At 48.2% G+C, this 72,089-nt stretch overlaps 2 protein-coding genes across 2 annotated transcripts; one reads left to right on the forward strand and one right to left on the reverse strand.

Annotated features, from left to right (window-relative positions):
* Window positions 1–16,811: 16,811 nt before the first annotated feature.
* LOC123080041 (PTI1-like tyrosine-protein kinase 2) lies at window positions 16,812–20,752 on the forward strand. The gene is made up of 9 exons (XM_044502896.1): window positions 16,812–16,936; window positions 17,826–17,948; window positions 18,087–18,337; window positions 18,488–18,614; window positions 18,746–19,019; window positions 19,732–19,864; window positions 19,975–20,061; window positions 20,176–20,338; window positions 20,418–20,752. Exons 2-8 carry the CDS (start codon window positions 17,855–17,857, stop codon window positions 20,311–20,313), a joined length of 1,104 nt encoding a protein of 367 aa, XP_044358831.1. The 5' UTR covers window positions 16,812–16,936; window positions 17,826–17,854; the 3' UTR covers window positions 20,314–20,338; window positions 20,418–20,752.
* A 12,533-nt stretch (window positions 20,753–33,285) lies between these two features.
* Window positions 33,286–35,115, reverse strand: LOC123075104 (ETHYLENE INSENSITIVE 3-like 5 protein). Its single transcript, XM_044497781.1, has one exon. It carries the CDS (start codon window positions 34,899–34,901, stop codon window positions 33,525–33,527), a length of 1,377 nt encoding a protein of 458 aa, XP_044353716.1. The 5' UTR covers window positions 34,902–35,115; the 3' UTR covers window positions 33,286–33,524.
* Window positions 35,116–72,089: the final 36,974 nt, after the last annotated feature.

Consider the following 72,089-nt stretch of genomic DNA (forward strand, 5'->3'; position numbering starts at 1 on the left):
CTCACCTTTAGCTAGTATCTGTTTATTCCGTAGCCTTTTATTTCGAGTTATCAACACTTAGCAACCGAACCGGTATCTAATACCCTGGTGCTACTAGGAGTACTAGTAAAGTACACATTAATATAATGTATATCCAATATACTTCTGTCGACCTTGCCTACCTTCTCATCTACCAAGTATCTAGGGTAGTTCTGCTTCAGTGACCGTTCCCCTCATTACAGAAGCACTTAGTCTCGGGTTTGGGTTCAACCTTGGGTTTCTTCACTAGAGCAGCAACTGATTTGTCGTTTCATGAAGTATCCCTTCTTTCCCTTGCCCTTCTTGAAACTAGTGGTTTTACTAAACATCAACAATTGATGCTCCTACTTGATTTCTACTTTCGCGGCGTCAAACATCGCGAGTTGCTCAAGGATCATCATGTCTATCCCTGATATGTTATAGTTCATCACGAAGCTCTAATAGCTTGGTGGCAGTGACTATGGAGAACCATCACTATCTCGTTTGGAAGATTAACTCCCACTCGATTCAAGCGATTGTAGTACTCAGACAATCTGAGCACATGCTCAACGATTGAGCTTTTCTCCCTTAGTTTGCAGGCTTAAGAAACTTGTCAGAGGTCTCATACCTCTTGACGTGGGTACTAGTCTGAAATCCAAATTTCAGTCTTTGGAACATCTCATATGTTCTGCGACGTTTCAAAAACGTCTTTGGCGCCTCAATTCTAAACCGTTAGCATTACGCACTGAACTATCACGTAGTCATCAAAACGTGTATGTCAGATGTTCGCAACATCCACAGACGACGCTCGAGGTTCAGCACACCGAGCGGTGCATTAAGGACATAAGCCTTCTGCGCAGCAATGAGGATAATCCTCAGTTTACGGACCCAGTCCGCATAATTTCTACTATCAACTTTCAACTAAATTTTCTCTAGGAACATATCTTAAATAGTTGAACCAAAGCGTAAGCTATGACATAATTTGCAAAGACTTTTTGACTATGTTCATGATAATTAAGTTCATCTGATTATTTAATAAACTCCCACTTAGATAGACATCCTGTGACGCCCTCGATTCAATCGTACACTAATCATACACGCAAATGTGTACGATCAAGATCAAGGACTCACGGGAAGATATCACAACACAACTCTAGACACAAATTAGAATAATACAAGCTTTATATTACAAGCCAGAGGCCTCGAGGGCTCGAATACATAAGCTCGAATACTCAAGAGTCAGCGGAAGCAACAATATCTGAGTACAGACATAAGTTAGACAAGTTTGCCTTAAGAAGGCTGGCACAAAAACAGCAACGATCGAGAAGGCAAGGCCTCCTGCCTGGGAGCCTCCTAACTACTCCTGACCGTCGGCGGTCTCCACGTAGTAGTAAGCACCCTCGGGGTAGTAGTAGTCATCGGTGGTGTCGTCTGGATCCTGGGCTCCACCATCTGGTTGCATCAACCGGAAAGAAGAAGAAAGGGGGGAAAGGGGAAGCAAAGCAACCGTGAGTACTCATCCAAAGTACTCGCAAGCAAGGATCTACACTACATATGCATCGGTATCAATGAAAAGGGCTGTATCTGTGGACTGGACTGCAGAATGCCAGAAGAGAAGGGGAAAGCCTAACCTATCGAAGACTAGCATCTTCTGGAAACCACCATCTTGCAGCAACCGGAGGGAGTAGAATAGCATAAAGTAAAGTAGTAGAAGTGTTATCAACCTCGGCCAGAGATCCTTTCTCGACTCCCTGCGAGAAAGCAATCCCAGAGCCATACTATCCAGTTATCATCACAATCCATTACTCATCACAAGTATCCAGTTCTAGTTGTATCGATCGGTATACAACTCCAAGTGTCCGTTACCGTAGGACAGGCTATCGATAGATGTTTTCTTCCCTGCAGGGGTGCACCAACTTACCCACCACGCTCGATTAACTCCGGCCGGACACACTTTCCTGGGTCATGCCCGGCCTCGGCCAAACAATACGCCGCAACCCGACCTAGGCTTAATAGAGAGGCCAGCACGCCGGACTAAACGTATGCCCCCAGGGGTCATGGGCCATCGCCCCGGGAACTCCTGCACGTTGCGTGGGCGGCCGGTGAGCAGACCTAGCTACCTCCTTAAAAAGACAGGAGCTTACCAGTCCAACCCGGCGCGCACCGCTCAGTCGCTGACGTCTATTAAGCTTCGACTGATGCATACGACGCAGAACGCCCATACTATGCCCACGTGATGGTTAGTGCTATTAGGCCAGAGGCCCCTTGGATCAAATATCCAAATCGTAGTGGATCAGGAACGTGCGGTAACAAGCAGAGGCTCATGAAAGATGTGACCCCGTCGCCCCGTCTCGAGGACTTGCGGCAAGGGCTAAGAATGCCCGGCTACGCCTCATAATTATCTCGCGGGCACCCTCCAGGTCAACCCATCTCCACATCACTCGCAATTATGCTCGCGCGGGTACCCCTTAGGGTCGACCCGTCTTTAGTAGCATGGTTCAGTGTAAAGTCATAGTAACCATAGTAACTGTGTGTCCAAACATCAAGGGGAAAACCCGAGGAATCACCCCGGTGAATTCCACTCGATGTAATCATCAAGGCGAACGTAAGAGGAATCACCCCCGAGGTTCACACTTGAGGGGTTGCACGACAGAGTCGTATTGGAAGTGGTTAAGGCGGAATCACCCTCGATGACCATGACCGAATAGCTACACTACAGGGTTAACATCAGAAGTGTTGTAGAGGTCTCACCCTCGGCACTCGATAGTAACCCAATAGTGTCGAGCAACTAAGGGGAAAGTGATGTGCGGTGTCGGGGCCTGGTCTTCGATCCCGTTGATCAGGTCTTCAATGATGAAGCAGGGGCAACAAGGACAAGGTGGAGGTCACTGATGGATCACTAACCAACCTATACTAAGCGGTTTAGGATAAGCAGGTAGGTAACAATAAGCAGGTTACGAAAGCAGGCTATGCATCAAAATAGGAGCAAACAATAACAGTAGCAAAATCTAATGCAAGCATGAGAGAATGGAATGGGCGATATCGGGATGATCAAAGGGGGGCTTGCCTGAAAGCTCTGCTGTAAAGGAAGAAGTGTCGTCGACGACGTAGTCGATCACAGGGGCGGCATCGGTCTCGGGGTCTACCGAAGAGAAGAGGGGGAAGAAACAGTAAATATAAAGCAAACATAGCATCACAAAGCAAGACATGACGATAAGAAGAACTAGGGTCGACCTAACGTAGTACTATACGTTGCAGACGGAGGGGATAAACATCCGAGGATGAATTCCCGGCGTTAGGCGGATTCTGGAGAGAGGAAAAGAGGGGAAAGTTCCATGTTCAACATGCTAGAGGCATGTGACAGATGAACGGACCGTGTATTCGGATTCATTGGATTTTTCTGAGCAACTTTCATATAGAAAACATTTTCATCCGAGCTACGGTTTATTTTCTATGAATTTTCAAAGTTTCTAGCACTTTTTGGATTTATATAAGTTAACAACAATCTCCAGAAATGGAATATGTCGTCAGCATGATGACAGGGTGATGTAAGCAGTCATTTGACCCGCTGACTAGTCAAACTGACCAGCAGGTCCCACCTGTCATAAACATTGGTGTTAACAGAGTTTAGTTTCAACTAATCTAACTAATTAGATAACGGGGGCCCACTGTCAGTGAGTAATCAGTTTAAATTTAACTAAATTAATTAATTTAATTAGTGTTAGGGGCAGGGCCCACCAGTCAGTGACTGGTGGTCGCCCAGTCAGCGAGGTTGACCGGGTCAACTTGGTCAAGGGGGGCGAGCGGGGGCCACTGGGGCCACCGGTCAATGACCAGGGTGGTGGCCCCGGGCGGCCACGTCAGCGGTGGCGGTGGCGCGCCGGCGGCGGATATTACAACGGCGGCGACGGAGCCGGCCGAAAAAAGGCCACAGAGGGCCTCCAGACCGGCAGTTTGGACCTACGGGTGCGTGCTGGCATCGCGCACGCGATGGTGAGGACGGCCGGCGCCGGGGACGATCCGAGCATCGCCGGCGTCGAGGTTTGCGGTCGCCGGAGTTGGGCGAGGATGCAGTCGGCGACAGGGGGCACGAACGGAGGCGCGGGTGGGCTCTTTCGAACGCCGGGTCGACGTCGTGTCAAGTGGTGGTATTAGGTGATGCTGGGAAGGCCGGAGCTGGCTGGAGTAGCGACGGGGAGCAGCGGTGGCGCTCAGGCCCTGTTCGAATCGCGGCGGGAGCGACCTAGGGGGGCGGTTGGGGCTGCAGCTCGGTGCTGCGCGTCTCCTGGAGCACTCCAGTGACTTGCGCTAGGGCTCGGAAGCGCGTACGGCGCGCGGGCGGCGGCCATGGCGGGCGGCGGAGCTCACCTCCGCGGGGACGGCGATGGAGCGCGCTAGAGAATGAAAGAGAGGGAAGGGAGCGACATGGAGGCTCACCTAGCGGGCACATGGTGGCCCCGTGAACGCTTAGGCAGCAGAAGCGGCGAAGCGGGGCGACGGTGCTCGTCGGAGCCGAGGACGATGACTTGGTCGGGGCGGTGCTGTAGCGGGCTTCGGCTCGAGCGGGTGGTCAGGGTCGTAGTAGTGGACGTCGACGGCGCGTCTGAACACGGTGGCTCGTCGAGGAGGGGCCGGTGACTACATGGGCGAGCAAGCGGAGGCGACGGCAGTGCCGACCATGGCGGAGAGGAGAAGCAGCAGCGCGTGGGGGGGATCTGAGAGGAGAGGCGGAGAGGGAGAGAGGCGTGCAGTGGGGGAGGGATCGAGGCGCGCGCGTGGCGGCCTTATCCCCTCGCTGACGACGGTGAGTGGGTTCGGCGAGGCTACGCCCCTGTTCCTACCCTGGTCAGGGGAATAGGGAAGGGGACGGGCAGGGAGGATCTGGGCTGGCTCAGGTGGGTTAGGTGGGCCGGCCCAGGTGGGTTAGGTGGGCCGGCCCAGGTGGGTTAGGTCCAGGGGGGTTGCTGTGTCTCTCTCACTTTTGTTTTCTCTAACAGTTTTCTTTTCCTTTTAAACTTTCTGTTTTCCAAAACTTTTCAGAACCAAAACAGTTTTATAAATTATAAAACTTACACCTAAAATATCATCATGTTTTAGGCTACTGCCACAATTAGTTTAGCACTTAAATAAAACAGGTTAGCATTTTTACAAATTAAAAAGCATTTAAACAAATGTTATAAGCACTGTTTTAGCTAATTTAGTGCACTTAAACACTTTGTGAAAAAGTTGGTTCACTACCAATATTAGTTATGGGATTATTTGGCACAAGATGAACATTTTAGATTTCATGTGTGACAAATATGATTTTTTTTACTTTAGATTGGATTTGAATTTGAAAAGTGATTTGGATCAAGTGAAGATTAGCAACAGTAATGTGATGACATGGCACCATTAACAGGGGATTACTGTAGCATGACACTGGGGGTGTTACAATCCCTCTAGTCATCTAAGTGATACATGATCCGAATCGACTAGACTATGTCCGATCATCACGTGAGACGGACTAGTCATCAACGGTGAACATCTCCATGTTGATCGTATCTACTATACGACTCATGTTTGACCTTTCGGTCTCTTGTGTTCCGAGGCCATGTCTGTACATGCTAGGCTCGTCAAGTCAACCTAAGTGTTTCACATGTGTAAATCTGGCTTACACCCGTTGTATGCGAACGTTAGAATCTATCACACCCGATCATCACGTGGTGCTTCGAAACAACGGACCTTCGCAACGGTGCACAGTTAGGGGGAACACATCTCTTGAAATTTTAGTGAGGGATCATCTTATTTATGCTACCGTCGTTCTAAGCAAGTAAGATGTAAACATGACAAACATCACATGCAAATCATAAAGTGACATGATATGGCCAATATCATCTTGCGCCTTTTGATCTCCATCTTCGAGGCGCGGCATGATCACCTTCGTCACCGGCATGACACCATGATCTCCATCATCATGATCTCCATCATCGTGTCTTCATGAAGTTGTCTCACCAACTATTACTTCTACTACTATGGCTAACAGTTAGCAATAAAGTAAAGTAATTACATGGCGTTTTTCATTGACACGCAGGTCATACAATAAATTAAGACAACTCCTATGGCTCCTGCCGGTTGTCATACTCATCGACATGCAAGTCGTGATTCCTATTACAAGAACATTATTAATCTTACACATCACATATATATAATTCATCACATCCTTTTGGCCATATCACATCACATAGCATACCCTGCAAAAACAAGTTAGACGTCCTCTAATTGTTGTTGCATGTTTTACGTGGCTGCTATGGGTTTCTAGCAAGAACGTTTCTTACCTACGCAAAAGCCACAACGGTGATATGCCAATTGCTATTTACCCTTCATAAGGACCCTCTTCATCGAATCCGATCCGACTAAAGTGGGAGAGACAGACACCCGCTAGCCACCTTATGCATCAAGTGCATGTCAGTCGGTGGAACCTGTCTCACGTAAGAGTACGTGTAAGGTCCGTCCGGGCCGCTTCATCCCACAATGCCGCCGAATCAAGATAAGACTAGTAACGGTAAGCAAATTGAACAAATCATCGCCCACAACTACTTTGTGTTCTACTCGTGCATAGAATCTACGCATAGACCTAGCTCATGATGCCACTGTTGGGGAACGTAGCGATAATTCAAAATTTTCCTACGTGTCACCAAGATCAATCTAGGAGATGCTAGCAACGAGAGAGAGGGAGTGCATCTTCATACCCTTGAAGATCGCTAAGCGGAAGCGTTACAAGAACGCGGTTGATGGAGTCGTACTCGCGGCGATTCAAATCGCAGAAGATCCGATCTAGCGCCGAACGGACGGCGCCTCCGCGTTCAACACACGTACAGCCCGGGGACGTCTCCTCCTTCTTGATCCAGCAAGGGGAGAGGATAAGTTGAGGGAGAACTCCAGCAGCACGACGGCATGGTGGCGATGGAGCTCGTGGTTCTCTGGCAGAGCTTCGCTAAGCACTACGGAGGAGCAGGAGGAGTTGGAGGAGGAGAGGGCTGCGCCAGGCCAGGGGGTGCGGCTGCCCTCCCACCCCCTCACTATATATAGGGGGAAGGGGAGAGGGGGCCGGCCCCTCTAGATAGATCTAAAGGAGGAGGCGGCGGCCAGGGGAAACCCTAGATGGGTTTGGGCGCCCCCACCCCCAAGGAAACTTGCCCCCCAAGCCGGGAGGGGCGGCTGCCCTAGGGGTAGCACCCCCACCTCTCCTGGTTACGTGAGAGGGGTTGGGAGGGGTGCACAGCCCCTTAGTGGGCTGGTTTGCCCCGTCCCCTTGGCCCATAAGGCCCCCCAACGCTTGCCGGGGCCTCCGGAACCCCTTTCGGACATGTTGGCCATAGCCTGGTACCCCCGGAACAATTCCGGACTCCAATACCCTTCGTCCAATATACCGATCTTCACCTCCGGACCATTCCGGAGCTCCTCGTCATGTCCGGGATCTCATCCGGGACTCCGAACAACCTTCGGTAACCACATACTATTTCCCATAACAACCCTAGCGTCACCGAACCTTAAGTGTGTAGACCCTACGGGTTCGGGAACCATGCAGACATGACCGAGACGTTCTCCGACCAATAACCAACAGCGGGATCTGGATACCCATGTTGGCTCCCACATGTTCCATGATGATCTCATCAGATGAACCACGATGTCGGTGATTCAATCAATCCCGTATACAATTCCCTTTGTCTATCGGTATGTTACTTGCCCGAGATTCGATCGTCGGTATCCCTATACCTTGTTCAATCTCGTTACCGGCAAGTCTCTTTACTCGTTCCGTAACGCATGATCCCGTGGCTAACTCATTAGTCACATTGAGCTCATTATGATGATGCATTACCGAGTGGGCCCAGAGATACCTCTCCGTCATACGGAGTGACAAATCCCAGTCTCGATTCGTGCCAACCCAACAGACACTTTCGGAGATACCTGTAGTGCACCTTTATCAATGACATCCAATGTCCATGGTCAGGAAACCATAACCATATATTGATCAACGAGCTAGTCAACTAGAGGCTTACTAGGGACATGTTGTGGTCTATGTATTCACACATGTATTACGGTTTCCAGTTAATACAATTATAGCATGAACAATAGACAATTATCATGAACAAGGAAATACAATAATAACCATTTTATTATTGCCTCTAGGGCATATTTCCAACACTTTGCACACAGGTGGCTGGCGGGTGTCAGTTTCTCCAACTTTAGTTGAACCGAGTGTGGCTACGCCCGGTCCTTGAGAAGGTTAAAACAACAGTAACTTGACGAACTATCGTTGTGGTTTTGATGCGTAGGTAGGAACGGTTCTTGCTCAGCCCGTAGCCGCCACGTAAAACTTGCAACAACAAAGTAGAGGACGTCTAACTTGTTTTTGCAGGGCATGTTGTGATGTGATATGGTCAAGGCATGATGCTATATTTATTGTATGAGATGATCATGTTTTGTAACCAAGTTATCGACAACTGGCAGGAGCCATATGGTTGTCACTTTATTGTATGCAATGCAATCACCCTGTAATTGCTTTACTTTATCACTAAGCGGTAGCGATAGTCGTAGAAGCAATAGTTGGCGAGACGACAACGATGCTACGATGGAGATCAAGGTGTCGCGCCGGTGATGATGGTGATCATGACGGTGCTTCGAAGATGGAGATCACAAGCACAAGATGATGATGGCCATATCATATCACTTATATTGTTTGCATGTGATGTTTATCTTTTATGCATCTTATTTTTCTTAGATCGACGGTAGCATTATAAGATGATCTCTCACTAAATTTCAAGGTATAAGTGTTCTCCCTGAGTATGCACCGTTGCGAAAGTTCTTCGTGCTGAGACACCACGTGATGATCGGGTGTGATAGGCTCTACGCTCAAATACAACGGGTGCAAAACAGTTGCACACGTGGAATACTCAGGTTAAACTTGACGAGCCTAGCATATGCAGATATGGCCTCGGAACACTAAGACCGAAAGGTCGAGCGTAAATCATATAGAAGATATGATCAACATAGTGATGTTCACCATTGAAACTACTCCATCTCACGTGATGATCGGACATGGTTTAGTTGATTTGGATCACGTGATCACTTAGATGATTAGAGGGATGTCTATCTAAGTGGGAGTTCTTAAGTAATATGATTAATTGAACTTTAATTTATCATGAACTTAGTCCTGGTAGTATTAGCATATCTATGTTGTAGATCAATAGCTCGCGTTTAGCTCCCCTGTTTTATTTTGATATGTTCCTAGAGAAAACTAAGTTGAAAGATGTTAGTAGCAATGATGCGGATTGGATCCGTGATCTGAGGATTATCCTCATTGCTGCACAGAAGAATTATGTTCTTGACGCACCGCTAGGTGACAGACCGATTGCAGGAGCAAATGCAGACGTTATGAACGTTTGGCAAGCTCGATATGATGACTACTTGATAGTTTAGTGCACCATGCTTTACGGCTTAGAATCGGGGCTTCAAAGACGTTTTTGAAACGTCACGGAGCATATAAGATGTTCCAAGAGTTGAAATTGGTATTTCATACTCGTGCCCATGTCGAGAGGTATGAGACCTCTGACATTACTTTGCCAATAAGATGGAGGAGTATAGCTCAACCAGTGAGCATGTGCTCAGATTGTCTGAGTACTACAATTACTTGAATCAAGTGGGAGTTAATCTTCCAAATAAGATAGTAATTGACAAACTTCTCTAGTCACTATCACCAAGTTAATAGAACTTCGTGATGAACTATAATATGCAAGGGATGACGAAAGTAATTCCCGAGCTCTTTGCGATGCTGAGACCGGCGAAGGTAGAAATCAAGAAAAGAGCATCAAGTGTTGATGGTTAACAAGATCACTAGTTTCAAGAAAAGGGCAAAGGGAAAGAAGGGGAACTTCAAGAAGAACAGCAAACAAGTTGCTGCTCAGGAGAAGAAACCCAAGTCTGGACCTAAGCCTGATACTGAGTGCTTCTACTGCAAAAAGGACTGGTCACTGGAAGCGGAACTACCCCAAATAATTGGTGGATAAGAAGGATGGCAAAGTGAACAAAAGTATATTTGATATACATGTTATTGATGTGTACTTTACTAGTGTTTATAGCAACGCCTCGGTACTTGTTACTGGTTCAGTTACTAAAGAGTAGTAACTCAAAACGGGAGTTGCAGAATGAACGGAAACTAGTTAAGGGTGAAGTGACGATGTGTGTTGGAAGTAGTTTCAAGATTGATATGATCACCATCGCACACTCCCTATACTTTCGGGATTAGTGTTGAACCTAAATAAATGTTATTTGGTGTTTGCGTTGAGCATGAATATGATTTGATCATGTTTATTGCAATACGGTTATTCATTTAAGTTAGAGAATAATTGTTGTTCTGTTTACATGAATAAAACCTTCTATGGTCATACACCTAATGAAAATGGTTTGTTGGATCTCGATCGTAGTGATACACATATTCATAATATTGAAGCCAAAAGATGCAAAGTTAATAATGATAGTGCAACTTATTTGTGGCACTGCCGTTTAGGTCACATTGGTGTAAAGCGCATGAAGAAACTCCATGCTGATGGGCTTTTGGAATCACTTGATTATGAATCACTTGATGCTTGCGAACCATGCCTCAGGGGCAAGATGACTAAGACTCCGTTCTCCGGAACAATGGAGCGAGCAACTGACTTATTGGAAATAATACATACTGATGTATGCGGTCCAATGTGTGTTGAGGCTCGCGGCAAGTATCGTTATTTTCTGACCTTCGCAGATGATTTGAGCAGATATGGGTATATCTACTTGATGAAACATAAGTCTGAAACATTTGAAAAGTTCAAAGAATTTCAGAGTGAAGTGGAGAATCATCGTAACAAGAAAATAAAAGTTTCTACGATATGATCGCAGAGGTAAAATATTTGAGTTACGAGTTTGGCCTTCAGTTAAAACAATGTGAAATAGTTTCACTACTCACGCCACCTGGAACACCACAGTGTAATGGTGTGTCCGAACGTCATAATTGTACTTTATTAGATATGGTGAGATCTATAATGTCTCTTACCGATTTACCACTATCGTTTTGGGATTATGCATTAGAGACAGCTGCATTCACGTTAAATAGGGCACCATCTAAATCTGTTGATATGACACCGTATGAACTATGGTTTAGCAATAAACCTAAGCTATCGTTTCTTAAAGTTTGGAGTTGCGATGCTTATGTGAAAAGGTTTCAACCTGATAAAGCTCGAACGCAAATCGGATAAATGTGTCTTCATAGGATACCCAAAGGAGACAGTTGGGTACACCTTCTATCACAGATCCGAAGGCAAGACATTCGTTGCTAGGAATGGATCCTTTCTAGAGAAGGAGTTTCTCTCGAAAGAAGTGAGTGGGAGGAAAGTAGAACTTGATGAGGTAACTGTACCTGCTCCCTTATTGGAAAGTAGTTCATCACAGAAATATGTTCCTGTGACTCCTACACCAATTAGTGAGGAAGCTAATGATGATGATCATGTAACTTCAGATCAAGTTACTACCGAACCTCGTAGGTTAACCAGAGTGAGATCCGCACCAGAGTGGTATGGTAATCCTGTTCTGGAGGTCACGTTACTTGACCATGACGAACCTACGAACTATGAGGAAGCGATGATGAGCCCAGATTCCGCAAAATGGCTTGAGGCCATGAAATCTGAGATGGGATCCATGTTTGAGAACAAAATATGGACTTTGATTGACTTTCCCAATGATCGAGATTAAATGGATCTTCAAGAGGAAGACGGACGCTGATAGTAGTGTTACTATCTACAAAGCTAGAATTGTCGCAAAAGGTTTTCGACAAGTTCAAGGTGTTGACTACGATGAGAGTTTCTCACTTGTATCTATGCTTAAGTCTATCTGAATCATGTTAGCAATTGCTGCATTTTATGAAATCTGGCAAATGGATAAACAAAACTGCATTCCTTAATGGATTTATTAAAGAAAGAGTTGTATATGATGCAACCAGAAGGTTTTGTCAATCTAAAAGTGCTAACAAAATATGCAAGCTCCAGCGATCCATCTATGGACTGGTGCAAGCATCTCGGAGTTGGAATATACGCTTTGATAAGTTGATCAAATCATATAGTTTTATACAGACTTGCGGTGAAGCCTGTATTTACAAGAAAGTGAGTGGGAGCACTACAGCATTTCTGTTAAGTATATGTGAATGACATATTGTTGATCAGAAATAATGTAGAATTATTCTGCAAAGCATAAAGGATTGTTTGAAAGGAGTTTTTAAAGAAAGACCTCGGCGAAGCTGCTTACATATTGAGCATCAAGATCTATAGAGATAGATCAAGACGCTTGATAAGTTTTTTCAATGAGTACATACCTTGACAAGATTTTGAAATAGTTCAAAATGGAACAGTCAAATAAAGAGTTCTTGCCTGTGTTACAAGGTGTGAAATTGAGTAAGACTCAAAGTCCGGCCACGGCAGAAGATAGAAAGAGAATGAAAGTCATTCCCTATGCCTCAGCCATAGGTTCTATAAAGTATGCCATGCTGTGTACCAGATCTATTGTATACCCTACACTGATTTTTGCAAGGGAGTACAATAGTGATCTAGGAGTAGATCACTGGACAGCGGTCAAAATTATACTTAGTGGAATAAGGATATGTTTCTCGATTATGGAGGTGACAAAAGGTTCGTCGTAAAGAGTTACATCGATGCAAGCTTTGACACCGATCTGGATGACTCTAAGTCTCGATCTAGATACATATTGAAAGTGGGAGCAATTAGCTAGAGTAGCTCCGTGCAGAGCATTGTAGACATAGAAATTTGCAAAATACTTACAGATCTGAATGTGACAGACCCGTTGACTAAAATTATCTCACAAGCAAAACATGATCACACCTTAGTACTTTTTGGGTGTTAATGACATAGCGATGTGAACTAGATTACTGACTCTAGTAAACCCTTTGGGTGTTGGTCACGTATCGATGTGAACTATGAGTGTTAACCACATAAAGATGTGAACTATTGATGTTAAATCACATGGCGATGTGAACTAGATTATTGACTCTAGTGCAAGTGGGAGACTGAAGGAAATATGCCCTAGAGGCAATAATAAAGTTATTATTTATTTCCTTATTTCATGATAAATGTTTATTATTCATGCTAGAATTGTATTAACCGGAAACATAATACATGTGTGACATAGACAAACAGAGTGTCACTAGTGTGCCTCTACTTGACTAGCTCGTTGATCAAAGATGGTTATGTTTCCCAACCATAGACATGAGTTGTCATTTGATTAACGGGATCACATCATTAGGAGAATGATGTGATTGACTCGACCCATTCCGTTAGCTTAGCACTTGATCGTTTAGCATGTTGCTATTGCTTTCTTCATGACTTATACAGGTTCCTATGACTATGAGATTATGCAACTCCCGTTTACCGGAGGAACACTTTGTGTGCTACCAAACGTCACAACGTAACTAGGTGATTATAAAGTTGCTCTACAGGTGTCTCCGAAGGTACTTGTTGGGTTGGCGTATTTCGAGATTAGGATTTGTCACTCCGATTGTCAGAGAGGTATCTCTGGGCCCTCTCGGTAATGCACATCACTATAAGCCTTGCAAGCATTGTGACTAATGAGTTAGTTACAGGATGATGTATTACGGAACGAGTAAAGAGACTTGCCGGTAACGAGATTGAACTAGGTATTAAGATATCGACGATCGAATCTCGGACAAGTAACATACCGATGACAAAGGGAACAACGTATGCTGTTATGCGGTTTGACCGATAAAGATCTTCGTAGAATATGTAGGAGCCAATATGAGCATCCAGGTTCCGCTATTGGTTATTGACCGGAGACGTGTCTCGGTCATGTCTACATAGTTCTCGAACCCCTAGGGTCCGCACGCTTAAAGTTCGATGACGGTTATATTATGAGTTTATGGGTTTTGATGCACCGAAGGTAGTTCGGAGTCCCGGATGTGATCACGGACATGACGAGGAGTCTCGAAATGGTCAAGACATAAAGATTGATATATTGGAAGCCTATATTTGGATATCGGAAGTGTTCCGGGTGAAATCGGGATTTTACCGGAGTACCGGGGGTTACCGGAACCCCCCGGGGGTTTAATGGGCCAAGATGGGCCTTAGTGGAGAAGAGGAGGGGCGGCCAGGGCAGGCCGCACGCCCCCTCCCCCTCTAGTACGAATTGGACAAGGAGGGGGCGCCCCCCTTTCCTTCCTCTCTCCCTCCCCCTTCCCCCTTCTCCTACTCCAACTAGGAAAGGAGGGAGTCCTACTCCCGATGGGAGTAGGACTCCTCCTTGGCGCGCCTCCTCCTGGTCGGCCACCTCTCCCCCCTGGCTCCTTTATATACGGGGGCAGGGGGGCACCTCTAGACACAAAAATTGATCTCTTGATCTCTTAGCCGTGTGCGGTGCCCCCTCCACCATAATCCACCTCGATAATATCATAGTGGTGCTTAGGCGAAGCCCTGCGTGGGTAGAACATCATCATCGTCACCACGCCGTCGTGCTGACGGAACTCTCCCTCAAAGCTCGGCTGGATCGGAGTTCGAGGGACGTCATCGAGCTGAACGTGTGCTGAACTCGGAGGTGTCGTGCGTTCGGTACTTGATCGGTCGGATCGTGAAGACGTACGACTACATCAACTGCGTTGTGCTAACGCTTCCGCTTTCGGTCTACGAGGGTACGTGGACACACTCTCCCCTCTCGTTGCTATGCATCACCATGATCCTGTGTGTGCGTAGGAATTTTTTTGAAATTACTACGTTCCCCAACAGCCACCTCCTCATCTTCCTGAGTAGGACATAAACCCTAAACGAACTCACGAAAACACCAAAAAACGGGAGCAAGATCCTTCCCCCGGCAAGGGTCGGGGCCCACCGCACCGCCATGGCCCCTAGGGCCACCGGAGACAAGACGGACCGTCGGCGCCGGCGGAAGGCGGATGAACCCTAAGTTCTTTTCTCAAGAGGAGGCGACGGCGACTGCGTCCAGGGCAACTTTGCATCCTTAACGCGGCAACGCTACATGCCACAAAGACAGAGATCGGCTCATAGCAACAGGTGACCAGAATGCCAATCCCAACACGTGCCCAGCTGACCAAATGGACAAAACGATGGTTTGACAACCACCGGTGCTTTTTCTTTTGAGGAAAAGCTCGTGTTCACCTGGCTGATTTCTCCGCGCGCGTCTACCGCATCTGTGGTTGTGGGATCTTTTTTTATCGGATAGCTCCAGAGCAACCTTCCCTGTAGCCTAGGTTTGCAACTTGGCCATTGTTGTGATCTGTTTGACCACAACAAAGGTTCTGTTGCAAAATGACAACAGCGACCGCCTAGGCGAGGGTAACGACGGTGACCGCTGGATCCCCGCAACGGTGACGGACGGCGGCATCGGGGCCCGTGGCTTCAGGATCTGATGAAGAGGGGCCTTGGTCGTCTCAGATCCAATGAAGGGGAGGACAAGGCGATGCAGAGAGGGCGGGGATGTACCCTTCGTCTGCGGAAGAAACTAGTGACAAGGCAGGCTATGCGCGACGCATAGCCGGGGCAGGGCTACGTCGGTGTCAAACCATTGCTTCCGGAAGAAGGTTGGCATGGGTAGGGCGGGCACGAAAGCAGGAGGGTGGAAATAGGCTACTTATATCAATAAGGACTTTCTTCTTTTCCGGGAGTCTATTCGAAAAAAAACTCCAAAGTTAAGCATGCTCAGTTTGGAGCAAATTTCAGGATGGGTGACCGAGTAGATAGTTGGTCTCTGGTGCGCGCGGTGAGGACAAAGTGCAAGAAAGACTAGTATTGATCCGTGGGTCAGTCTAGATCCTGCCAGGAGTAACGGCCAGTAACCGGCAGGTGTGTCCGAGGCGTTACAAGTTGGTATCAGAGCCGACCCTCGTGGTTACACGGATGTTTGCGGGTCAGGTGCACAGTCATGTTGTGCATGACGTTTGTGACCAGTCGTGGCACACGACATGCCACATGTGTTGGACTGGACGCACAGACATGTACCAAGAAGAATGTTCATGTGGGCCGACGAAGACGTCAGTTCCTTTGAGTAGGGATGTATGTGATAGTCTGGCTTAATAGGGATGATAGACTACTCATAACAATAAATAATTTCTCCTTTTTCGAGAGCCCATTCGGAAAGAACTTCAAAGTTAAGTGTGTTTAGCGTGGAGCAATTTTAGGATGGGTGACTGATTGAGAAGTTGATTCCAGATATGCACGAGTGAGGACAAATTGCACAAGAAAAACTAGTATTGATCTGTGGGACCAGTCTAGGAGTAACGGCAAGTAAGGAAACACATTTTGCTTCTCAATCTTGTTTTTAATACTTTTGAGTATTTAATCAACATCTAAGTGAATTTTAATTTGGTATTAGTTGTATTACCAATCTTTATTGTGCAAGACCAGACAATGACATGAAAATCATCACGATGCATGCGGGACTGAGCAGAATTGAAAAATAGCTAAATGGAAAAAAGTAAGGCGTTTTTCAAAACTTTTTTTAGACTCCTCTTTTTTCTTTTTCTCGAGAGAATTTTTTAGATGCTTCTCGGTCTCGTTGGCATCTCTGAACCTGCAAAACCCAACAGAAAAGCCGGCACTCACCGTAGACGCGTGAAATGTGCCCCCAATCTAGAAACTGCTCACTGGCATGTACTAGCATCCTCCCGCTGGGACCCACTAGCAGCGACACATCCAGCCGTTCCGTTTTCTCGCCAGCTCGAAGGTAAACACACACACAAAACAAAAAGAAAAGAAAAGAAATTAACAGTTCAAAAAGGCAAGGGAAAAAGAGCGAAACGCTATAAAAACGCGACCACCGCCTCCGTCTCCGCCTCCTCCCAGCCCCCGAGACGACGAAGCCGACCAAAAGTAAGCAACGCCGCCGACCCCTCGAGGTAAGGTCTCCGCGCCCCCAAAATCCTCCTCCCCGGAATCCCGCCGCCTCCCACTCCGTTCGGCTGTCCCCTCCTCCTCCGCGCCCCGCCTCGCGGAAATGCCCGCGATCGAATCGGCCCGACGGCGTTTTTTGCGGCGGTCGGCGTTTCGGCGCAGGCGGGGATGCCACGCGCGCGCTCTCTCTCTCCGCGGCTGACCGGGGTTAGGCGCGGGTTTGTGGTGGGGAAGCGATTTGTTAGGTTTGGTGTGCGGTTTGAAGGTTCTCTGCGATCATGGTTCGATGCCCTGGATCTCGGCGCTCCTAGTCGGCCAGCCACTGCCTGTCTTGTTTTTTCTCAAGTTGTTGTCGGCGATGGTGTAGGCTGTGTGTAGTGAGGCCGCGGATGACTAGTTTGGTGATGAAATTTGCAGTGTTTGGAGTTTATGCGAGGTGATTTTTGTAGTTTGGGACGAGAATTTCTGTCAGACGGCGCAGTTTATTTTCAGTTGAAATGGTTGCAGAAATCCCGTGTTGTAGTATGATCGATGTGATATGTATATGTGCAAATTCATTGGTCCCAGATAGAGCAAAGTCTAGCTGATTTACGCTTTTAATCAGTGAGATGATTTCTGGTTCTAGGTTGTTTCAGATTTTGTTTCTTACATGGAAATGCTTTGCTGTCATCGGGAACAACTTTGATGTTTCAAAGTGCTGACATAAACCACTTAAACGAACAAAGAACTTTAAAACTTATGCTCCTTCTGAACGTATATGGTGGTTCAAATGCTGTTGTTCTAGAAGGCTTCATTGATTAGGGATGACATCAGTGCTCTAAAGTTAAATAAATATGCTCCTGTGTAATCCTGTAATATTTTTCCTGATAAAATTCATTTATGTGCTTTCTGTAGTAGGGGTGAAACAAGGCAAAGGGAGAGTAATGTGGCGTCGCTGCATTTGTTGTCAAGCCGCTGAGTTTGATGAGAATGAAAATGGGCGTGCCAAGGCCAAGGCCCCAACAAATAACGTAGATGGTACACTTATTTACCTTGATTGTATCATTTGCTTGCTAGTTTACAGTTATCATGCCACTTAAACTTAAAACTCTATTCTGGTCATTTATCTGACATTCACCACATAGAATTTGATGTTATTTCCTCTGTTTTTTCAAGGAATGAAAAAGGGTTTGAAAGATTCTGCTACTGTGAAAGCCGAGCCACAAGATTCAGCTCCCTCTATCAATATTCCTGTTCTATCTTTGGATGAATTAATAGAAAAGACTGATGATTTTGGGGCAAAGGCTTTAATAGGCGAAGGGTCTTATGGGAGAGTGTACTACGCTGCCCTTGATAATGGGACAAAAATGGCAGTGAAGAAACTTGATGCTACTGAAAATGAGCCCATATCAGAATTCTCGACTCAGGTTGGCTTACTATTGAAGATTGGACTTATTCTTCTGGTTATACATCTGACACTTCTTAATGCATGAAGTGTTCTCTAATTTTAAATATGTATATTTTTCTGAAAATGCACGGAGAGTCCATCAGCAATGATCCATACTTTCTTATGCTAGGTTTCCTTGGTTTCAAGATTGAAACATGAAAACTTCGTAGATATATTGGGATACTGTATGGAGCGTAACCTTCGCATAGTAGCCTATGAATTTGCCACCATGGGGTCTCTGCATGATGTTCTACATGGTATGATTATGCATATCCATCATACTCCACAGTTTGATACAAAATTTCCTATTCTCGTTGGGAACTTGGGGATTGGGGTGGTACAGCTATTGTGGATTATTTGTAAGCATGTTTTTAACTTGTGCTAACAGGAAGAAAAGGAGTACAAGGTGCACAACCTGGTCCACCACTTAATTGGATGCAGCGAATGAAAATTGCTGTTGATGCTGCCAAAGGACTTGAATATCTGCACGAGAAGGTCCAGCCTTCTATTGTACATAGAGATGTTAGATCCAGCAACATCCTCTTATTTGAGGACTTCAAGGCCAAGATTGCAGACTTCAATCTTTCAAATCAGGCTCCAGATATGGCTGCTCGGTTGCATTCTACTCGTGTGTTGGGAACCTTCGGTTATCATGCCCCAGAGTACAGAATCCTATACTTTCAAACTACCAAATCCGTGATGAATTAATACTTTGATAACTATTTTATTGCTAAAATATAGTTCTCTTTGGAGTGTGAACTTGTCTAGTTAATTCTGTATAAAATCGATTGCATTGCTTGTTCAAAGCAGCGGTTAAAAAATGTCAACAGATAAGCACATCTATCAGCAACATTAGAATTTAATCATTCCCTGGCATTTATTTGTACATTTTGGCACTTTGCATTTATAGCAATATGCTGAGAAACTTGTGTCGTTGTAGAATCCATCGGCCTGTTGTTATTTCTCTTCTGTTCGGATTTTGTTTGACCAGATAAAACTGGTTTATACTCAACTACCAATCTGAAAAAGAATCAAGTTCACCAGGTGGAGGCAACCCAGTTTCCTGTACTTGGGCAGAATCAGCCACAAATATTTATGTATTTTATCTTCTACTCCCTTAGTTCTATAATTCTTGTCGTGGTTTCAGTTCAAATTTGAACTAAACCACGACCAGAATTATGGAACAGAGGGAGTATTAACCATTACTGTTACTGGCCAGAAACTTGTAAACTCTACCTAGCAGTAACCACTCTAATATGGGGGTACTCCTTACATAAAACCTTTCTTGAAGTGATGCAATTGTCTACAGAATTCTGATAGTACAGAATACTGTTTTTGTATAACTAATGCTTTGTAATAATATAAACTTTCTAGGTACGCAATGACTGGTCAGCTGACCCAGAAGAGTGATGTGTATAGTTTTGGGGTTGTTCTCTTGGAACTTCTGACAGGAAGAAAGCCTGTGGACCATACAGCGCCTCGAGGGCAGCAGAGCTTGGTTACATGGGTAATGCTCACATCATAGTTACTTATTTCTCATAATAACAAGACACATCCCCATCCTTCACTGCGGACTTTGTTAACCAGTTCTCTGAGCATATAGCTTCTGTTGTGCAGGCTACACCAAGATTAACCGAAGACAAGGTGAAGGGTTGCATAGATCCCCGGTTGGAGGGTGAATATCCGCCAAAGGGACTTGCAAAGGTCTCCCTACTCCTCTTGTCTCTTGCCCCCTCTTTTGTATACCCACTAGCTTGACAACTTGTAACTTACTCTTCCATCTGTTTTCACACTTTTCACCTTCGCACCTTAATACAGCTTGGGGCGGTAGCAGCTCTGTGTGTGCAATATGAAGCCGAGTTCCGTCCAAGCATGAGCATTGTGGTGAAGGCTTTATCTCCCCTTACCTTGAGCAGGCAAACTCCACCTGCACCAGCAGCAGCTCTGGACAGTTGATCCACAGAATTAACCAAAGAAATAAGTTAGTCCATACGGTTCTGTCATTGGATATCTCATCGCATGTTTAAGGTGCTAAGAGTTATATTTGTGTCGTCACGCAGGATACCTCTTTAACTGAAGATGGCCTGCACGAAGATAGTCCGTCCGCTTGCCTCATGCTGCTATCTCTTTTACCGAAAGCTGATGATGATATGCAAGTCAAGAAGATATGAGGAAATTGGAGCCTTGTCAGATCACTTTATAACTAACTAAATTAAGACGTGTGGCTTTGGTGGAACACAGAGACGTCCTTTTCTAGTAGTATATCTCTAAAACTTGGGAATTATCTGTAGAGAACAATATCTGCATTTTTCACATTCGTTGAGGGTGGATTGTAGAACTTCCTGTCGTGCTACTTCTGGCCTAACTATAGGGACGAAATACCTTTCTTACGATCCTCCTGGCCGTGCATCAGCTGAGGAACAATGTTTCCTCTATTACCGTCCTTGGGGTTATGATTTCTTGATTCTCATTATAGATCCTTCACTAAGATCGTGTAGTCCGCATACGTGGGAACAACTACGGTATTTTCAACTGGTTTACAGTGCTGCCCCCTCGCATCCAACGGTTAGCCTATTGCAGTTTACATCGTTAGAGCAACTCTAGCAGACCCCGCATCCAGGGCGAACCCGCATAATTCCGGCGATTATACGGGCTCGGCCCATTATTCTGGCCAGAGCAGAGCCTGCATTGGTGTCCGGCTCGTAAATATTTTTGCCGCAGCCTGCGAACGCTACCCCCGAACTAGTATAACTGCGGGCTTGCGGGGCGGATGTGGGTCCAAACCCTATCCCCCTGCAGCCGCGTTTGCCCTCAATTCCCCACCGCGCCGCTCGATTTGTCGCCGCCGGCGAGCCTGCGAAAGCCATGGACGACTCTGGGGACGAGGCGGAGCGCCGCCGCCGCGCTAGATCTGACGTCGCGCGCAAGCGGGGGGTGCGCCGGTGGCTCAACCGCAGTACCCGGCCGCCGTCGGTCTTCGATCGCTGCGAGCTCGAGGACTTCGATCGCGAGCTCGCCCGTCGTTGCCACGCCTCCTCCGGCAACTGGTCCGCGGGGCGCATTGAGCTCGCGGCTCGTTCCGGTGAAGAGGGAGCCGGAGGAGGCGGTGAAGAGGGAGCCGGAGGAGGCCGTGCCCGATGCGCCGCCGTGCCGAGGCGTCATCGGGCCCGAGGACTACCTCCCCCCGGGCAGGAGGAGCTCCTCGAGCGCGTCGTCCTCGAGAGGTCGGCGAGGGAGCAGGAGGAGATTGAAGAGCGCATCCGGCGTGAGCTCGAGTACGAGCAGCTCTTCTTCTAGACGGGCGTCACGGCATCGCAGGCGCACACATAGAAGGAGGCTGACCTGCGCGTGATGAAGGCGGAGCAGGCGAAGCTCTACGTCGACCTCGACTCCTCCGACTCCGACTGAGCGCCGCCGGTGGGCAGCTACCGCAGGAGCTCCGGTGAGCTCAATTTTGTTGTAGTGGTACGGTAGCGTAGGCCCTGTCTAGCTGCGGCGACCTTTTATATGTATGTATGTGATGTGTACGAACTTATGGGAAGAAGAACCATCTATCCGAGCGAGCTCCGGCGAGCTGTTGCTTAAATTTCTCGTGCGAATCAACTTTTTTTAAATATTACGGGTTTGTTTGCGGTTTCTGTTTTGCCGCCGCGTTTTTCGGCCTGCATAAGCGCCCCCATGCGAACTATAAACACAGTTTGCAGTTCAGCAAAATGCGGGGTCTGCTAGAGTTGCTCTTAGGGCACCTCCAACGGCAACTTGCAAAAAACCTCATGCATCCGTTCTCGGACTAGAGGAAGTTATCCAATGCTAGATGCATACATTTCAAACCGTATTTTAACTAATCGGACGAAATTCATGCAAACTAGCCAATATTTATCATAATTCGGATAGAAAATAGCACAAATCATCCACACATAGGATGCAAATTAAGTTTAGTACAACAAGATCTCAAATTCGACTAGATCCCGGATGTCCAAGTTTTCAGGAACGGATCATGTCCTCCCACACATACTCCTCTTCAGCTTCATCCATCAGTGTGTGCACGTAAATGACCGTCCCTCTTACCTGTGGTACAGCACGGCGGCGCGTGCAGGCTACATATAATGTGTAGACCAACATTGAGTGAATGTATCAATCAACAAGTTTAGCAAGAGGAAGTAAAACTTACCATCTACCCCATGCTCGCGTGCAATGGCCACCTTCCCTCGAGCTGAGTGACCAAGTTGCAGAACTTGATGACGCTGACCTGGATAGCGTGCCAGCGATACGACAACTATCTCACGTTGCGTGGGTCGCATGATGTACACGTCGTAGGGCGCAATGTGCTTTCCCGCTTGAAACTTTTCATGCACTTGATCCCAGAAGGGCGGCCCTCTGGTCCTGCCTATGAAATCCGCGGATACGGCCAACCACGCATCACACAACTCATCCTCCATGGTCGAGTAGCTCATCATCCTTCGTACTCTAAAAACGATATAGCATTTGAAAATAAGCTCAATGACACTTGACCGAACACCTGCGGGACGTGGTGTCCGTCATGGAGGTCGTCGACAGGGGGCGAGGTGTACCTGGGTACAGACGGCTCCAGGGCTGAAAGCTCCGTCGAAACGGCGAGCGGGCGCGTTGGTGTTGGTTGCGGACGTCCCGCAATGCCTCTGTGGCGGCCGGAGACGAACAACAGCGGCGGTGGAGATGGAGGGTGCGGATGCAAAGCAAGCGGGAGAAGGGGCGGAGTGGAAGGAAATGGGACCGGGAGGGGGGATTGGGTGGGCCGGGGGTGTCGGAGTCCTAAATTTCGGGTGTCACTCCTGCAAACCTCCCACACTTTTGTTTCCAATTTGCAGGAGGAATCGCGTCCGGACCGCCTCGCGGACCGATACAGGTCAGCGTTGGATGGCTACCACGGTCCAGACAGCGCGGTCCGGACGGTTGCGGGAGGTTTACGGGTCCGCCTTAGAGATGCCCATCTCCAACGCCGACTCGTAAATTTCCTCCCACATCCGTCCTAGTTTTTTTTGAAGGTCCGCTCGTTCAAATAGCCGCATAAATAGAGTTCAGACGTTCAAATAGCCGCATACATAGAGTACAAACGTTCAAATAGTTGCATGTAGCATTTCAAATTTAAAAAGGTTCAAATATTACATTCCTACATTGTTGTACCCTTTAACTGCCCACGAATGCTCAATCAGATATTCAGTCAACTGCTTGTGAGTTGGTCGATGCGGGATTTGTTGATGCATTTGAATAAACTCTTCAAATGTGGTCGGATTCTGGTATGGAAGTTCTATAGGATCACCCATCTTCTCAAATTCTAGAGCCGCGGCAGCATCCTCATCCTCATCCTTGATGATCATGTTGTGCATGATCACACAACATGTTATTTACCTCCCACAAGGTCTCCGGATCTCATTGTTTAGCAGGTCCACGAACAACTGCAAAACGGGGCTGCAGAAATCCAAATGCCCTTTCTAGCTGCTTCTTGTCTTTGAGCAAAGTAATACTTTTCTAGCCAACTGGATTAGAGATGGTACTGACAAAGGTAGCCCACGCAGGATAGATACCATCAACCAGATATGTACTCATGTCCATTGACAATATAGTGGCAAGGGGGATCTTTTACTTCAGTTAGCCTCGCAAGCAATGGTGATCACGATGTCATTATGAGACCCGGACATGCCAAAGAAAGCATGCCAAATCCATAGATCATGTGATGCAACCGCTTTTAATAATGATGGTGGGCTTCTTAACATGAACCTGATATTGCCCTTGTAAAGCCTTCGGACAGTTCTTCCATTTTCAATGCATGCAGTCAAGAGATCCAAGAAAACCGGACCACCCTCTTGCTACTCAGATTGCCAAGAGCCTCTCGGTGTCTGCCACGATTGGTTCTCTCAGGTACTGAGGTCCAAACACCTCGACCACGGCAGTTGCAAACCTGACCATGGCATCTCCGCAAATGCTCTCAGACACCCGTAGGTACTCTTCCCACGATTCAGAGACCATGCCATATGCAAGCATCAAGAGTGCGGCCGTGCATTCTGGTAACCAGAGAATCCAATCGTTCCCACGACGTCCTTCTTGAAGACAAAGTAGTCATCATAGGACCGCCATGGTACAAACGATTAAAGACAGTCCTGCGCATCCGAAAATGCCGGCGAAAACGGTCAACGAAGAGTGCATCAGGGGCAAAGTAGTCGGCCATTAGTGTCAAATGGCCACGTGCCCTGTTGCAGTTGAGCACTCGATAACCCTCCACGTCTTCAAGAACCGCCTGCATCATTACTATCTCATCCGTGTAGTTCTCCTTATCGGATGAGCCGTCAGACGATTCAACATAGTGTTTGTATATATACTCCAAATCGGAATTCATTGCTTGAAAGAAGAAGGAACAACTTTTTTAGCTCCGTCAATTCATCAAACAGTTGCCGTGCATGGTGAGTATAGCAGCGGATAGTACCTGACGGGGTGGTTGGAGGATATGGGTTGAACGACGATGAAGGAGAAGCAGGGTGATGAAGAAGTAGAGTTCCGTCAAGGGAGTGACATGACGGCTGGGATGGTGAAGCGCGACGAAGGAAAAAGAGAAAGAATGAATGAGAGAAAATGAGAAGGATAGATACACGGGTCTGAGCGACAGAAAAGTGACTGCGGTTTCCGCCCAAGGAGTAACCGTAGCTGGTGCTCCCGTTTTACTCGGGACGCACGACCGAACAGAAACCACGAGAACTCCCGATAAAAGGAAACCACAATAGCTCCAATAAAACGCTCTGGGCGTCAATTTGATGTGCCTTCGAGAAAAGGCCAGCCCATTTTGGACGCTGGGAAGAGAAACCAAAACAGCACTGTAGGGACCAACTGTTCCGCAACTCCGCCGGCGAGTCCGGTCCGAGGTTGCGGAGCGAGAGCGAGCGTCGTAGACGAAGTAGTCGAAGTATGCGAAAGTAAAAATGACACAGAGAGATGGAGGAGACCAGCTTTATTAATCAATGATCAGGGATTACAATGATGGCTCCTCGTTGCTTTATATAGGGGGTAGGGGTCAAGGGATAAGTACCCACTTAACGTAAACTGGGGGAAACGGGAGGGGCTAGCCCGTGCGATACGCACGAGGCCGCCGCCACACTCGGTCGCCCCGGTTTCCCAACACTCCCCCTTGGGTAATTATCCGTATATCCATGCCTCAAAACTCCGAAAAACCCAATGGGAAAAAATGTGGAGAAAGAGCACACAGTATACGTTGTTGTATTGCACGAATTGCCTCGTCAAAAACCTCGTGTGAGAAACATCAGGAAAACTCACTCAAGGGAAAAAGAGTACAATCCACTCAACCATCAAGTTGAGTACTCGATCATCAGGATTGAGATTTTAGCGACGAGTTTGTGAAGTTTCTCCCCCTGAACCTTGCATCTCTCTAAGTCTCATCATACCGATTCCACGCACACACCTCTCTAAGGTTGATGCCGGTAATGATTTAGTGAACATATCAGCAAGATTGTCACAGGACTTAGTATGCAAAACTCTTACCTCGTTCAACTGTTGCAGCTCATGCGCATAGAAGAACTTGGGACTAATATGCTTTGTGAGGTTACTCTTCACATAACCCATCTGGACTTGTGCAACACAAGCAGCATTATCTTCATAGATAATGGTAGGGGTTTGTATGGTGTTCAGCCCACATGTCTGTTGAATGTGGCCGATCATCCGCCGAAGCGATACACACTCTTTTGACGCTTCGAATAGTGCCATGATTTCCGAGTGGTTCGTGGAAGTCGACACAAGTGTTTTCTTGGACGATTTCCAGGAAAACGCAGTTCCACCACAAAGGAAAACATATCCAGTCTGCGATTTGCAATCATGCGGGTCCGACAGGTACCCAGCATCGGCATAGCCTATCATAGATAGGTCTTGATTCCTCTTATAAAATAGACCAAGATCTTTGGTCCCTTGCAGGTAACGGAAGACGTCCTTGACACCTTTTCAATGTCTTTTGGTAGGTTCAGAACTGTACCGAGCAAGCAAACTGACGGCGAAAGCAATGTCTGGCCGTGTACAATTAGCGAGGTACATGAGTGCTCCAACTGCACTCAGGTAAGGAACCTCTGGTCCCAGAGTTTCCTCCCCCTCTTCCTTTGGCCTGAACGGGTCCTTGTCTGGCTGTAAAGATCTTCCGACCATCGGGGTCTTAGAAGGATATGCCTTATCAAATCCAAATCTCTCCAACACCTTCTGGGTGTAGGCCGACTGGTGCACTAGAATCCCATCAGGGGAATGTTCAAGTTGCAGACCTAGGCAGAACTTGGTTTTACCCAAATCCTTCATCTCGAATTCCGACATCAGGTAGGAACTCGCTTCCTCAATATCCTCAGGTGTACCGATTATGTTTAAATCGTCCACGTACACCGAGATTATACAGAATCCATCTTGGGATCGCCGTATAAAAACACATGGGCAATCTTTATTGCTCGTGTAGCCGTTCTCATGAAGGAAATCACTTAAGCGATTGTACCACATTCTACCAGACTGTCTGAGTCCGTACAGTGCCTTTTGAAGTTGAACACTGTATAGACCCCTATTTGCTCTATCATGGTTCGGAACAGGGATACCTTCTGGAACCTTCATGTATATGTTCGAATCCAAGTTACCATATAGGTAAGCAGTGACAACATCCATTAGTTTCATTTTCAAGCCCATGTTTACTGCCATCGAGATCAAGTATCTAAAGGTAACTCCATCCATGACTGGGGAATAAGTCTCCTCAAAATCAACACCTGGTCGTTGAGTGAACCCTTGAGCAACGAGCCTTGCTTTGTACCGTACTACCTTATTATTTTCATCTCTCTTTCGAACAAAAACCCACCTATGGCCAACAGGGCGAATGTGGGGAGGAGTTCGACAAACTGGTCCGAACACCTTCCTTTTGTTGAGAGATAATAATTCGGCAGTAATTGCCTGCTGCCAATCTTTCCAATCCGACCTTTTCTTGCAATCAGCGAGCGTGTTAGGCTCAGGGTCAAGATCTATGATTGAGGCAATTTTCATAGCAAAGTTGATGTCGATAATCACCGTTGCTCGGTTCAGGGACTCCCCCGTATAAATATAATTTATGGCCATTTCGTCATGGAGCGCATCAGGCGCAAACACTTGCTCTACCAAATTTCCCATTATGGGAGCAAGGTCCTTTAGATTTCCCGCGCCGATGTGTGCGCTCACATCTCCGCTGGGTGTTTCCTCTATGGGAAAGTTTAAGTCCGGAATTTCGTGCACTGAATTTTCCGTACTTGTGCCAGGTCTCGACTGGCTCCCCGTTTCAATTTGGGGTACTTTGGCGACAGGCTGTGATAAATCTCTCTTATCCTTTTTCGTCGGGCGTCCCCGAGTACTTGGGATTTGAGAAGCCGGATTTCTCGTCCTTTTAGGCCTTTGGACGGGAGCGGGCATACCATCATTTTTCTTCGGTATTTCAACCCTTTCCGGTGCATTGCGCGCGTGCACATGCGATTTTGTCACAGTCTTTAAGTCACTAAAGTGGTCGGGCAGTTGATTTGCTAAAGACCGCAAATCTATTATCTTTTGGACTTCTCTCTCAGTCTCAGCAGTGCGCGGGTCATGAGAGTGGATGTTGTAGGCCGATGGTCGAAAGTTGATGAGATTAGCCGCGTGTAACACCGCGTGGCCCCAACATGTAGTTGGTAAATTACAACCCTGAAGGAGCGGTCGGGCAATGAATTTAATTCTTTTAATCAATGCCTCGGCAAGTCCATTTTGTGTATGAACATGTGGTACCGAGTGCTCAACTTTGATTCCCATTGCCATGCAATAATCATCGAACGCCTTTGAAGTAAATTCTCCGGCGTTGTCCATTCGAATAGACTTTATACGATAATCCGGGAAATTATTCCGCATTTGTATGATCTGTGAGATCAATTTTGCAAAGGCATGGTTCCTTGTTGACAGCAGGCAAACATTGGACCATTTAGAGGAAGCATCAATGAGCACCATGAAGTACCGAAACGGCCACCTGAGGGGCTGAATTGGACCGCATATGTCCCCTTGGATACGTTCCAAGAACGCGGGGATTTCATCCCTCACCTTGAGGGGTGATGGCCTAATGACTAACTTCCCCTTAGCGCATGCGGAGCACACGAAATCATCAGGATTCGGGAAGTTCTTCACGTTAACATTATGTCCATGCGAGTTGTTAATTATATTTCTCATCATCCTAAGTCCGGGGTGGCCTAACCTATCGTGCCAGAGGCAGAAGAGTTCAGAGCTTCTAAAGACGGTCTTGAGGGTAGTGTACACGGGCGGTGCTACTATCTTAGTGTAGTATAGCCCTGTGTCAAACGAAGGAAGCCTTTCGATAACATGTTTACCACCTGCATCCCGCTTTGTGATGAATAGGCACTCCTTGCCGTTTTCATCATCGGTCTCAACATGGAAACCATTAGCGCGGATGTCTCTAAAGCTCAAAAGAGTACGAGTCGACTCCGGGTACAACAACGCATCATTAATGATCAAAGTTGTTCCCATGGGGAGTATAATAGTGGCTCGTCCGGAGCCAACTATGTGAGAACCGCAGCCGGCGATTGTCATAATACTTCCCGGAGATTTTTTAATGGACTCAAAGTACTTAGTTTCTCGTAAAATGGTATGAGTGGTGGCGCTATCGGCAAGGCACGTTTCCTCCATTCGGGCGCCACACGCGTTCTAAAATATGACATCTAATTAATGTAATGAGGAAGAAAATACATTAAAAATGAATGCACACATCTCAGAACATAACATGCTATCATGTATAAATAATGGAATAAATGAATAAATGTCATCCAATCGCCAAAGTAAAGAATAAGTTTATGCTCTCATAGAGCTTACAACCAAATCGAATTTATTCAATTTTATTGTATCAAAGCACGGAATCGTGATAACCAAAGAGGTATGCTAAGTGGACTCGGTGAAGAAGCCATTCACTTCCGCCGCAATCTCCATACTAGTGAGCTGATCCTCCTCAGAAATTATCTTGGAGGCAGCATCAATGTCTAGTGGCGGCGCCGCCGAGGCGGCCAGGTGGTCAACCTCCATGGCGACGTGGGCGTCGGTAGAGACCGCCAAAGCTGCCGCGATGGGCACCACGGGGGTCGCCTCTACAGGCGCAGCAGGGGGAGTAGCAATCATCACGGGTGCCGCCATGGGCGCCGGTGGAGCTCCCTCCTGAACCAAGGCGAGGTGCGTCTCACGTGCCTTCCGAGCCTTATATGCATCAACGACCTCCTGTGGTGCGCGGCACTGGCGGGAGAAATGCTCCACCGAGCCACAACGGAAGCAGTCCTGAGGCCTTTGCCCTCCCTTGCCCGGCTTGTTCTTCTTAGCCGGGGCGGGAGGGTGAGGGGCCTTCTTCTTGCCCTTCCGGCCCCTCTTCTTCTGTTGAGGCTTGCGGACTTTGAGAGCGTTCACCTCCTGGCGAGAACTCCCCCCAAGTGGTTGCGCGACAAAGTTCTTTTTGAGAACCTCGTCTTGCGCCTCCGCCACCTGGAGGACGTCAATCAACTCTGAATACCTCGTGTAGTTCCCCTGGCGGTAGTTCCGTGAGGACTGGACCGCGTCGGGGTGGAAAGTGGATAGGGTTTTCTCAATCTTCTGGGAGTCGGTAATCTCAGTACCACACAACCGAAGAGTCGTACAAATCCGGTGCAGAGCCGAATTGTACTCCCCAACCATCTTGAAGTCCGCAAACCTCAGACGGATCCACTCTGCCTCTGCACGTGGCTTGACAGTGTACTTCAGCCGCTCAAACCGCTGCTTAAGAGCGGTCCAAAGGCCAGAAGCACTGCGCTCAGCCATATACTCATCTTTCAGAGTAGGTGACAGGTGATGACGGAGAAAGTGCAGAGCCTGCGCATTCTCAGTCTCGAACTTGGGATCAGTGACGGCCAGCTGGGCCCCCTTACCGATCGCCCTCAGGAGGGTTTTGCCCTGGAGAAAAATCTCGCAGTCCGAGGACCATGACAGGTAGTTCAGCCCTGTCTGGGCCAACTCAGGAAACTCCTTGTGGACAATTCCGGCCATCTGCGATTTATGCAAAAATCATGAGATTACAGCAGGTAATCTTTTGCACAAAGCGATGTTGATAAACTTATTCAATAAAATGGCGTTCCAATATTTAAAACATGCTATCATATGACTTACTAAATGATTAAGAGTGCTAAACAATTAATCTACATCAGTAAAATCATACAATAATATCATGTTACAAAAGATAGCATGTTAAGCGCATCTAGTATGTGAAAACTAGCCCAAAAATTGAATTCCGTAGGCATTTATAAGCCTAAATACGCATTTTCAGCGAAAACAGACAATTCCAGGGGTTAAAACGCAATTCGCCGCGCTGCAGCCGGCGCCACCGTTTTTTTTGTTTGGATCCCCACGGCGCGCGGCCCATCTGGGCCCAGCAGCCAGCGCCTTCCCCCCTTTTTTTTAGGAAAAACCCACCAGGGGGCCGGTCCAGCCAGGCCCAGCAGGCCGGCCCAGGGCGTTGCACTGCCCACCAGGGGGGCGACGCTAGGGTTACCCTAGCGCCCGAACAACGCCATGGCGGCGGCAGCCGAGCCGGCCAGCGGGGCGCGACGACCGGGGGAAAAAGGGGCCGGCGGTCAACGGCGCGGCGGCGGGCCGCGACGCGAGGGTACGGCGCGCGGCGACCGCGACCAGGCCAGCGCGCGCGAGGCGGCGGCAGGCCACGGTGCGCGGCGGCGGCGGCTGCGGCACCCGGCACGCGGCGACAGCGGCCGGCACGGCACGCGGCTGCGGTGGCTTCGGCCACAGCACGCGGCGACGGCGGCCGGCACGGCACGCGGCTGCGGCGGCTTCGGCCACAGCACGCGGCGACGGCGGCCATCGGGGCGCGCGGCCTCGGCGCGACGGCACGGCACGCGGCTGCGGCGGCTTCGGCCACAGCACGCGGCGACGGCGGCCATCGGGGCGCGCGGCCTCGGCGCGACGTTACGGCTCGGCCCCGGCGCGGCGAGAGGCTCGGCGCGGTGCGGCCAGAGGCAGGGCACGGCGCGGCCAGCTCGAGCCCCGGCGACGGCAGCCGGCCGTGCACGGGCTCGGCCGAGGCGACGACCGGCGCGACTGTGGCGGCCACGCCACGCGACGGCGACGACCGCGACTACGGCGCGGCGTCGAGCCGGCCATCGAGACGGCGGCGGCGGCGTCAGCAGGACGCGGCGCGGCGTGCTTGGTACGGCGTCATCCGGACGCCGGCCTCGGGATGCGGATCTTCGTCGTGTTCGTCCGGAACTCCGACGGCGCATGGCACATCTGGTGCTTTGGCGGCGGTACCGCGGCCATCGGGGTCGCGATCTGTACCGACTCCCTATAGTGCAGTCAACAAGTCCCTCGTAGTCCAAGAACATCGACATTGGTCGGCGACGTGTTCGTCCGCTCGGTTCTTGGGAGAAAATCCGCACCATAGGTAGATCAAATCCGAATAATAATCTAATCGCAAAAACGGAATCGTAGGAACGAGAGGAATCCATTTTTGCAAAAAGTGGGGATCGGATCTTATACCTCCGCGGGATCGACGAAAGCCTGCGTGATGCAGGCTTGACGCAGGCTTGACGGAGAGTTGATGGAGCGAAGCGTGCTGATAACGTGTTCCGCAACTCCGCCGGCGAGTCCGGTCCGAGGTTGCGGAGCGAGAGCGAGCGTCGTAGACGAAGTAGTCGAAGTATGCGAAAGTAAAAATGACACAGAGAGATGGAGGAGACCAGCTTTATTAATCAATGATCAGGGATTACAATGATGACTCCTCGTTGCTTTATATAGGGGGTAGGGGTCAAGGGATAAGTACCCACTTAACGTAAACTGGGGGAAACGGGAGGGGCTAGCCCGTGCGATACGCACGAGGCCGCCGCCACACTCGGTCGCCCCGGTTTCCAACACCAACAACGTAATGAACTGGTTTCACTGCGGTCCAACACTGTAGCGACCGGTTCCCTGTAGTGCCCGGTATTATCGGACGGTTTTTATTTTGAACAATTTTTATCTATACATTGAACATTTCTGTAATACAGTATATGATGGACATTTTTATATGCATGCACGCTGAACTTTTTTTGTAATATACGGTGAACATTTCAGACAAACGCATGCATCCGCGGACCGATGAGGTGCCGTGTTGGATTGTTGGATGGCTTGCAGCGTCTGAACACCTCAGTCCGAACATTTCCGGCTGTTTTGAAGGTCTGTGTTAAAGATGCCCTTAAGCTGTTGTCTCGCTATCAAGTTCTAATCGTCCCAACACTTTCAAATAGCAAGATTTGACATGGGATCAAATGTAGTCATTGTCTTTGAAACAACTTTGTCCAAGGCAAGGGAGGACGGAATGGTGTGTTCGAATTTCGTATTCTGCATCAAGGTTGGCGATAGGTTTTGGGTAGTAGAAGCCATTGTTCCTTACCTTCCTGATTTCCTTTCTGCTCTATCCTTCTCTTGCACTTGTCTTTTTTCTTGTATTGCGTGCAATTTTTGATACTCAAGGCGAATATGTGAACCACATCAGCCGCACTACTGATGACTAACTTGTCACCTCCCTCAAACTATCGACGAACCACTCAGAGTACGGACCCTATGATGCCCCGCTCAGCCCGCCTTCAGCATGCCACTGCCGAAAAATGGCAACCGCAACATTGTGGCTGCCTTCTTTGGCCGGTCCGGGGACAGCCTCATCCCCATCGGTGCCTACATCTGCGTTGCCCCACCGGAAGACAACATCTGATCGTCAACCACTTGCATAAACATCTGCTCGAAACCACTCAAAGACAAGGCAAACATTGTTTGGATTGCATATGTTACAATATTCAATTCAGCACAAAATTCCCGGGCCACTAGCACAAATGAAGTTTTGTTCTACAAGTGAATTATATACTCTCTCCACCCCACAATAAGTGTCACTGATTTAGTACAAAGTTGTCACATAAGAGAAATGATCATACGCCGTATTTCATGACATATGAAATACCCTTCCCTAACTAACAATACCAACATCTCAAAACGAAAAAGCAATCCCAACATGGAAATAGTGCAGTAAAAGTATTCAATAATACTCCTAACTAATAACCGTGCATAACATAGACATAGGTAGGACAACTGACTGCGTGGCTATGTCACTCTCCCATTAAGCGCAGCACATGATCTACTTCAGGGCAGCTCCCGATGATATCATAGAGCACATCCTGCGCCACCTCATCTATGCCGCCCAGCAATACGGAATGCATCGGCGTCAGATCGTCCTTTTCCCGGTCACCATAGGTTTCGACACCCTGCATGCAGCCATAGTACAGCTTCATGAGCTCGTCGATCGGGCTCCGGCTCTCCTCTGTGATCGCAGTAGCGAGCTGATCCGGCAGCATTATGGTCAGCTCTGATCCGCTCCCACCCGACCTGCCGCTGCGAGAGATCTCGCGCTTGCGTTTGTCTTGCGCGCCGCGCACAACGCTCTCCAGGCCATCGTCGTCCCTCTCCTTCCCAACCTTCTTCTTCTTCCCCTCCTCCTCGTCGTCCTCGTCCTCATCCGCGTGCTCCTGATCGAACGGCGTGATCCGCAGCGAGCTCTTTAGCCGGCTGCTAAGCTTCTCCTCCTGCCTAAGCACCTTGGACCAGGTCTCGGACTCCTTGGCGCTCATCTTCTGCTGCAGCCGCTTGGACTGCCACACGAGCTTGCGCATCTGGTCGAAGCGCGGGCTCATGTGCTTGATCACCGCGCTGAGCAGGGAGATCTTCCACGCCTTCTTCAGGTCGTGCGGCTTCCGGTACGGCGGCACGCCCTGGTGGGCCTGCATCTCGCCCTGCGTGCCCCACCAGGGCTCGTGCCCCGTCGGCCACCACGGCGGCGCCAGGCCGCGCTCCAGCGGGAAGCTCCTCTGCGGTGGCTCGCAGTGCTGGATGAGCGCGGAGAGCACGGATCCGAGCGTGCTATCTTGGATGTCCTGGAGACGATGGAGGGAGGAGGCCAGGGCGACCGGGCTCTCGCCCATGGGGCCGGCCAGGCCCATTGGGCCGGCGCGGTCGAAGCTCACGTTCTCCTTCCACCAGCCGCGGAGGCTGTCGGAGGAGCCGGACATGGGTTCGCCGGCCTCGTCGATGACGCCGTACACGAACCCGCGCGCGTTGCAGGCCTCCATCATCCTGAGCATGTGCCGGAGCACGCCGTCCTGCGCCCGCAGCATGGCCTTGCGGCGGCACCGCACGTCGGGGGTTTCCTCCTGGCCCGACGATGACGACGAGGATGCGCGGGCAGCTGGAGCCGGCGCCATGCCCCTGGCGCCGGCGCGGCCCTCGAGCCTCGTGAGCAGCATCTGGTCCTTCCACATGCGCTTCTTGAGGTCGGAGATCTCGAGCGATTCAGAGCCTGATTCGGAGTCACTGATCTCCTCCTCCTCCCGCTGCTGCCCGCCAGGGTCTGGACCGCCGAGTCCGTCCCCGTGCTCCATGCCGGCCGACTCTGCAGAAAGAGGGCTCCTGCCGTGAATGCCTTTATCCATGGAGTAACTGATAATTAGCACAAGATCTATGACGAACGAATGGTTGCACCGGCGAACTATTTATATGCGCGCCCGCCGCCCGCGGTCGACGTGGCCAGTCGAGGAGAATTCAGTGGCCGCCCGGGCCGGCGGGCGGGTGATGTCGTGGCGTGGCTACGAGCCCATGCCATGAATCTGGCCAAAGGACGTGTCTCGGGAATTTGAGCTCTATGTTTCTGTGTTAGCGCGTGCTGCCTTCGTGTTCCATGCTCTAGGCGAGCTAGCTAGCGGGCGTGCGCACATGGTTTGGATATGGATCGAAAAATGCCGGCAAAATATTCTGCTCCGTTCCGGTCTCACTTTGTTTAGGCGTTTACGTGTATGGTTTTGATATGCGTTCGTGTGGATGCATGTGGTGGCGGCCGGGTGAGCAGGTATGCGTGCAACCATGCAAATTTTCTAAGTAGCGGTAGCCAAGCGGGACACATACTTGCTCTTAAAAAGACAAGCTAGGGATGAACCAGCAAACACAGATAGCTTAGTCATGTTTCTATAAACATAAAAGAAAGATCACTTTGCTGGACGGTATTGCATTAATTATCGGATACCTGATTGTTTTGTGGACACTATTATAAAACAAATGCAAATGCATATTTTATTTTCGAAGTCCTGTCTTCGAAGAACCCTAACTGTTAAGTTACTACCATAGTTGGCTCAATCAAAAATATACTTTGTTTAAAAAAGGAGTTGCATCTGGGTGATGCATGCAACCATTTTATTAATTATTCACAAAGACCTTATAAAGTAGTACATCAGGTAGTCTAAAGCCACCATCTTAGCAACAATTGTCGCTACTTCTATCCACTTGATGAAGGGGTGTCGACACTCCGAGCCTAATACCAAACAGACATCGCACCAAAGCCTAACATTTAAAGCCGGAGGCCCCAACCAAGCCACATACTGGATTTGGGGTACAAATTGGTCCGACACACTCTCATGTGTCGTGGCCGCCGTCTTCCACCAATCCATCTTCAGAGCAGAAACTAACACACCGACCTTGCCAGGCCTCTCTGCCATCGAAGCCACCATGACGCTAGACAACGTCCTCCTCCTACGTGAGTCCAATTTCGCGCATCAGACGATGATCCTCCACTGCGCCACGCCGCCGAGATCCGCCGCCATCAATGTGTAAGATGAAGCACCGCTCCACCGAAGAAGCCGTCCACTGGTCCCTCGAGCCCCGTGTACACCTCCAAGAATGACGCCCCAAGGGGAAAACGACACTAGAGCGCCGCTGTCATCCGATCTACTGTCTAGGGTTTCCCCCGAAGGTAGCGGATAGAGGTATGGAGCTTCTCCATGGCGATGCCTTTAAGACACAAAAGAGTGTCGTCATCGCCGGACTTGGCAACAAGCCAAGAACGAGGTTTTCACCTGGATCCGCTCGACGAACCTCCATCTAGCATCGTGTGCACGGGTCGCCATCGATCTGAGCCGCCGCGCAGCGATCAGGCCGCACCGACCAGATCAGATCTGTCCAAAGGCCAGGCCACTCACGGCGCTGACTTATATGTCCCAAACGTATCTACTTTTCCAAACACTTTTGCTCTTGTTTTGGACTCTAATTTGCATGATTTGAATGGAACTAACCCGGGCTGGCGATGTTTTCAGCAGAATTGTCATGGTGTTGTTTTTGTGCCGAAATAAAAGTTCTCGGATTGAGCTGAAACTTTACGGAGAATTATTTCAGAATATATAAAAAATATTGGCGAAGGAAATTACCAGAGTGGGGCCACCAGGGCGCCACAAGCCCAGGGGCGCGCCCACCCCCAAGGAGCGCTTAGCAGGCTTGTGGGCCCTTGGCAGCTCCCGCAACCCTAACTCCAACTCCATAAGTACCTATTCATCAAGAAAAAAAATCTAAGAGAAGGAATGATCGCGTTTTACGATACAGAGCCACCGCCACCTCCTGTTCTTCATCGGGAGGGCTGTTCTGGAGTCGGTTCGGGGCTCCGGAGAGGGGGATTCGGCGCTGTCCTCATCAACAACCGTCCTACATCACCAATTCCATGATGCTCACCACCAGGAGTGAGTAATTCCTTCGCAGGCTTGCTGGGCGGTGATGGGTTGGATGGGATTTATCATGTAATCGAGTTATTTTTGTTAGGGCTTGATCCCTATTATTCACTATGTTCTGAGATTGATGTTCCTATGACTTTGCTATGCTTAATGCTTGTTAGTAGTGCCCGGGTGCCATGCTTTCAGATCTGAACCCTATATGTTTTCACTAATATATTTATGTTTTTGATCCTATCTTGCAAGTTGTATGCACCTATTACGTGTTATGATCCGCATACCCCAAAGTGACAGAAATTGGGATTCTTCCCGTGATTACCGTAGTTTGAGGAGTTCATGTATTCACTATGTGTTAATGCTTTGTTCCGGTTCTCTATTAAAAGGAGTCCATAATATACCTTAGTTTCCTTATGGAACCCCACTACAGGAATTAGCTTCTTTGCCGTCTGCCATGGCTAACGACAAAGGTACCAAAAATGGACGGCAAACCTCTTTCTCGTCTGCCACCGACGGCAAAGCTGCCCGGCAAAGAACGCTATGGTAAATAGGTTCTTTGTCGTCTGCTTTCTCAAAGCGGACGGCAAAGAACCTTTGCCGTCTGTGGCAGATGACAAAGAATGTGGATAGTAAATAACAGGCGTTAGCCACGTTAGGTGGCTAACGACAGCCTTTGCCATCTGCCAGCGGACGGCAAACGCCCACATCCTTTGTCGTCTGCCACAGACGGCAAAGTAACCAAATGGTATAGCTCCCAGATTGGACAGGTTGCTGCCACGTGGCCTCTTTGCCGTCTGTGGCAGACGGCAAAGGCCCCTTTGCTGTCGGTGGCAGACGGCAAAGAGGCTGCATTGCCTCTTTTTTCTGTCTTTCTTATATTCAAGCATTTTCACAGCAAATAGATGATATATGCATAGTTCATCGATACAAAAGGAACAGAGAAAGAGATAGCAAGCACTCCATCAATGCAAGCTTCCTTGAAGTGAATGAAATCTGCAAAATGGGAAATAAGAAAGTTAGAAGAAGAAGATTAGAAGAAGAATAAAATGAAGAAGAAGAAGAAGTATATGAAATTTATGAGCTAACTTAGGTAAAAAAGACATTTATGAGCTAACTTAGGTAAAAAAGACACTTATGAGCTAACTTAGCTAAAATGGATCATTTTGGAACTAACCTAGGTAAAATGGATCATTTTGGAGCTAACCTACGTATAATGGATCATTTTGGAGCTAACCTAGGTAAAATGGATCATTTATGAGCTAACTTAGCTAAGATGGATCATTTTGGAGCTAACCTAGGTAAAATGGATCATTTTGGAGCCAACCTAAGTAAAATGGATCATTTATGAGCTAACCTAGCTAATATGGATCATTTTGGAGCTAACCAAGCTAAAATGGATCATTTTGTAACTAACTTAGGTAAAATGGATCATTTTGGAGCTAACTTAGGTAAAATGGATCATTATTGAGATAACCTAGGTAATTATGCCATTTCTGAGTTAACTAAGCATATTATGCCATTTTTGACATAAGTAAGCTAAGTATAGGTATTTATTGAGCTAACATAGGTAACTATGCATATTAGAGCTAACTTAGGTCATTTTGGAGCTAACTTAGGTAATATTGATCATTTTGGAGCTAATTAAGCTTATTATGTCATTTTTGAGGAAAATAAGCTAAGTATGTGACATATATGAGGTTACCAAGGTTGTTATGCCATTTCAAACCTAAGTAAGCTAATTATGCCATTTTTTACATAAGTAAGCTAAGTGTATGTCATTATTGAGCAAACCTATGTAACTAAGCATATTAGAGATAACTTAGCATATTATAGCTAACTTAGGTCATTTTGGAGTAAACAAAGCTAAGTATAGATCGTTTTCCAGCTAACTAAGGTAAAATGGATCATTTTGGAGCTAAGTAAGCTAATTATGTCATTTTGGAGGAAAATAAGCTAAGTTTAGGTCATTATGGTAAGCATTTTGGAGAAAATAAAGCTAAGTATAGGTCATTATGCATTTGTTAAGAAAACACTAGAAACTTACCGTCATCACAGAGGTGAAGTGTCACGACCGGATTTTCGGGATATTAATTCCCCAGAAAATGGCCGTTGTGCTCACCAGCCCCAGGATTACTGTTAGCTGATGAGGCACCAACTTGATACAAGAAAATCCAAGCAAGTACAAAAATATGTAGTACAAGACCATTGTGGCCTAGGAGTACAACATTTGGTTTTCTAGTGGTTGATGGCGGAAGCGGTCGAGGTTCATCTGCGTCTATGGGACTCCATTTCCCACAAGAACAGCTGACCAGGATAACTCCTATCTTCGCGAGGCTGCTGACAACACTGCGTAGGCTCCGGGGCCGTCGTCGTAACACTCTGCTCCGTGCAAGAAAAATCTGGCCAAGACAATAGCCAGGGACAAGCCAGTGAGTACGTTTGAATGTACTCGCAAAACATCAAGAACACGGGTATAATATATCAAGGGAAAATCAAGTTCCGAGAATATTCTATGATCATAACGTCAGTCACGAGATAAACAAAATATTCATGATGCACGCATGTGGGTAATAATAACCAAAAATAAAATACTGGGTGCCAAACGAGGGTCTGAATGACTCCTCGAGAGGAAGCTGCAAGAATAATAATGCCGCAGTCGGGCGTCGGGGCGACACCACATAAAGGGCTTATAACAGGAAATAAAAGACAGTGCGTGCCACAGTCGGGCGTCTAGGCGACACCACATAAAGGGCTTATAACAGAAAATAAAAGACAGTGCGTGCCACAGTCGGGCGTCTAGGCGACACCACATAAAGGGCTTATAACAGAAAATAAAAGACAGTGCGTGCCACAGTCGGGCGTCTAGGCGACACCACATAAAGGGCTTATATAGAATAATAGTAATGGGTATCCAGGAGGTAGAACCATCCCAGGGATACTCGAAAATACAAATAAGGTAAATGGTTAGTCCACAATAATAATGATCATAATCCACATATGTCACAGTTCATAATCAAGGTTCTGGTTTAGCAGTTTCCCTCCGAAGACCGACACTAAGACCGACACTTGACCTATCCCAGACTGTAGTCCTTAACCATGGACACGGCTATTCGAATAGATGTATAATCTCTGCAGAGGGTGTACTCTTTACCCACGGGTAACGGATTTCTTTAGTCCATCGGGACTAATTCCGTCTACGGTCTTTTGATTGAAAACACGCCTGACCTGCACACACCAGCTTAACTTACCGGTGTCTGGATTCACCCACGACACCTGTCAAGCGAAACTCTAAGTGGGGAGGCTACAACCTCGACGTAGCATGGGATCACAAAAATTTATACCGCGCGCAAACTAGGGGAGCTACCCCTTCGGCTACAACCGAAACACCCATGCCCCCGGACAGGATGACTGGCTTTAATCCATGGCCATGGGACCCTCATCCCGGCCTCTCTGTACGGTGTGTGCTAGACAGGGGTTGACAACTTACTGAACCGTACCCTACCTAAGGCAGGGACAAGTGGTAGTACCAGGCAAGTATGGGGGTTACTGGACAAGACTCGATCTATGGCCGACTCAGGAGGTTCAAGTGTTCCCTGCATGATTATCATAACGAAAGTATTTCCATTAACAGGTAGACTTATCACTCGTCAAACCTCACCATGCCATACCGGACATACTCGTCCCGACGAGGTACTAGGGACAAGCCCGTGTCTACCCAAGACCACGACTTTCCCGGCTTCCTTCCGGTATGCAAGGGAAGCTTACGAGGGTGAATACCATCACCAACATATCCATTTATCACAGCAAAGAAAACTCCAATATGTACTCATGCATATGATCTTTTATCGTCACATAAAATAATGTATGCTCCAAGTCAAAGGTGCTGTAACCATATCAAAACATCCACAAAATATTATGCCAGAGTTTAGAAATGCTTGCCTTCAAGTGTATGCATGTGGGGGTGCACTTTTGAAGGTTGCCTTCCCTCCAAAAATCCTATTTTGAGAAATATTCAAATAACACACATTTCAAAAACGGAACAAAAAGTTGTCTCAAATATTTTTGAAATAAATCTTAAAATAAACTAGAGGAAATTTGAGAGAGGTAGGAAAAAGAATCAACTCATTTGGAGTTTTATTTTAAAAGTTATAGCCAGTCAAACATCAGTCAAAGTTCTGTTTTATTTAAAATCAGAAAAAGGAAAACGCTTCGGGGAAGAATACGTTTTCAAAGCAGAGGTGACGTACTCAGGTCTTTGCGCTATCACTTAAACAGAGAGGGCGGCCGCGCGGGTCACTGACAGTGGGTCCAGAGGGCCCACTGGTCAGGTTTGACTGGTCTCCCTCTCCCTCCTTTCTCTGTGCCCGAACGGTGGCGGGGCTCCGGCGATCGCCGGCGACGAACGGCGGCTCCTCGAGGGCATCTGAGGGCAGGGATGGGTTGGCCAGACCGAGGCGGTCCTCTCGGTGGGCGTTATGCAGGTGGGGACGGAGGAGGTCACCGGCGGCGAGCTTCACGGCGGAGGGGGCTACGGTGGTGAAGTGATATTTGGGTTCCGGTGGTCCTTGGTCGAGCCTGAGGCGCTGGGCAGCTCTGCAAGACTACGGGGGAGTTCTTGGTGGCGTTGGATTGGCGGGGGAAGCTCCGGTTGCGACGAACGGCACTGGATTGCGGCGGCGACCGAGCTGGCCGGAGACGAGGAAGAAAGGACTTTCTCGTCGATTGCTGGCTGTGGGAGGGCTATGGGGGTGGCCTGGGGTTGCTTGAGTGATCGGTTGAGCTCGGGGTCCCTTTAAATAGGCGCTCGAGGCTGGCTCCCGCGGTGGCCGAGGATAAGATCGCCGGCGACCACTTTTCTGTAGTAGCAGGGCATCGTGGCGGCGACGAAGGCGTGCCGATGAGCAAGTGGATGAGCACGGGCTGTTCCCCGGGGCAGCTGGCGCGCGCGGGTGCCTTGGGCGGCGCCGTCCATGGCAGTGCCCGCTGCCGACGCCGGCGTGCCGCCAAGGCGGCGCTGCAGGGCGCCAGGGAGAGCTTGGAGGGTACTGGAGAGAGGGCGAGTGCTTGGCGTGGTTCAGCAGGCGAGCAGGGGTCAGAGACGGGACGCGACGAGGGTGGCAGTGCGGCGCGGCGACTCAGTGCGCGCGCGTGCAAAACGTGCGCTCTGGGCGCGCCCAGAGCACGCACGGCAGGTGCTCGACGGAATGCCAGCGCGCTCTAGAGAGCTTGGGTGAGGCTGGCAGCTAACAGGCCAGGGTTAGGGACAGCTAGGATGTTAGTGGACATGCTGGAAGGGTCAGGGGCTCAAGTCCACAATGCAAACCAGAGGACATGCCAAAAATTGTTCCTGCACACAGGGTGCTCGACAGAATGCCATGGTCATCTAGGCAACTCTTGGGGTATCCAAACTCTCCAGATCCTAGTCTCTTTAGGAGCTCAAGAAGCTGGTAAGGTGAGCTTGGCAAAAACAGAAACTAGATAGTGCAAGATTTTGAGAAAACCAGTTTTGGGCAGAAACTAAAGGCTATCATTGCATGCACTAAAAATATGCCAATGGGTCCAATCTCCTGGACTTAAGAGTTTGGTAGGGAGGACTATAAGTAGGAAAAAAGCTCAAAGGTACTAGAGCAAAATAAAATGGGGTTGTAGTACAAATCACCAAACTGGACCAGAATGGAAATGAAGATGATTCACTCAAATTTTTCAAAGAACAACACTGGGTTTTTGCATGAAGATGAATTGTATGCATCCACTGACATCTCCAAACACTTGGGAGAATTTTTAAAGAAATATTTAAATGGGTTGTAGTGCAAAAGTGCCTACTGGACCAGATTTGAAAAATTGATGTGGAGCTCAAAATCTCCAATGACCAAAGGATATTTTTGCATAAAAGTGATGGGGAAACCTCACATGACATCCCCAAATTTTGGTGGAAAATTTTGATAGCATCTATCAAATGGTTGCAGTGCAAAACAGGCTCCAAATTCAAAAGAATCTTTTTAAAAGAATAAAGTTCTGAGAAAACAAATCTTGAAATTTAAATCCACTGATAAAGGATGGTTTTATCATAGAGAGTATTCAAGTCCAACAATATCTTTTGAAAGTTTCCACTTGAAGTAAAAATCCACAATAACAAAAGGGTAAATCTTGACAAATGGAAAAGTTTTATTTCCTGGCCAAATTTTAATAAATAAAACAAGGTCAGAATTTTTGGGTGTCACAACACTACCCCCCTTAAGAAAAATCTCGTCCTCGAGATTTGTTAAAAGCTGTTTTGAACAAAAATTGTTTTTGTCAAAAGAAATCATTCAACTGCACAAAAACAAAGCGGCTACAGTGAGAGGGCAATAAGTGGTGAAAAACCACAGTGTGGTACACTGGCGTAGTGTGGAAAAATCCACGGTTAGGGAAAACGAGATATTTCTACGCAGATACAGTAATTTAGAATAAATTCTAAATTACTAAAATACGCTGGTCGCACCCGAGAGCACAGTGCTCTCTTTGGCTGACAGGTGGACCCAGGGCCCGCTGTCGGCCTCTTCTCCTACCTCTGGCTCTCTCTTCTCTCTCGCGCGCTCTCCCGCGCTTCCTCCACCGGCGATGCCTAGCTCGTAGGGCATCGAGGCCGTACCGTGGTAGTGCGCGGCGTGCTAGCTGCCGGTGCTGCGTGCACTCACCTCGCGGGCCAGTGCGTTGTCGGCACTGCTCGCGGACTCGCCTCCGAACACCGGCGGTCGAGCGACGAGTGGCGCTGGTGGACCTCGCCCACCGTACACCGATCTCGGGCTATAAAACGATCGCGGTGCTCCTCTCTTCTTCCTCACACCTGGCCTCGCTTCTACTTCTCCTTCCCCCTTCTCCATTGCTGCTAGCAGGAGCTCGAGCCGAGGCTCTAATGGCGGAGGCAATGCCGGACTGGTATGTGGTCCTGGTGTGTGGAGGCTTGGCGGTGCTGCTGGGGTTTTCCGTGCTCCTGTGCGCGATGATCCTGGATGATCGTTGTGATGCTGCCGCTCGAGTGTTAGCTCTTCGCGGTGGCGGCGATCACGTGGATTAGGCGCGGCATCGGGGCTAACTGCTGTCGGAGTGCTGGGGCAGCTCGCGCCCGAATGATCACTCACAAATCTCTCTTACTGAGACTGTGGAGTACTCGGGTGTGGTCCGTTAGGCGTAAATATGTGTTCAAGGATTTGTAATAGTACTCGAGGTCGAGTGGTTGCTGCTGTGAGTCTACTGTTACGATGCTGCGCGAATAAAAATCTATGTCGTGAAAATATATACGCAGCAGTGACTCGGGGAAAGGAAATCTCCTCAAAACCTGCTGCGAGAGAGAAAAAAAATCAAAACAAAACTAACAACAGTAAAACTGCTCACATAACTGAAAGTAAAGCAAAATCGGATCCGTCGCACAAAATTTTACGAACATGCTGTAACACATAAATACAAGTACTGAGACAATAAATACATCGGAGGCGTTTACAAAGAAAACGGCAAAAAGACAGGGTCCTGAGAAAACGCCTCTGGCACTGGGGCACACTCCTCTTCTATCGGGGGAAGCGGGTTGACCAGTCGATGAATGCGCCCTTCCTGGTCAGGCCTCAGAGGTCTGCCAATAGCGATCCGAGGATTTAAATCAGCGAGGCTCTGGAGATAACCCATTACTCGCTGAGTTAAACGCTCCTGGGCAATAACGTACTGGGCAAGGTTGGCCAGTACTGGATCTCTCTCAATTCGTCCACCGGGAAAAGATGCAACTTCTCCGGGTGCTGCACGACTCGGAAAATAGTAATATCCTCGCTCGCTGGCATAGGGTACCGCGAACCGAAGACGAGTGAGCGCCTCGTATGCAGCAGCTTCTATGGCCATATGCGGAGTCGGCATGGATTTCCCCACGAAGGAGACTTCCGTTGGGTCTTGGTTTGGGTATGCGGGAGGGATGTGCACCACTGCCCAATATTTCGAGGTGGATGGGGTGATCCTCGATTTGAGCAACTCGTACTGGGGTGGATGGGTGGCACTCATGGTACTGTAGGTAAAGTCCCACAATAATTTGACAAAACTGCCCGGGGTTGCGTCTGGGGTTCTCAGATAAATACTGGGGGTCGACATGGCAAGGAATGGCTGTGAGTGCTGCGCACAATGGTGAGGGTTACTTGGCAAGGTCACGAGGTGGCCTTTATATAGCACCGGGGCTGGGTTATCTACCGGGGGGAAGGGTAACTGGCTGCCGATCCTGTTCTCGGGTCAAAGCCACAAATATACATATCACATAAATGTGACGCATTACTGTGGGTGCCGACGGGGTTGGTCTTGGTAGCTGTGCGCGAAAATTAAAAAAAAATGCAACTGTACGCTAATGTACACATGCATAGCTGCTACTCCAAAGCTAGGAGCGTTCAAGCAGACCGCATGTAATAAATGCGATACAAGACCACATCATTACAAGGCGTAGGAAAACTAAGGCTCGATACAACTCGAGCGACTTAGTCTACTTCGTTAATGTCCAAGTGGGCTGGCCTTGCAGACGCCGGTGCTTCGCCACGGTTCTCACCGTCGGGATTTGCTGGTTGAGGCTGAGGGGTTGCAGGGTCGGGGTAGTGGTGATGACCATCGCGGGGGTTGTTGGCCACAATCCCGTTGGAATGGGTTCCCAAAAGGCGACGAAGTGCTTCTGGGGTCACCAAAGCACTCTGGTTGATGGCTGGCGCAGACCTCAAGGGGTCGATCGGGTGTCCGAACAGTACGACTGGGTTGTCCACGTCGGGCTCCGCTTCTCTTCTCGCCGGGGCTCGGCGAACCAGCTCTCCACGAGCTGCAATCAGATCAAGGGTGACCTGATCGAACAGTTGCTCTAGTGCGCTTACATAGCGCACCAGATGCAATAGTGCGGGATCCGTCTCGTGATCTCCATTGGCAACCTGGGGCGGCCTACCATACCCGTCACGACTGGGGTAGTAGTAGAACGAGCGACAGTTAACTCTAGGCGACAAGTGCCGGAGTTGAACTATAGCTTCGCGGGCTGCCAGTTGGATGGCTTGTGGCTCAAAGGAAGTTGTCCTTCCAGTGAACCTGTAGGGGCGTTCTGGCGACAGACCCCTACCGTAGATGTGCACAGTGGCCCAGTACTGACGGCTCTCATCGTGCATGGGTCCCTGGTACACAACATATTCAGGAGGCTCTTCTAACGCATAGGCACGGCGGGTGAGGTTTGCGAGTATGGTCACAAAACCTCCAAGGTTGGTTGCTGTGGTCTCGTTGTGAACGATGGGACCAGGCATCGTGGCTTGGTTTTGGGGGAAAGAGGCTGTGCTGTGTTGAGGCTAGCGTGCCCTTTTTATAGGGAAAGGGGACGGAGTCTTCCTCCGCACGCTTGCGATGGAGATGGGTTGGGCGTCGGTCACTGGCGCGCGATCGACGGGCTAGGCTGATAGGTTGGGCACCGTCCGCCGAAAGGCGTCGGGTCACTGTGGGGCTATCTTACGCGGGAAGCTTGACCGGGGTTAGGCTAAGGTCTGGTGGTTGGGTTAACCTAGGTTTATTGACCTGGCTAAGATAGGATTAGCCAATGGTCAGCCTGGCTCTGATACCAAGTCTGTCACGACCGGATTTTCGGGATATTAATTCTCCAGAAAATGGCCGTTGTGCTCACCAGCCCCAGGATTACTGTTAGCTGATGAGGCACCAACTTGATACAAGAAAATCCAAGCAAGTACAAAAATATGTAGTACAAGACCATTGTGGCCTAGGAGTACAACATTTGGTTTTCTAGTGGTTGATGGCGGAAGCGGTCGAGGTTCATCTGCGTCTATGGGACTCCATTTCCCACAAGAACAGCTGACCAGGATAACTCCTATCTTCGCGAGGCTGCTGACAACACTGCGTAGGCTCCGGGGCCGTCGTCGTAACACTCTGCTCCGTGCAAGAAAAATCTGGCCAAGACAATAGCCAGGGACAAGCCAGTGAGTACGTTTGAATGTACTCGCAAAACATCAAGAACACGGGTATAATATATCAAGGGAAAATCAAGTTCCGAGAATATTCTATGATCATAACGTCAGTCACGAGATAAACAAAATATTCATGATGCACGCATGTGGGTAATAATAACCAAAAATAACATACTGGGTGCCAAACGAGGGTCTGAATGACTCCTCGAGAGGAAGCTGCAAGAATAATAATGCCGCAGTCGGGCGTCGGGGCGACACCACATAAAGGGCTTATAACAGGAAATAAAAGACAGTGCGTGCCACAGTCGGGCGTCTAGGCGACACCACATAAAGGGCTTATAACAGAAAATAAAAGACAGTGCGTGCCACAGTCGGGCGTCTAGGCGACACCACATAAAGGGCTTGTAACAGAAAATAAAAGACAGTGCGTGCCACAGTCGGGCGTCTAGGCGACACCACATAAAGGGCTTATATAGAATAATAGTAATGGGTATCCAGGAGGTAGAACCATCCCAGGGATACTCGAAAATACAAATAAGGTAAATGGTTAGTCCACAATAATAATGATCATAATCCACATATGTCACAGTTCATAATCAAGGTTCTGGTTTAGCAGTTTTCCTCCGAAGACCGACACTAAGACCGACACTTGACCTATCCCAGACTGTAGTCCTTAACCATGGACACGGCTATTCGAATAGATGTATAATCTCTGCAGAGGGTGTACTCTTTACCCACGGGTAACGGATTTCTTTAGTCCATCGGGACTAATTCCGTCTACGGTCTTTTGATTGAAAACACGCCTGACCTGCACACACCAGCTTAACTTACCGGTGTCTGGAATCACCCACGACACCTGTCAAGCGAAACTCTAAGTGGGGAGGCTACAACCTCGACGTAGCATGGGATCACAAAATTTATACCGCGCGCAAACTAGGGGAGCTACCCCTTCGGCTACAACCGAAACACCCATGCCCCCGGACCGGATGACTGGCTTTAATCCATGGCCATGGGACCCTCATCCCGGCCTCTCTGTACGGTGTGTGCTAGACAGGGGTTGACAACTTACTGAACCGTACCCTACCTAAGGCAGGGACAAGTGGTAGTACCAGGCAAGTATGGGGGTTACTGGACAAGACTCGATCTAAGGCCGACTCAGGAGGTTCAAGTGTTCCCTGCATGATTAGCATGACAAAAGTATTTCCATTAACAGGTAGACTTATCACTCGTCAAGCCTCACCATGCCATACCGGACATACTCGTCCCGACGAGGTACTAGGGACAAGCCCGTGTCTACCCAAGACCACGACTTTCCCGGCTTCCTTCCGGTATGCAAGGGGAGCTTACGAGGATGAATACCATCACCAACATATCCATTATCACAGCAAAGAAAACTCCACCAATGCACTCATGCATATGACTTTTATCGTCACATAAAAATAATGTATGCTCCAAGTCAAAGTGATGTTGTAACCATATCAAACACCACACAAAATATTATGCCAGGGTTCAGAATGCTTGCCTTCAAGTGTATGCATGTGGGGGTGCACTTTTGAAGGTTGCCTTCCCTCCAAAAATCCTATTTTGAGAAATATTCAAATAACACACATTTCAAAAACAGAACAAAAAGTTGTCTCAAATATTTTTGAAATAAATCTTAAAATAAACTAGATGAAATTTGAGAGAGGTAGGAAAAAGAATCAACTCATTTGGAGTTTTATTTTAAAAGTTATAGCCAGTCAAACATCAGTCAAAGTTCTGTTTTATTTAAAATCAGAAAAAGGAAAACGCTTCGGGGAAGAATACGTTTTCAAAGCAGAGGTGACGTACTCCAGGTCTTTGCGCTATCACTTAAACAGAGAGGGCGGCCGCGCGGGTCACTGACAGTGGGTCCAGAGGGCCCACTGGTCAGGTTTGACTGGTCTCCCTCTCCCTCCTTTCTCTGTGCCCGAACGGTGGCGGGGCTCCGGCGATCGCCGGCGACGAACGGCGGCTCCTCGAGGGCATCTGAGGGCAGGGATGGGTTGGCCAGACCGAGGCGGTCCTCTCGGTGGGCGTTATGCAGGTGGGGACGGAGGAGGTCACCGGCGGCGAGCTTCGCGGCGGAGGGGGCTACGGCAGTGAAGTGATATTTGGGTTCCGGTGGTCCTTGGTCGAGCCTGAGGCGCTGGGCAGCTCTGCAAGACTACGGGGGAGTTCTTGGTGGCGTTGGATTGGCGGGGGAAGGCTCCGGTTGCGACGAACGGCACTGGATTGCGGCGGCGACCGAGCTGGCCGGAGACGAGGAAGAAAGGACTTTCTCGTCGATTGCTGGCTGTGGGAGGGCTATGGGGGTGGCCTGGGGTTGCTTGAGTGATCGGTTGAGCTCGGGGTCCCTTTAATAGGCGCTCGAGGCTGGCTCCCGCGGTGGCCGAGGATAAGATCGCCGGCGACCACTTTTCTGTAGTAGCAGGGCATCGTGGCGGCGACGAAGGCGTGCCGAGGAGCAAGTGGATGAGCACGGGCTGTTCCCCGGGGCAGCTGGCGCGCGCGGGTGCCTTGGGCGGCGCCGTCCATGGCAGTGCCCGCTGCCGACGCCGGCGTGCCGCCAAGGCGGCGCTGTAGGGCACCAGGGAGAGCTTGGAGGGTACTGGAGAGAGGGCGAGTGCTTGGCGTGGTTCAGCAGGCGAGCAGGGGTCAGAGACGGGACGCGACGAGGGTGGCAGTGCGGCGCGGCGACTCAGTGCGCGCGCGTGCAAAACGTGCGCTCTGGGCGCGCCCAGAGCACGAACGGCAGGTGCTCGATGGAATGCCAGCGCGCTCTAGAGAGCTTGGGTGAGGCTGGCAGCTAACATGCCAGGGTTAGGGACAGCTAGGATGTTAGTGGACATGCTGGAAGGGTGAGGGGCTCAAGTCCACAATGCAAACCAGAGGACATGCCAAAAATTGTTCCTGCACACAGGGTGCTCGACAGAATGCCATGGTCATCTAGGCAACTCTTGGGGTATCCAAACTCTCCAGATCCTAGTCTCTTTAGGAGCTCAAGAAGCTGGTAAGGTGAGCTTGGCAAAAACAGAAACTAGATAGTGCAAGATTTTGAGAAAACCAGTTTTGGGCAGAAACTAAAGGCTATCATTGCATGCACCAAAAATATGCCAATGGGTCCAATCTCCTGGACTTAAGAGTTTGGTAGGGAGGACTATAAGTAGGAAAAAAGCTCAAAGGTACTAGAGCAAAATAAAATGGGGTTGTAGTACAAATCACCAAACTGGACCAGAATGGAAATGAAGATGATTCACTCAAATTTTTCAAAGAACAACACTGGGTTTTTGCATGAAGATGAATTGTATGCATCCACTGACATCTCCAAACACTTGGGAGAATTTTTAAAGAAATATTTAAATGGGTTGTAGTGCAAAAGTGCCTACTGGACCTGATTTGAAAAATTGATGTGGAGCTCAAAATCTCCAATGACCAAAGGATATTCTTGCATAAAAGTGGTGTGGAAACATCACATGACATCCCCAAATTTTGGTGGAAAATTTTGATAGCATCTATCAAATGGTTGCAGTGCAAAACAGGCTCCAAATTCAAAAGAATCTTTTTAAAAGAATAAAGTTCTGAGAAAACAAATCTTGAAATTTAAATCCACTGATAAAGGATGGTTTTATCATAGAGAGTATTCAAGTCCAACAATATCTTTTGAAAGTTTCCACTTGAAGTAAAAATCCACAATAACAAAAGGGTAAATCTTGACAAATGGAAAAGTTTTATTTCCTGGCCAAATTTTAATAAATAAAACAAGGTCAAAATTGTTGGGTGTCACATGAAGCATCGGCGTTGCTCGTCTCGGTACCACCACCTAGAGAAGGATCGTGTGATGCTTGTCTGGAGGTACGCTGCACCAAAGATCATTTGCAATGTCTCGTTAGCATGACGACACTCAAATGTTAATACTAGTAACTAATGACCATTCAAATTAAACTCATCGTGGTCCCCGGAGCAATCTCTGGCATTGGTGGAGGGGTCTGACCGGCTTTCTGGCACACGGACTGCACATTTGGTATTGACGAGTCAGTCACATTAGCTAGTAATGAAACGAACATTACGTGCATGATGTGGCTAATATGCAGAAGAAACTTACCACGAGGAGCTCGTACATGGCCCGCTTTTGCATGCCATTCCATGCCCTCTCCTCCTCCAACATCCTAGCGCTCTCTCCTCCAAGTCCCGCTCCTTCTCCGCCGCCTGCCGGTCCCTCTCTGTCCGAAGCGCCTTGGTTGTATTTCTCTCTCTCTCTCTCTCAGCCTGCAACACGACTCCTCATTAGCATTGTAATCATTGATGGCTGCACACACAATGTAATGCTTGAAACAAATCTGAGTCTGTATAACTAACCTCGAAGGCGAGCTCGATTGGCGTGGACGAGGCCTTATCTCAGGATCTGAGCTCGTTTGGTGCGCCTTGATCTCCGGGAGAGTGAGAGGACAACGTACAAGTCCATCTCCAATGGCTATCGAGCCATGGGACCTCCCGCCACCAGATATCATCACCACCTCCAGATCAAACTGCCCGCTCGGGTTAAATTCCTCCCCTTTCCTTGTCTTCCCCACATCTCTGTACCTCATGAGCTTGTTGTGGGAGGATATGTTTGTGAAGTTCTCTGGATGATCGAGGTCATACGCAGAGAATGCCTTGGCCTTCTTGTATGGGGCAGTATGGGCCATGGCATAGAGGTCGAACACCTCTGGCACCGGTGCCATATTGTATCCCACCTAAAAGAGAGGAACATAGTATTAGTAATTAAAGGGCTCAAGCTAGCATGACAGAATGAATTGCATGAATCATGAAGCAAACCACATACCCAGTTCCGCCCGTATTGATATAAGTTGGCACTGCCTTGATGGTGTGGCACACCTCTCATTCGGGCACGCTTGTCCTTGGCATTGTTGTGGACGGCTAGCCATACGTATGAGCACCACTCATCCACCAACGCCTCTCAACAATCCATCTTATCTGCACACCATCCCGGGGGTACCTAAGTTAGTAAAGAGATACTTGAGCGCTACGCCTATGAATCAAATCAACGAAGCTAAGAACAAGGCCTTAAGAATATAGGCAATTACCGTCATGTACTCCTCCTTATTCAGAAACTTTCCGTGGCACTTCTTCTTGGGCTTCCGAACACCACGCGAGGCAAAGTAGTCTCGAACAGCCTGCACCCGAGCATCGTGCCATAAGTTTTGTAGTAGGCGCCTGCACTCGGCATCGATAACCCGTGCACAGGCCTCCTCGTATCCCTCCTTACACCTATAGAAGGTCTGCAATCAAACAAGACAACATTGATTAGTACAATGACTAAGCTTATTCAAAGATTTTTAATTGTGTAAAGGAGAAATTACCCAAAACGTTCTAATCACCATGTCGGCCCTCGTGTGGCACAAGACACCGTCGATCATCTCCTCTGGCGGGGCCGGGGTAGCAAAGTAGTGCTCCCAGCTCAATCCTAGTTCCGGAAGCTGACCCTCACCGGGCAACGTGACAAACCCCAGGAAGTTTTTCTGGCAAATCACACCAAGGACTTGGTTGGGCTTGCGGACATCCTGAGCGTGGTCCCAACCCCTGCAGTATGACCAGGCCAATGCATTAGATATTTGAAGAAACATGATGGCAAAAGATACAAAAAGAGTAAATGCACTTAACTCTGCCCATCAGGCCAAATCATCCACCTCTGCTCGTGGGTCGCCGGCAGGGACGGGAGCCGTGTACTACCACGCAGATAGACGGTGGCCCCCTCAACCACCTCGCCCTCGCCGCTATTAGAAATCTGATGCCCACCACCATCAGCATGGCCACTCGGCCCCTCAGGCGAATCCTACCAGGTACCCCATCCGGATGTCTCCTGGGATGTAGCCTAGTCCGGAGTCGCGTGGGCCCAAGTGTCCTGGCCCGAAGTTTCATGGGCCGAAGGCCTATCGACCCGAGGCTCGTGGACTGGAGTCTCGTGGGCCAAAGGCCCGTCGACCTAAGGCTCGTGGACCGGAGTCCGTGTAGCCTCCTCCTCAGACGTGTCCCCCCTAGCAGCGTGTGCTTGGGTGACTCAACTGGGGGTGGCGGCGAGGAAGGCGTAGGAGCCTGCCTACCTCTCTCGCGGCCACGTCCTGATCTAGCTCCTCTCTTCTTCCCTCCCCGACCTCCTCTCACGGTGGGCACTAACGCCGACACAGAAGCGCCCGCCGGTGTCCCCAAACTGTCTAACAACGCTCTCCAAAGAGGTGCGGGTGGAATGGAAGAACTCCTCCCACCACGCTCCGGACCCGCACCCACCATCTTTCAACACCTGTCATGACAGAATAGTAAACGGAATTAGTACAACATAAAAAAATTGAATACCGACATGAATAATAAAATGTATATTCATCAGATAATAGGTAAAGATAGGTCCATCAACATGTACATTCATCAGTTAATCTAGTTTGTCAATTTTGAAACTTCAAACAACCAAACTGACTCATGACAAAAGATCCTCGACCCTCGATCCCTCGCCCCTCGACCCCTTGACCCCTCGGCGACCCTTGACCCCTTGGCGATGAGTATTAAAAGCCAAGTTTTGAAACTTCAAACAACCAAACTGACAAAAAATCATGGCGTAGAAAGAGAAACGAAAGACAAAATAGTACATAGTGAGAGGTTGTACAACTAGGATGATTTTTTGTACCAGCTTTTTTAATGCATTGGAGAGGATGATGGCGAAGAAGACGAAAGACACCAATGGCTTTTGAGTTCTTCACCACCATCCTCTCAAATTCGTTAAAAAAGCTGTTACAGAATATCATCCTAGTTGCACAACCTCTCACTACGTATTGTTTCTTCTTTGGTTTCTCTTTCTACGCTTTGTTTTTTTGTCATGAGTCAGTTTGGGTGTTTCAAGTTTCAACACTTGGCTTTTAATCCTCGGCGATCATCGACCCCTGGACCCTCGACCCCTCGACCCCTCGGCGATCCTCGACCCCTCGGCGACCGTCGACCCCTCGACCCCTGACCCCTCGGCAATCCTCGACCTTCGACCCCTCGGCGGTTCTGTCGAACACCTTCACTGTGAGCATGGTGCGGCTGTTGTCGTAGATTAAGATGCGTACATGCCCGAGCTGAAGGTCATCAACGCGGGCGAACTGCTTCCATCCGTTCTTCTCGCACGGATGGAAGCAGTTCACCCACGCTCATGACCTTCAGCTCGGGGATGTCCTCATCTTAAGCTACGACACTAGTCGGCCAGCACTCGGATCGGAAGGTGATCGATCGTCGACCCCTAGACCCTAGACCCCTCGGCGACCAGCGATCCTCGACCCTCAGCCCCGATCCTCGACCCCTTGGCGACTGGGGATCCTCGACCCGGTTCCGTTGGCGCCGACGCACCCCCAACCTCGACCCTCAACCCCTCGACCCTCGGCGACCCTCGAACCCTCGGCGACCCTCGAGCCCTCGACCCCTCTGCGACCCTCGACCTCGACCCCTCGGCGACCCTCGACCCCTCGGCCCCTCGGCCCCTCGACCCTCGATCCTCGACCCCTCGACCCCTTTTCCCCTCAGCGACCCTCGACCATCGATCCCTCGACCCCTCGGTGACCCTCGACCCTCGGCAACCTCTTTTTCTACTTTTCCTACTTCTTCTTTGTCATCTTCTTCTTCTACTACTTCTTCTTCTTCTTTTCATCTTCCTCCTCCTCCTCCTCTTCTTCTTCTTCTTCTTCTTCTTCTTCTTCTTCCTCTTCTTCTACTTCTTCTTCTTCTTCTTCATCTTCTTCCTCTTCTTCTTCTTCTTCTTCTTCTTCTTCTTCTTCTTCTTCTTCTTCTTCTTCTTCTTCTTCTTCTTCTTCTTCTTCTTCTTCTTCTTCTTCTTCTTCTTCTTCTTCTTCTTCTTCTTCTTCTTCCTCTTCTTCTTCTTCTTCTTCTTCTTATTTTTTTCAACTTTCTTCTTCCTTCTTAACCTAACCTAAACTAAATCTAATCGTAAACCTTAAAAAACAGAAAAAACCTAAACTAAACTAACTCTAAACTAAACTAAACCTAAATTAAACCTAAACTAATTCAAAAAAAAAGAAAAAAAGAAAAAAGAGAATGCCTCGAGCTCACCTTGGGAGGGGGCGGCCGGTGGAGGAGGAGCCCGGTGCAGTGGAGGGGGGCAGCGCCGCGGCCTGCCTCACGGCGGGGCTCCGGCGGCTGCCGCAGGGGAGGGTGAGGGAGTCCTGGACTAAGGGGTCCTCGGCGTCCGGCCTGTTAGCCATGGGCCGGACTGATGGGCTGCGAAGATACGAAGACCGAAGACCGCACCCGTGTCCGGATGGGACTCTCCTTGGCATGGAAGGCAAGCTTGGTGATCAAATATGTAGATTCCTTTTTGTGTAACTGACCTTGTGTAACCCTAGATCCTCCCGGTGTCTATATAAACTGGAGGACTTAGTCCGGAGGGGAGATTCCTTACCATAGTCAGACATGCTAGACTTTTAGGGTTTAGCCATTACGATCTCGTGGTAGATCAACTCTTGTAATATTCATATTCATCAAGATCAATCAAGGAGGAAGTAGGGTATTACCTCCATAGAGAGGGCCCGAACCTAGGTAAACATTGTGTCCCCCGTCTCCTATTACCATCATCCTTAGACGCGTAGTTCGGGACCCCCAACCCGAGATCCACCGGTTTTGACACCGACAGAGGAGGCGGGGCGGCTGAGGGTGGTAGGCGGCTGCGGTGGGGGATCGGGTGGCGGGGAGGCCTGGGGCAGGGCGGCAGCGGCAGCCGGCGGGCGGCCTGGGCAGGGCGGGGTGACGGGCTGGTGCGGCGGGCGGTCTGGGACGGTGGGGGTGGCTGGTGGCTGCGGTGGAGGATCGGGGGAGGAGAGAGATAGCATGAGGGAAGAGAGAGGAGGCGTGGGGGGGGGGGTGGGCCGTTAGTCGAATGTTAGGTACTAACCTCTTTGCCGTCTGCTAGCAGACGACAAAGAGGTGCGGGGTGTGCCGTTATAGCGTTGGACCCCACCCACCTCTTTGCCGTCTGCTAGCGGATGTCAAGGAATCTTTGCCGTCCGCTAGCAGACGGCAAAGAACTGGCTGATGGCAAATAGTATATTTGCCGTCCGCCAGTTCTTTGCCATCTATTTTTTGTAAGCTGATGGCAAAGTCCTTCTTTGTCGTCCGCTAGATGACGGCAAAGAACTGACTGATGGGAAATTACCTGATTCCAGTAGTCCCCCCCGCCATGGGAGGGTAGGACAAAAGATGTCACACAAGTTCTTTTTATAAGCATGTATGCCTATATATGGAATAAATGCCTACATTACTTTGATGAATTGGAGCTAGTTTTGTGTCGCCCTAGGTTATGACTGTTACATGATGAATGTCATCCAACATAATTATCCATCATTGATCTAGTGGCTACGACTTTCGCATATTGATCTTTACTAAGTTACTTTCGCTATTGTTACTGTTACTATTGCTATTGTTACTACTGCTAATAAATTATCATACTATTGTGCTACCGATCATTCTACCACAGATATTTAGTTCTCCAGGTGTGGTTGAATTGACAGCTCAACTGCTAGTACTTGCAAATATTCTTTGGCTCCCCTTGTGTTGAATCAATAAATTTGGGTTGAATACTCTACCCTTGAAAACTGTTGTGATCCCTATAATTGTGGGTTATCACCGACCCGTCCACCAGGCCCTCCATGCCACCGCCGATCCGAGGTCAAATGGCCCGTCGCGGCAGATCTGGTTGACAGTGTCCTGGACTAGGGGGTACTCACCACGTCGTCTCCCGAACAGGTGGATCGGGACGAGGACCCCCATGGTGGTTCACTAATGGGCCACTTCGGGCAGCCCATGCCGCATACAAGGGAGATTCCACAAGACTTGGTGCCCAAGATGAGGACTCTCCAAAACCCTAGGCCTCCGGTGTGTTATATAAACTGAGGCCAGGCTAGCCAATAGACAATCTAATATTTATTAGAACAATCTCATGGTAGATACATGTACTCCGTACCACATCCATACCAATACAATCAAAAGCAGGATGTAGGGTATTATCTCTTCGAGAGAGCCCAAACCTGGGTAAAACCCTTGTCCATGTTACCATCGCTCCAAGACGCCTAGGCTAGGACCCCTACTACGAGATACGCCAGATATAGAACCGACATTGGTGCTTTCATTGAGAGCCTGCTGGGTGTTCGTCGCGGATTGATGGGATCGAAATCAACGATCAGGTGCTATTTTTTCAACTAGATCGGTTGTGTATAAAGTTGTTTATTTGTGAAGAATTTCCGCTGTCGTCTCCCTTGTCTTGCATGAAGATTAATTTTTATCCAGGGAAAAGTACGGCAGCAATGGAATCAATGTGGTGCGATTCGCCGGATTTGATTTAACACCATAGGGCTAGCTCCTCTGATAATTAACATCACAAAAAGGCAAGGATGGACCACGGGTAGCAGCTGAGCTGCGGCCACGGCAGGGGCACCGCTCGAAACGGACGTCCACGGACAAACAGATTCCATGGTTGTCAAAACCGATATTGACTAGCAAAACTACCAAAGCTAAGTATTAAATTGGTTTATGTCTTCTATGCTAGTACAATTTTCCTTCCTACGTAAAACTTTGGTACTAGTTGTAGCACTATATTTGTTAATTGGTCTGCTCAAGTGCTACGTGAAGCTCTCGGCTCTCTCAACGGCTTCATTGATAACTCGGATGGAGTCCCGACCTGCGTCGACGTCTGCACGCCACCGCTCCGTCATGCCATCAAATCGACCTCCGTTCAGGCCACATCTCTCTAATAAGTTGTTTTGCATAAATTAATTATGCCAAAAATATTTTCTAATATATATGTATTATTTGTTATTATTTTGGGACTGCACTATTTTACGTGTGCACGTAATCGACTTTGACTGTGTCACGCAGCCGCCTTGGCACACCGAGGTCGTCGTCCCGCCTCCGTTGACCGAATTGTGCAGTCAGATCGGACCGAGAAAACTTTAGCAGCGGCGACGGTAGGTGATCCAGACGAACAAACCGCGCGCAGCGAAGAGACCGTGCGAAGCAGTGCACCGATGAGAGCTTGGCTCGATGGCAGCACACCAGAGGGAGATTTGTTTGTTTTCCTTTTTTCATTTAATACCTACCTAGTTGACCGCTGGTTCTCTACTAATTTTTCAGATAACTACGCAGAACCAAAGTGCTACTAACCATCTTGGGATTAGTTTTACAGCACGTTCAGATTAGTTCATCTGTTTGCTTCGGTCTGCCACAGTCGTCGTCGGTGGTGAACAGGTTTTATTTTTCCAAATTATTTGTTTAAGCACGTAAATTATTATACACAGAATATTTTCGGTTGGCTTGTGCTGCATACTTTTTGCAGAGGTATTTTACAGACAATCGTACGCAGCATCAGCCTGTCAAGCCTCTCACCATGACCTAGGCCGGCTGACCTGTGTTGACATCGCCGTGCCAAAATACCAGCACACCATCAAGCCAACCTCGTGCGCAGGCCATTTTTATTTAATTATTTACTTCGCTTAAGTTAATTAAGTAGAAGATTTTTTTAAAAAGGTATATTATTATTATCGTCACTTGGTATTACTTTTGTCTTGCACTATTTCATGTGCACAAGTAAACCAACTTTGGCTGGTCTGCATCACCATCTCGGCGAACTGACGTTGTCATCCGAAAATTTACTATGGCCATGTTATGCCGCCACCTGCCGATGTCGCCGTCCCAATCGGCATACATCGGCTCCCGCGATCACCTTTTTGGTAGAATTGCCATACCGACATGTTCGGTTGCCTTAGGGACTGCGGTATCGCTGACAGAGTTCTACCTCGTCGGGTCTTCGGCGCAAGGGCCATATCTCTTTTATTATCCGCTTTGCATAAATTATCAATTATGCAATGATTTTATTATTATTATTATTATTATTATCATCATCATCCTCTCTGGCTTGCACTATTTTATGTGCGCAGGTAAATGATTTGGGTCGGGCAGCGCTGTCACCTTGGCGTACCGATGGGTTGACGTGGGGGCTCTGTCGTCACCTTACCGACCTGCTCTGTCACCTCGGCTGGACCGGGGACTTCGCCATCACTTCATTAACCCACTTCGAGGAATTCGATGTCACATTGTCGGCCTGCTCCGTCGCCTTGATCGGACTAAGGGTTTCGCCTCGCTACTTCGGCCGTGCTATGTCACCACTTCGGAATGCCGAACTCCTCCCTCGGCCACCTCGGGACTGGCTTGGGGGCTGGGACCTCAACCCGCTGCATGCTCGGATTACGTCATCAACACCGAACACATTAACCAGCTAAGTCGCTTTCATGCTCAACTTTCTCAATTTTCGGTTCGACCAAGCATTATATTTGTGTTTAAAAAAGACCTGTTTGTCTAAAACGGTGTATGCTAAAAACAACTTTCTTTGCCTAGGTTAACTAGGGGCTCATAAATTTATATGAGCCATTTTATAATAAATTATTTCTTCTTAGTCGTTGCAAAGTCTTTTTCTGTTGCTCCTTTCTCGACTCGAGTGTATGGTCAATAGCCGGGTAGCTTGGTTTCTCTTTAAAGCCGCTCGAATTTAGTTCGGTATATTGGCCTCTGAGAAGCACTCCACCTTCGGGATATGGAGGTTGAAGCCGAAGGCTGACCTACTTGAAGTTTAGAGATCGGATGTGTCATGTTAAAGCACGATAGAAGCACAAAAATTTTCAGACCTATTTTGGATTGGCACAAAAAATCTTGATTTAGTCCGGACGTGAAGCTTTACATAAGTTTTGGCTTTTCGAGCTTATGGCACTTTTTAGCTGTTTGTATGTTTTTTCTTTCAGGAAGCGGGACATCCTGATGACCGAGGTGCCCTGCATAATAATTCAGCTTGGGAGATCTTTTTCGACTCACAGCTCGACATCTTTCCCGCCGAACTACACCTCGGCATTGACAAAACACACGCCACATCAGGACTAGTTCCCGAGCAGTGCAATGTCAGACGCCTTTAAAGCATTGGCAATATTAACGGGGGGCTGAGACTATAGCTGAACCCACCAAAACCAAGGTACCCCATAGAGTCCTTGGCAAAACATTCTCGGATATTGCTTTATATGCATCGGTCTCGAATTGTGTCTTCGGTCAATAGTTGGGTTGCGTGGCTCCTAAGATTGGCCCCTACGTTCCGCTTTGTTCGGCTAGGTGCGCAAAGGGAGAACCACTGCGATTGTGCTTCCAGCTCGAATGGTTAAGCGCCTCAGTGGAGAAAGCCGAAAACTGACTGGCACAATGAGCATAAACTGGTCAGCGATTCGATGTCTGTGTTAAACTATAAGATCAGTGGAGGTCACCCCGTGTTAAACAATGGGCCGTTCATAACATTGGCCGAAGTGTTAACGGCTTGACCTCGGCTGACGCCGAGCACTAACTGGGGGCTAGTAACTGGCCTCCCAACTTTATGCTCCTATGACTATGTGAAAGTTATAAAGCCCGCATATCTAATTGCCTTGTTTCTGCTAACACAACCGCCTCTGGGCACCGAGACGTCGGCTAAGGGTTGTCTTGTTACTGCGGAAACACCCTGCGTAGCATCTGCAAAGGGGTCAAAGCCGATGATGGGCCACTTTCAGATGATAAACGGTCACGACGGAGTCAAAATAAACATATATCATCAGCATTTGTATTCATTAAACAAGCGCTGCCTTCCATAATTATCGTTATAAAGCCATAAATATGAATCAATTTGACTTAAGATTTTGGCCAAGCTGGGTTGCCTGGCTCCTGTGATTACCCCTACGTTCCCGATTGTTCGGCTAGGAGGTAAAGGGAGCACCTCTGTGATTGTTACTTACGGGTCATCCGTGTTAGTACCTCAGACTGGGTGAAGCCGAAAGCTAGCCATCTTAAAGAATATAATTGGTCGGCAACAAGGGAAGTGAAATTTTAGGTTCACTAAAAACCACAGAGTTCGGGAACTTTCCCCAAACCAAATCCTCAATATTTTCCTCCAACATTGCTCGGAGGTGAGGTTTCATGATCATGATCAGCATGAAAACCCAAAGAAAGGAACCGATAACGGAACTATTTTCTTTGGAAGATGTTTTTTACGTTAAAAAGAATATAACATATCTCTCCGCGTGACTTTGTTCATAAAACCGTATGGCCGGATTGCCTTGTTTGTCATAAATCTTTGCCCTCATAAAGGCTTTATAAAGTGGGACAAACACTCCCCGGCTACTGGCCGAGGAGATTGAAGCCGATGGTCGGTCAACAAAGTTTTATACAATGCGGATCCGAGCATTAATGATGTCAAGTACTTGGATACATAGAATCATTACACAGAAAAATTGTGAGTAAAATCCATTTACTGCAACCCATCTTTTAAAACCCCTTGGGCCAACCTTGGTGCGCTTTGATTTCGACCAGCTCTAAGCTCCTTTAAGAGATCTTTATTCCCTTTTTGAAAAGTTTGTGTTAAACACAACAAAATTTTCTGTCAAATGGATATTGATCCTTAATTTGGCCACCCGTGCCCACATTAAGGCTCAGGGGCTACTGGGCTTTGCGCTGATTATTTACAAATATTTAAGGGGCACATCGATCCCTTGATCTGGTGTTGCCACCCGACCAGTGGCTCAGGGGCTACTGCATTGCTTATTCAATGCGGAAAATCAAAGTGCTCAGCATTCGGCTTGACCGAGCTATGGGCAAACGTGTCTTCGGACAACAATAGGTACCGTCTGGGTCTTATACGGCATCAAGCTAATGTATTACGGTGATTTTTCAAAACCCTCTCTTAAGGGTCCGTCCACCGATCACTAGCTCCTCTAATATATTACAGTCCGGCATTGGAACTCGGATACATTCCGGCGTTGGAGCTCGGAAGCGGTCCGACGTTGGTGTTCGGCTACAAAAGATACCTCAAATGCAGTCCGGCGTTGGAGCTCGGATTCAAGAGGACACTGCCGCACGAGAAACACTTTGAACTCGAGGTGTGGCATAAAAAATAACAAGGCATTGATAAAGGCCGAAAACGTAAAGGGGCTCCTCGGATACCCGACGTATGAGCCTTCGGATTCACATCGGCGATCCTCAGGATCAAAGATGAGAAGATTTGTTGAACCAGTTTTCAAAGACCGACGACCGAAGATGAAGAACAGTTCGGAAGAATCGAGGAGCCTCCCTAACTTGAAGACTGGTTTAGGGGGCTACTGACGGTGTCCTGGACTAGGGGGTACTCACCACGTCGTCTCCCGAACAGGTGGATCGGGACGAGGACCCCCATGGTGGTTCACTAATGGGCCACTTCGGGCAGCCCATGCCGCATACAAGGGAGATTCCACAAGACTTGGTGCCCAAGATGAGGACTCTCCAAAACCCTAGGCCTCCGGTGTGTTATATAAACTGAGGCCAGGCTAGCCAATAGACAATCTAATATTTATTAGAACAATCTCATGGTAGATACATGTACTCCGTACCACATCCATACCAATACAATCAAAAGCAGGATGTAGGGTATTATCTCTTCGAGAGAGCCCAAACCTGGGTAAAACCCTTGTCCATGTTACCATCGCTCCAAGACGCCTAGGCTAGGACCCCTACCACGAGATACACCAGATATAGAACCGACATTGGTCGCCGCCGCCGAACGCAACCAACGCAAGGCCGGACACCACACCAGTAGCCATCGCCGCCCGAGGCAGAGTCGACCGATGCGCCGTCACTAGTCAAGGCAGTAGCGCCTATCGTGCTGCCAAGGCCAGAACGGCCGCATCTCCTCACACCGCGGGGCTCTGCACCATCCCCATGGCGAGAGAGAGAGGGAGGCCCCCTCAACCATCGTCACCCCCCGGGGTTTATGCCGGCGGTGTCCTTTGGCGCGACGGAGGGAGGGAGGGAGGGAGGGAAGGAAGGAGAGACCTCGACGGCTAGGGTTTTGTCTCTGCCCGAGTCGCCCGAGTGGGGGCGACGCTGGGGGCATGGGGGAGGAAGGCCTTAACATATACATGTTGAAAATATGCCCTAGAGGCAATAATAAATTGGTTATTATCATATTTCCTTGTTCATGATAAATGTTTATTATTCATGCTAGAATTGTATTGACCGGAAACTTAAATACATGTGTGAATACATAGACAACACAGTGTCCCTAGTAAGCCTCTACAAGACTAGCTTCTTGATCAAAGATGGTTAAGGTTAACCTTCAAAAAAATGGTTAAGGTTTCCTAACCATAGACATGAGTTGTCATTTGATAACGGGATCACATCATTAGGAGAATGATGTGATGGACATGACCTAACTGTAAGCTTAGCATGAGATCGTCTAGTTTATTTGCTATAGCTTTCTTCATGTCAAGTATCTGTTCCGTAGACCATGAGATCGTGTAACTCCATAACACCAGAGGAACACTTAGTGTGTATTCAAACATCACTTCGTAACTGGGTGATCATAAAGGTGCTCTACATGTATCTCCGAAGGTGTCTGTTGGGTTGCCATGGATCGAGACTCAGATTTGTCACTCCGTATGACGGAGAGATATCTCTGGGCCCTCTCGTAATACAACATCATAAAGAGCTTGCAAGATATGTGACTAATGAGTTAGTCATGAGATCTTGTATTACAGAATGAGTAAAGAGACTTGTCAGTAACGAGATTGAACTAGGTATGGAGATACCGACGATCGAATCTCGGGCAAGTAACATATCGCCAGACAAAGGGAATTGCATACGGGATTAACCGAATCCTTGACATCGTGGTTCAACCGATAAAATATCTTCGTGGAATATGTAGGAATCAATATGAGCATCCAGGTCCCGCTATTGGTTATTGATCGGAGAGGTGTCTCGGTCATGACTACACGATTCCCGAACCCGCAGGGTCGCACGCTTAACATTTGTTGACGCTAAAGTAGTATTGGGATATTTGATGATTGGTAACCAAATGTTTTTCAGAGTCCCGTATGAGATCCCGGACGTCATGAGGAGTCTCGGAATGGTCGAGAGGTAAAGATTTATATATGGGAAGTCATATTTTGGGTTCTGGAATAAGATGCAGTTTTTTCGGTATTGTACCGTGAAGCTTCTAGAAGGTTCCGGAGGATTTCGGAGGGATCCAGAAGTCCACAAGTGGGTCCATCACGACCCAAGGGCTGTCATGGGTTAAGGGAGGCGCCCTGGCCTTATTGGGCTAGGCGCACCAAGTCCTCAAAAATCCATGTGGCTAGGGAAGGGAAAAAAGGGGAGTCCTAGTAGGAATAGGATTGTACTTGGAGTCCAAGTCCTCCCCCCTTGGCTGCGCCCTAGGGCTTGGATGGGCTTTTTCCCAAGCCCCTCCACCTATATATAGAGTGGAGGGCACCCCAAAAGGACACACCAAGCCCTTGGCGCACCCTCTCTCCCCTTACTTCGTAGTTCCTCCATCCTCATTCTAGTAGCGCTTGGCGAAGCCCTGCTGAATTAGCTCCACCACCACCATCACCACCACGTCGTCGTGCTGGTTGTGATCCCATCTACTTCTCCGTCTTCTCTTGCTGGATCAAGGAGGAGGAGACTGCTACCTCTTGAGCACTGCGTTGGTTTTCCCTTGAAGAGGAAAGGGTGATGCAGCAAAGTAGCGTAAGTATTTCCCTCAGTTTTTTAGAACCAAGGTATCAATCCAGTAGGAGGCTACACGCAAGTCCCTCGCACCTACACAAACAAATAAATCCTCACAACCAACACGATAAGGGGTTGTCAATCCCTACACGGTCACTTACGAGAGTGAGATCTGATAGATATGATAGGATAATATTTTTGGTATTTTTGTGATAAAGATGCAAAGTAAAGTAAACAAAATAAAAACGGCGCCAGAAATAGCTTGTTGTCGGGAGATTAATATGATGGAAAATAGACCCAGGGCCATAGGTTTCACTAGTGGCTTCTCTCAAGAGCATAAGTATTTTACGGTGGGTGAACAAATTACTATTGAGCAATTGACAGAATTGAGCATAGTTATGAGAATATCTAGGTATGATCATGTATATAGGCATCACGTCCGAGACAAGTAGACCGACTCCTGCCTGCATCTACTACTATTACTCCACACATCGACCGCTATCCAGCATGCATCTAGAGTATTAAGTTCATAAGAACAGAGTAACCCTTTAAGCAAGATGACATGATGTAGAGGGATAAATTCATGCAATATGATAAAAAAACCTCATCTTGTTATCCTCGATGGCAACAATACAATACGTGCCTTGCTGCCCCTACTGTCACTGGGAAAGGACACTGCAAGATTGAACCCAAAGCTAAGCACTTCTCCCATTGCAAGAAAGATCAATCTAGTAGGCCAAACCAAACTGATAATTCGAAGAGACTTGCAAAGATAACCAATCATACATAAAAGAATTCAGAAGATTCAAATATTGTTCATAGATAAACTTGATCATAAACCCACAATTCATCGGTCTCAACAAACACACCGCAAAAGAAGATTACATCGAATAGATCTCCACAAGAGAGGGGGAGAACATTGTATTGAGATCCAAAAAGAGAGAAGAAGCCATCTAGCTAATAACTATGGACCCAAAGGTCTGAGGTAAACTACTCACACTTCATCGGAGAGGCCATGGTGTTGATGTAGAAGCCCTCCGTGATTCATGCCCCCTCCGACGGAGCTCCGGAACAGGCCCCAAGATGGGATCTCATGGGTATAGAAGGTTGCGGTGGTGGAATTAGGTTTTTGGCTCCGTATCTGATCGTTTGGGGGTACGTAGGTATATATAGGAGGAAGGAGTACGTCGGTGGAGCAACATGGGGCCCATGAGGGTGGAGGGCGCGCCTGGGGGGGGGGGGGGTAGGCGCGCCCCTACCTCGTGGCTTCCTGGAAGCTTCCTTGACATAGGGTCCAGGTCTCCTGGATCATGTTCGTTCTGAAAATCACGTTCCCGAAGGTTTCATTCCGTTTGGACTCTGTTTGATATTCTTTTTTGCGAAACTCTGAAATAGGCAAAAAACAGCAATTCTGGGCTGGGCCTCCGGTTAATAGGTTAGTCCCAAAAATAATATAAAAGTGAATAATAAAGCCCAATAATGTCCAAAACAGAAGATAATATAGCATGGAGCAATCAAAAATTATAGATACGTTGGAGACGTATCAGAGACGTCATCGAGTCACACGTGTGCTAAACTCGGAGGTGTCGTCCGTTCGGCACTAGATCAGTTGGATCATGATCGGATCGCAAAGAGTACAACTACATCAACTGCGTTATATATGCTCCCGCTTTCGGTCTATGAGGGTATGTAGACATACTATCCCCTCTCGTTGATATGCTTCTCCTAGATATATCTTGGGTGTTCGTAGGAATTTTTTTTATTTTCATGCTTCGTTCCCCAGTAGTGGCATCATGAGCTAGGTCTATGCGTAGTTGTATATGCATGAGTAGAACACAAGGAGTTGTGGGTGTTGATGATCAAATTACTTACCTCTCTTGTCTTATTTGGATTCGGCGGTATTGTGGGACGAGGCGGCTCGGACCAACCTTACATGTCCTCGCACATGAGACCGGTTCCACCGACTAACATGCAAATTGTTTTGCATAAGGTGGCTAGCGGGTATCTGTCTGTCCTACTTTAGTTGAATCTAATTTGACGAAGGTGGTTTTAATAGAAGGTTAAGAGGCAACTTGATTATCACCGTTGTGGCTTTGTATAGGTAGGAACGGTTCTTGCTAGTTGCCCATAGCAGCCACGTAAAATTTGCAACAACAAAGTCGAGGTAGGAACGGTTTTTGCAGGGCATGTTGTGATGTGGTATGGCCAAAACGTGATGTGATATATGTTGATATATGAGATCATCATGTTTTGTAGTAGGTTCAGGACTTGCATGTCGATGAGTACGACAACCGACATGAGCCATAGGGTTGTCTTTAATTTATTAATTGCCATGTAATTGATTTACTTTATCGCTATGCATTAGCAATAGTTATAGATCACATGATGACCACGTGACGACACAATGATGGAGATCATGGTGTCATGTCGGTGACAATGGAGATCATGCTGGTGCTTTGGAGATGGAGATCGAAGGCACGAGATGATAATGTCCATATCATGTCACATATTGATTGCATGTGATGTTTATCCTTTTTATGCATCTTATTTTGCTTAGAACGACGGTAGCATTATAAGATGATCCCTTCACTTAATTTCGAGAAATTGTGTTCTCCCTGAGTATGCACCATTGCAAAAGTTCGTCGTTTCGAAGCACCTCGTGATCATCGGGTGTGATAGATTCTACGTTCACATACAACAGGTGTAAGCCGGTTTTACACATGTAGAATACTTGGGTTAAACTTGACGAGCCTATCATGTATAGACATGGCCTCGGAACACAGGAGACAGAAAGGTCGAACATGAGTCATATAGTAGATATGATCAACATGAAGATGTTCACCATTGATGACTACCTCATCTCACGTGATGACCGGACATGGTTTAGTTGATTTGGATCATGTGTCACTTAGACAACTTGAGGGATGTTGATTTAAGTGGGAGTTCATTAGTAATTTGATTAACTGAACTAAATTATCATGAACTTAGTCTGAATTGTCTTTGCAAAATTTGTTTTGTAGATCAATGGCCCGTGATGTAGTTCCCCTGAATTTTAATGCATTCCTAGAGAAAGCTAAGTTGAAAGATAATGGAAGCAACTATGCGGACTGGGTCCGTTACTTGAGGATTATCCTCATTGATGCACAGAAGGCTTATGTCCTTGTGAAAGCACAAGTGCTCCCTCGGCGATTTTGGTAATTAATGTCAACATATTTCTTGTTGGACTAACATTTTCATCTAGTATATTTCAGAAGAGTTCAACAAAGGCGTGGCTTGGACAAGAGGATGTGGAACCCCTTGAAGATGCTAAGGACAGATTGACAAAAGCTCAAGACTCTTCATTTCTATTTTAGTGATCCAAGATCACTTTGAGTCCATAGGAAAAGCCAATACTATTAAAAGGGGATGAGGTGTTGCTTAATGGTCTAATTGCTCAAAGTGCTTAGTGATATGCTCCAAAGCCCTCAACCACTTTCTCTATCCCAAATATGTCCAAAACCTAAAGTCAAACTCGGCCCCACCGATTTGATTCATCCGGCGCCACCGAGTTCACTTGACATAGCAACTGCCAGAAACCCTAATTAGTTCGGTCTTGTGACAGCCTGGATTTTGCCTTCTCCCTTTTTCCGGACTTGGTTTTGTTTTTGCCTTGGATTTGGATTTTTGGAATCAATTCAACTGGACTTATCACTTGGGCATGCCCTTGACTTTCACCCAAGTAACCTATCTACTTCTGATTCAATCTTATTTCTCTGAAAAATCTCCAAAATAATCAAATGAATATTTTTCATAAAAGAAAATATTCATTTTCTCTTGTGAAACTTATTCATCAACTAGTGCTCCAAAGCAACCCCCATTTTTATTGCTCCTGAAATTCTGAAATAATTCCTGAATATTCTTTGAACCATGGCCCACCTTCCCAAGAAAAAATATTGCATGAATTTTTGTAATATTTTTGCTACAGAAAATAATTTCTCTTCTGGTCCAAAATTGCACTTTGTACAGCAAGTGTATTTTCCCTTGATCCTTTGGCCCTGATTTTCTCGAGTCTCTTCACCCTCCTAAGAAAACCTTAACCCCAGGAGATCAGCCCTAATGGCCATCTAGAAGCTATCCAAACATAGCAGCCAAGTTTCTGTCCAGAAACTTGCCAAGATGGTTGAGTCACATCTGGGCGGCCTGACGATGAGTCCTCAGCTTCCCTAGACCTATCACTACATGGACTTTAGCCCAGACAAGGTTTGGCCGGTCGTGGGCGTCGGTTTGACCATGCTAGGGTGGTGACCGCGTGTGGACACGGGGTCTGGCGTGTGCTCGACGCGCTTTGAGTAGTGCCAACGCCTCTGTTCGGCGCGTGCTCGAGCCAGAGCTCGCCGACGACTGCCGCGCCGCGCCACCAGCCTCGACTCATCACCATTGACCCCTCCCTGGCGCTCGCCGGCACCGGAGATGCCGCAGCGAGCATGGGCACGTCGCGGCCAAAAGTCACAGTGCGCTCGTGCCCTTGTGTTCTTCTCCCCTGCCTCCTATGCTCGTCCGCAAGCGTGGACAGCTCCCGCCTACACACTGAGCTCTTGCCCCCTCTCACTGGTGCCTTTCGTCGCCGTTCGCTAGTCTCCAGAGAACTCCGGCGGTGCCACGTACCCCCCCTCTTGCTCCGGCTATATATAGAGCCATTCCCTTCGCTTCGAAGCCTCACACCACACCACACAACCACCACGACCTCGTAGAAGAGTCGTAGCCCGGTCGGGCAGGCCTCTGGCCGTCGACCTCGACTAGAGATCACCGGCGATCCCCGCAGCCCAACCACCCTACTCCAGAGCCCCTCGAGCTCAATCAGCCTCTCAGGTGCGTCGTTAGGGATCCTCTGGTGTCGCCTGGACACAGCTGAGCCCCTGGAGTCGCCCCTCGCCGTTGTCTTCTTCCTCTCCGGCAAGCCCCGTCCGCCACCACCGCTTGCGAGCCTGATTGTGAGTGACTCCAGCCATCCCCCGGCAAGTCACGGGTACGGGCAGGTGCGCCACGACCCCCTCTCCACTTCTATCCTTCTGGTTTTGCCCAAGACCCACTCATCGCCGGCGTAAGCTCCGGCGGAGTGCCGCCGCACTCTGTTTCCCTCTCTCCCCCTCTCTCTCCTGACCGGTGGGGCCCGGTGTCAGCCTCTCCACTCGCACTCGAAGCGGTATGAGTGGAGGCGTATCCTGGCTTTATGCCATCGACGTCACCCCCAGGTTTTCTGATTTATTCAAATTAATTCAAATATTTGACCACAACTTTGACCAGTGATAACTCCTAGCCCATAAGTCCAAATGAGTTGATTCTTTTTGCATTGTGTTTGTTTCAGAAAGCTCTAGCAGCACACCAAAATGTGGAATTTTCATTGCTGTCTAGAATTTCTGGTGATTTTTAGAATGGTTTTTGATATTTTGTTTTGTGGTTTTTAAATATTTTCAGAAGGAGGAACTTGGCTTGAAGATAACCAGGAGGAGTGTGACCCTCCTCTGCACTAAGGCAAGCCACACCAGCATTTGGATGGTGTCATTTAAATATCTATGATTTTTTTACTTAAATATGAGTTCTTATATGCATTTAAAAATTTGTTAAATAAATATGGTTGCTTGCTAGTTACTTTGTCATGCTTGAAATGATTGTTTAAGTTACTGGTTGAATGCATGGACTAGTTTAATCTAGTGAAATAAAATCTGCCTTAGTATGTTGCTTTGATAAATATTGATAGTTCTTTTTGTTAAGTGATATTTTCATATAAATTATGAGTTAATAAAAATGTTGCATGATAATAAAAATGAGGTAGAACCAGTAAAGTTAAATCATGAGTAGTGCAAACAAGTTATGTTGATAAGTTTGATCTGTACATGGGAGTTGCATGCTTTGCATGGCGATTAGTTGCACGATCATGGCATCATATGACTTGGTAGATTAATTTTTATTTTCACATTAAACCTGTTAATAAGTCCAACTTGAATATGACGTTGATCAAGTCATGGTGCCACTGAATCGGGTTTTTCTCAGTGCGACCACATTTACCTTGTGGGAGGTCTTGATTCAGTCCTTTGTTGTGCCTCTCGCCGGTGCCTCCGACGAGGGAAGGTTATGGGCGTGCATACCCTGGCCCGGTAAGCAGACATAGCCTTGTGTGCCTGTTTGTTTTTATGGTACTGATAACCCACAAGTATAGGGGATCAATTGTAGCCTCTTTCGATAAGTAAGAGTGTCGAACCCAACGAGGAGCTAAACGTAGAACAAATATTCCCTCAAGTTCTATCGACCACCGATACAACTCTACACACGCTTAACATTCGCTTTACCCAAGTATGAAACCAGAAGTACTTTGTAGGTGTTTTTGGATAGGTTTGCAAGATAATAAATAGCACGTAAATAAAAACCAGGTGCTGTTAGATAAAGACACAATAAAGTTAGTATAGCGAGTGTGGAAAAGTGGTGGTAGGAGTTGCGAAATTGTCCCTAAGCAATTCACTACTTTACTAGACCGATAGCAAGTTTTATGTGGGAGAGGCCACTGCTAGCATGTCATCCCTGACTTGGAATTCTATGCACTTATGATTGGAAATATTAGAAATCATCCGCAAATACTAACGTTCATTAAGGTAAAACCCAACCATAGCATTAAGATATATTGGTCCCCCTTCAATCCCGTATGCATCAATTTCTATGCTAGGTTGAAGCTTCTGTCACTCTTGCCCTCCAATACATAGTCCTAGCAACATACAACTAACCCTATGGTGTGATCCACGCGCGCGCTCATATGATGGGAACCAAAGGACAACAATATAACCACAAGAAAATTAAACCAATCATAGCAATTCACCAATTACCGGTAGGACAACGAAAATCTACTCAGACATCATAGGATGGCAACACATCATTGGATAATAATATGAAGCATAAGGCACCATGTTCAAGTAGAGGATACAACGGGTTGCGGGAGAGTGGACCGCTGTAGATAGATGGGGGAAGGTGATGAAGATGTTGGTGAAGATGACAGAGGTTTTGGTGTAGATTGCGGTGATGATGATGGCCCCGGCGGTGTTCCGGCGCCACCAGGAGAGAGGGGGAGGGAGCCCCCCTTCTTCTTCCTTGACCTTCTCCCTAGATGGGAGAAGGGTTTCCCCTCTGGTCCTTGGCTTCCATGGAATGGGAGGGGCGAGAGCCCCTCCGAGATTGGATCTGTCTCTCTGTCTCTCTCTATTTCTGTGCTCTCAGATCTGACCTTTCACCGTTTCTTATATTCCCGGAGATCCGTAACTCCGATTGGATTGAAATTTGAACACGATTTTTATCCGGATATTAGCTTTCTTGCAGCGAAAGAAGGGCAACAACCGCCTTACGGGGTGTCCACGAGGGTCAAGGGCGTGCCTGCCCCCTGGGGCGCACCCCCTGCCTCATGGCCCTCTCGGGCATCGTCTCACGTTGATTCCACTTCCCAAAATTCACATATATTCCAAAAAAATCTCCTTAAGTTTTTATCCCTTTTGGACTCCATTTGATATGGATTTTCTCCGAAACAAAAAATATGCAACAAATAGGAACTGGCACTGGGCACGATCAATATGTT

Source organism: Triticum aestivum, chromosome 3D (genome assembly GCF_018294505.1).
Source record: "Triticum aestivum cultivar Chinese Spring chromosome 3D, IWGSC CS RefSeq v2.1, whole genome shotgun sequence".
NCBI lineage: Eukaryota > Viridiplantae > Streptophyta > Magnoliopsida > Poales > Poaceae > Triticum > Triticum aestivum.

Excerpts from the sequence above, each read along its gene's own strand:
- LOC123080041 (XM_044502896.1), top strand. The coding sequence starts at position 17,855 with ATGTGGCGTCGCTGCATTTGTTGTCAAGCCGCTGAGTTTGATGAGAAT. Across the intron at positions 19,020-19,731 it reads TTCGGTTATCATGCCCCAGA|GTACGCAATGACTGGTCAGC; the intron begins GTACAGAATCCT and ends TAAACTTTCTAG. Across the intron at positions 20,062-20,175 it reads CGCCAAAGGGACTTGCAAAG|CTTGGGGCGGTAGCAGCTCT; the intron begins GTCTCCCTACTC and ends ACCTTAATACAG.
- LOC123075104 (XM_044497781.1), bottom strand. The coding sequence starts at position 34,901 with ATGGATAAAGGCATTCACGGCAGGAGCCCTCTTTCTGCAGAGTCGGCC.